Source organism: Xenopus laevis, chromosome 6L (assembly GCF_017654675.1).
Source record: "Xenopus laevis strain J_2021 chromosome 6L, Xenopus_laevis_v10.1, whole genome shotgun sequence".
Lineage (NCBI taxonomy): Eukaryota > Metazoa > Chordata > Amphibia > Anura > Pipidae > Xenopus > Xenopus laevis.
Window position 1 is genome coordinate 68,720,492 of NC_054381.1, and position 72,089 is coordinate 68,792,580.

A 72,089-nucleotide genomic window follows, 5' to 3' on the forward strand; every position below is an offset into this window, starting at 1 on the left:
AATGCCTTTTTTCAACCTGTTACTATGTCACTGATAGAGCTCAGCTCTGTGATTGCAAATACATAATTTTCCAGAGTTCGTTGATGTCTGGCATAGAGTTTAGAGATTGGCAAACTTATAATGTGATGCCATTATTCAAAAAAACTAAACTATACATTTCTTTCTATAAGGGGTGGCAGGGGATGCAATCTACTGTGATCTATTGCTAAAGCATTTGATACAATAACACACGGAAAGTTGCTGATTAAATTAAGGAGTATTGTCTTTAACATAATATTTGTATTTGCATGTAGAAATAGTTAAAGTATACAGTGGTGGTAAATGGAACATTTTCTAATTGGAACGGTGTGGTTAGTGGAGTACAGCAGTGGGTCTGTTCTTGGTCCTTATAATGCTAAATCTTAAAACTAAAAGCTGCAGGATATTGTTTTTTTGCAGAAAGATTTGACTAAACTTGGCAGAAAATTGGCAAATGGTGTTTGATGTTGATAAAACCAAGGTCCCAAGGCAGCCTTTCTGATGCCACCCCTCTCATCCCCCATGCTTAATTTTTCTGCATTAGACGCAGGCAAGTAGGGGCTGCACCTGTGGCAAGAATTTAAATTTTCCTCATGGCCTCTGTATTATTATTGAATTATGGTTTAACCAGCAGGTGGTGCTGTTCATTAAATTCATTATATTAACAGTACATATGTTCCTTAGTAGTTTAGAATCTGAAATTAATGTTAATTGCAAACATTTTCATTATATATATCTATATCTATATCTATATCTATATATATATATATACACAAATACAAGATTCCTCTGCACTCAACCCATTATCAATATATTTAAGACAGAGACATTTTGTGCATACTGCTACTGAAAAATGCCTTACCCTTTAAACAACAATATGATAGAGTGCTTGACAAAGGGCCCGAGTGGTCCGAAACGTTGCCCTTGTCTGTATGTATTTGGGTGAATAAATACAACACTTTTTTCAGCATTCAGTGTGCTACTGGAATTTCTTCTATGTTCTTACCCTTTAAACAAAACAGGGATTGTTTGTCCATATATTGCAATATATTTAAGCTGGCCAACTACGTCAAAGTCATCCCATATCTGGCCAGTCCTATGCTCAATTTTCATCTGATTCATTAAGAATTCTATGGTTTCATTATACATTTTATAAAAGGGACGAATACGTTTTACCTGCAACTTACTAGCTGCTTTCAAAGTAAAACTCCCAAACTTGGCTGCCCTTTTATTAGACACCAGTGGGATCACCTGACTATAGTTGGAGAGGGTGGGAGCTACAACATGGAGCTGGTCACTGCTCCTGTAGAACTATAACAAACAAGGGAAAGTTCTGTTCACCACTATTTTGTAAAACCATTCCCTTGTTTGTTATAGTTTATACAGTATATCTATCTATCTATCTATCTATATATGCCAGGGTTGCATTTGGAGCAGTTGAACTTGATGGACTTCTTTTTGTCTTTTTTCAACCCAAATAAATTATGTAACTATGTAACAATGCTCCAAATATGTCCCTGATGTGACTTGGGCCTACAACAACAACACAGTACTTTATGTTACAGATATGCCCCTTGTTTTGCTATTGCCTTTCGATTTGTTATTGCCTGTTACTGACTCCTCAGTTGTCCATAATCTGTAGCAATGGATCCAGCTATTCTCCAAGAGGCTCAGAGTAGCTAGTGATTTGTTGATATGAAAGGGGATTGAGTGCCCAGACACACACAGAGAGATAAAGTTACTGCCATACTAGAAACACAACATGTAGGTGGTAGAGGGTCAGAATTATCTGAATGTACTCATTTATTTTAATGAAATTGGTGTTAAGTATAAATGTCTTTATTGAGATGGCTTATATCTTGTGTTCTGGTCATTTACCCTGTCCCCACTAAACAACTGGCCCCAAAAGTATCAGCCTGGATCCAGCAGCAATTGCCAGGGCCATAACTAGGGGTAGGCAGACATGCTGCTCACCAACCCCTTGGATGTTGCTCCCAGTGGAGTGTGACTGACTTTATTTTGCTTAATGCCTTAATCCCAAAAAATAGTTACTTCTTATTTATTTAGTAGTGAAATACAGCTACAAAGTGCAAACTTACTTGTGTGTCTAGGGTTTTGTTAACAATCTTCAGGCACCTAAGATATAATTACTCTTTATTGGAGGCAGTGTAATCTTGTTAGGTTTAATTACTGTTTAAATGATTTTTTAGTAACTGTGATCCAAATTATGCAAAGATCCATTATCTGGAAAACCACAGTTACCGACCATTCTGGATAAAATGTCCTGTACCAGTAAATGCCTACCTATCAGTGTAGTACAGCAGGTGATTCCTTTGCATGCCTGTCTTCCCATCAGTTACTATAATTGTTACCTTGTTATCGCTGGCATTGGCCAAAGGCTTTTCCTGTATTATTATTAATAATATTGTTTTGAGTAGCTTAATCGGTAACTAAAATGTCCCTGCATCTTGTAACCAATAAATGGTCTGCTTCTTGGCTAAAGCTAACAGCGTTATTTTCAGGTTTCAGCCACTAGCATCCAAATCAATATTAATCATAACAGACATCTGTGGTGGGCAAGTTAATTCAAAATCTGTTAAGGAGGCATTTACTTCCACAAGCACAGTGGACAACTTGCTCTTTACCCCATATTCAGTTGCGTGTAAAACCACTTTCATTAAATGTACTTGCGTCAAAATGTGATCTTCACACTTTCGACGCTGCTCAGTTCTTTATTCTAATCTGAATCAGGCATAGCTGCGCCTATTGCCGCAATGTAAGCTGGCTGCACCTACTGCCACCTCCTGACCAGGAGATAGTTCCAGGGTACCCATAGCGCCCTCTGTCAATTGCTGCTGTGCAGTTCGCCAAAAGCATAAGGCATACACGTCACCCGCAATGACGCTAGAATTCGGGGGGAAAATGCTGCATTGTGGGGGAAAAACACAGCGATTATGCTCAAAGTCAGGCTAGAAGTTCAAGAAAATAACATTATAAAAATGAATCAGCACAGCTTTATGGAGTACAAATCAAGTTAAACAAATTTAATTGAATTGTATGATCCAGTACAAAATTACACAGTGGGGTTGGTTCATGGGTAGAAAATAGGCTAAAGGATTGTGTACAGAGGGCGGTTGTCAATAGTACATTCTCTACCACACTCCTCAGGAAAGAATTGGCATTCAGCTGAATCCCACAATAGTGGATCTAATGCATCCTAGATATATTAGATAGCTTCAGAAAGGCCTGGATTGCTTTTAGCAAGGCAGAGTATGGCACACATAGGCTGCATAGGGCAGAAAGAATATGGCACACACAGGGAGCATAGGGCAGGCAGAGTAACACACACAAACACACACACACCCCTCTCTACCTACCTGGCTCTGTGTGATGTAAATGGGCCGCATGGGCATCTCTGCACAGCCTGCTTTCCCGATACTGTAGATTTAATGAGGCTGCTGTTGCTGACAATCACCACTAGACATTGCTTATTTCTCAAGTGACTGCAGCTCCTCTGCAGTGCTTCAAAGTAACCACTAGGTGTCAGCACTTCTGGAACCTGCAACTGCCAAATTTTAAAAGTTTCCACTGAACACCAATTTCTCTTTGAAAACCCTAACCACCAATTTTTTTTAAATTTTAATGGGGAACCCTGGCCACCAATTTGGTTTTTACTTGTGGGGGGGGGGCTGGCCAACAATGTTTGTTTTAACTTGGAGGGAGCGAGTCATCAATGTTTTTCATTGTATTTGAGGGAGCCTTGACAACCAATGTTTTCTTTTTAGCTTGTGTGGGTGGGGGAGATTGGTCGTCAATGTCACACATGTATATAGGTTTGGGATCTGTCATTCAGAATGCTCGAGACCTGGGGTTTTCCGGTTAACGGATGTTTCCAAAATTTGATTCTTCATACTTTAAGTCTACTAGAAAGTCATGTAAACATTAAATAAACCCAATAATCTGATTTTGCTCCCAATAAAGACTAATTATATCTTAGTTTAGCTCAAGTACAAGGTTCTATTTTATTATTATTACAGAGAAAATTAAATCAGTTTTAAACATTTGGATTGTTTGATTATATGATTATGATTATAAAGTCTATTGAAGATGGCCTTTCTGTAATTTGGAGCTTTCTGGATAATGGGTTTCCAGATAACCAATCCCATACCTAAAGTCGGCTGCTTTGAATTTTTTTGCCAGGACTGCTTTTTTCTTGGGCAGGCGGAGTATGGCACACACAGGGACCATTGGGCAGACAGAGTATGGCACACACAGGCAGCATAGGGCAGGCAGAGCATGACACATACATGCAGAGTAGGGCAAGCAGAGTATGGCACACACAGACACAGTAGGGTAGGCAGAGTATTGTACATACAGGCAGAGTAGGGCAGGCAAACTATGGCACACTAGGCAGCATAGTGCAGGCAGAGTATGGTACAGACACAGGCAGAGTAGGACAGGCAGAGTATGGCACACACAGGCAGAATAGGGCATGCTCAGGCAGAGTAGGGCAGGCAAAATATGGCACACACAGGCAGAGTATGACACACACACACACAGGTGTGAAATATATAGGGTCGTACAGGGTTGACAATACAATACATAGGATTATAGGTGGTGTTACAGCCTGAATATGAGGTATGAACAATGCAGGGACCAGTTGATCTCAGCTCTGATACCTTTTATAACTTACACAAAGGTAAGCAATCAAATCAGCCATACAAGTTGGACAGCACTGTGGTATATAATTATTCATAGTGTTTGTCACCAAGAGTGAATATTATAACTGATAAATGGAAGTATGTGAATTTTCACACACAGAAAATAGCTTTGTAAAGATTCATTAAAACAGGTAAAGTTCACAAGGTCATGCACTTTCATTCTGTGTGAATATAGAATTCTTTTAACCAACATTAGGTTAAAAACTTTACCACATCCATTTTGTGGTATTAATTCTGACTGAAAATTATTATGTGAATGATTTCCTAACCAAATCCAGGTAATAGTGAAAGCAGATTTTGTGTAATGTTTTATATTATCTCACGGATTCCCACCCTAAATTTTCTGATGAGACAGAAATGTAAACGTCAGAAAATATTCTCATATAGTCTTAGATATCTGGGTCTTTCCAAAACGAAATCACATATGACTCTAAAATGAGGAATTATTTCAATATCCTAGCTCATCTCTTGACTGAAGCTGAAGATCCCAAACTGAATTTTTTATACTTTGGTCAATTCATTAATGTTTCATATGCCAGCATGCAGAATTGGGGTTTTCTGTGGAACACCAATCCTACATGTGTTTTAATCAGAATTTTTCATTGTTGGTAATAGGAAGTATAGAATACTTTGTTTCCCACACAAAATTGGCTCTTGCACAGGTCACAGAATGCCCAAAAATACTGTTGTCACTGTAAGGAATTGCAAGACAGAAATATTAGATTATAAGATTCAACTGTGTTTGACAGTGATTGCTGTTAGAAGCAAAGGTAAGCTAGTCCATGTTTAGTCCTTGAGAGGTAGATATCCAGCATACAACACCCTACTTTCACCAATTGTTGTGATTGTTTTGTAAGCAGGAACTCCTTGTTGTAGTGCTTATCATCCCCAGCTACAGTCAGGTAATCCAAGTGGGGCAAATATTAAGGGCATTATTAATATATAAATATTAAGGGCAAATATAACATTTTTAGTCCTAGTGTAAATTGTATAATGAATAATGAAGCAGTAGAATTCTTAATGAAAAAGATGAAAGTGATTATAGGACTGGCCAGATCAGGGTTGAATTTACATAGTTGGTCAGCTTGCAATATATGGACATGCAATCCCGGTTTAAAGACAAGAACATCTTTTGGTAGCTTTTGGTTGCTCATCTTTAAGTTAACTTTTAGTATGATATAGAGCACACTATTCTGAGACAATTTGCAACAGGTTTTCAATTTTTTATTATCTGCGTTTTTTTTAGTTATTTAGCTTTGTATTCAGCAGCTCTCCAGCTTGCAATATCAGCAATCTGGTTGCTAGGGTTCAAATTACCATAGCAACCATGCATTGATTTGAATAAGAGACTGGAATATGAATATGAGGACTGAATAGAAAGATGAGTAAGAAAAAGTAGCAATGGCAATATATTACAAAGCATTTAGAAAGCATTTTTTAGATGGGGTCAGTGACCCCCATTTGAAAGCTGGAAAGAGTCAGAAGAAGAAGGCAAACAATTAAAAAAACTATAAACAAGAAAAAATGAAGGCCAGTTGAAAAGTTGCTTAAAATAAGTCATTCTATAACATGCTTAAAGTTAACTTAAAGGTGAACCACCCCATGGTCCCCTAATGGACAAACTATCTTATCACATTGTTTATGGTGAGCGCAGAGAACCTTTTAGCTTACCTGTCTGTTTTGTAAGCAGAAGTCCATTATGGAAGGGATTATTTGAGCTCTGATAATGTACAGTAATTATCTGCTTCACCATGTCCAAACACAGAGTAGCTTCAATTTCACTGTTTGACCTGTTTAACTCAATAAATAACAAGAAACATTTTAGTGAAAAGCAATGGCAAAAGTATGTTCAGCATAAGCCCCATTTATTGACTCATGTTGAACGAGGGAGTATGTTGTCCCTTTAAAATACAAAAAGGGATTTTTACAGTGTGAGCCATGAAGTCAAATTTTCTTCTTATGGGTGATGAAATCAGCATTGTCAAACAAGTGGCTGGCCACCGTAAGTTTCAAAAACAACAAAACGACTGGTCTGAGGGCTTTGATTTTACCGCCCATTAAACCTCAATCCAATAAGTGCTGTAAAAAAATTTCCCAGTAACCAATCGTATAAACACATGTGACTGTGGTTTCAAGAAACAGGTCAGAACAAAGCAGGGCATGAGGAGGGTAGAAGGGAGCACCAGACTGAAGGCCAGTCAGCTGCAGTAGGCCCAGTTGACCAAAAGAAGACACAGCCAGAGAACACGAGAGACTACTCAGATCCAGTGCAGAAATATTCATTACGAAATGGAAGTAACAGAAGGCAGAATCATTAAGCATAGATTCTGTACACAAGTAAAGGGGAAATTACAGTACATATGTACCAACATTTGAAAAATGTAGAGTGGGACAAAAAGACATTTTTGACCATGCCCATTTTGTGGTCACACCCCCAAATGCCATGTAGGTTATGGAAAGTTTGAACACATTTCTTGGGGATTTAGGGTCATGCTTTATGTATTATTACAGTTTTTTAATAAAGGTGAAATTCACCTTTCAGCTGGAAGTCAAAATCACCCAAGATATATGCTCATCTGTTACAATTGTATCTAAATGCAGGGGCTGATTATTCTGGGCTCTCTGCCAAAAGCCTCCTTATTTCATAAAGTTTGTGTAACTTTTTCTGGCACAGCTTGTACAGAGTTTAAAGAGCAATGCGGAACATTTCAATAAGGATCCAGGACAGCAGACTGAGCTGTCAAAAGCAGAACTGTCCCACTAAAATCAAACAGTTGGGAGGTATGACAATATTTCTGTTATAGGTATGTAACTGGATAGGTAGGGTTGTATAATTATTTTCTTACTGATACTCTGCTTGCGCTCCTCTTCAGAAAGGGCGATCCGGCAATCCAAATATTGAGCGCCACATGATGGATCGTCACCCTGTTACCTTTTCTAGAGGAGCGCAAGCGGAGTTTCGGTAAGTTATTTCTTAATAAAGACTTAGCGATTTCAAAGTTTCATTTATCTTTGTGTTTTTTTCGTTGTATACTAACAAATTTTGTTTTTTTAAATGGTACTGGTCCTTTAATATCTTGAAAAGAAAAAAAGAATAAATAATGAATGTAGATTGCAAAATTTCTTAAAAAATAAGTCATTTTACTATCTATCCTATAATACTTTAAAATAATGAACATCAGAATTTGAAACAGGAGAAAAGGTTTATTATTTTAATACATAATTTTAATACATAATAATTGTTTTAATACAACAATACAGTTGTGCATCGGTCTAGCATGAACACAGTCTAGTTAATTAAAACCTTCTACAGTTTCTTCTTTGAATTTCTTCAAGGTTTTCATATATGATAAACAGAAGGAAAAAAACTCCAATTACAATATATATATATACACACATAATTTTGTGTTTTAAATCTTACAGTATTAATGGAGGCTCACTTTCTTTAAAACCATGAATATCATGAAATGTATTAAAAGATTAGAATAAGAAAAAGGTCCGAATTTATTAAAAATGGTCTAATCGATCAGCACAGCTCCCACTGACTTCTATAGGACCTCGACAACTTTTACCTGGCAAAGTTTTGTATTAAAGGTTTTCATGGTTTTTTTAGAGGTTTAAAAAAAATAGGAAAACCATGAATATTTAGAGATTTGTAGAAAAAATAGAAATTGTTAGTAAATCGGCCACATAGTGATAATGTTTTCTTGTTTAAAGTAAGAGATTGTATTCACTGAGGGATGCCTAACAATTTTTGCTTAGAAATATCTTTATATCACTTTTGTGTCAATAGAATGATTCTGTCAGTAAAACATTATATTTGTCATAGATTTGTATGAATTTCCAATAAAGAAATCATTTAAAAGAGTGGGAAGAACTCCAATTGGTATTACAAATACCAATATTGGTTTATAAATATTGGTTCCGACTGCCAGAATTAATTTTGTGAATATCGAAGTCGAAGGATTTTCCGCTATTACTATGATCGAACGATCGAAGGAATAATCGTTCGATCGAACGATTAAATCCTTCGAATCGAACGATTCGAAGGATTTTAATCCATCAATCGAAGGATATTCCTTCGATCAGGAAATTATTAGGAAGCCTATGGGGACCTTCCCCATAGGCTAACATTGGCCTCGGTAGGTTTTATGTGGCGAAGTAGGGGTCGAAGAAATTTTTAAAGAGACAGTACTTCAACTATTGAATGGTCGAATAGTAGAACGATTTTTAGTTCGAATTGTTCGATGTGAAGTCGAAGGTCGTAGTCTAAGGTTGAAGTAGCCCATTCGATGGTCGAAGTAGCCATATTCGACCATTCGAAATTTGAACTTATTTTCCTCTATTCCTTCACTCGAACTAAGTAAATGGGCCCCTAAGTGTAAACTTCAGTAATTGCCCCTAAGTCTTTACTTACCTCTCTTTGCAGATTCAGCACAGCGGAGCTCACAGGGGCCATCTTCTTCTCTTTGGTCTTCTTCGTGAAGTAAGCTCCGTAACAGCACATACACAGTTGGAGCAGTCTTCTGGCTTTTGACAACTGCTCATGCGGAAGAAGACCCGAAGATTACCGCAGAGCCGGAAAATGATGGCGCCCGTGAGCTCAGGGGCAATTACCGAATTTTACACCTAGGCCGAGGGGCAGCTGGAGGGGTCTATGTAGGGTAGGGGGATAGGGGTTTTTATGAATGAGGGTTTGGTTCTCCTTTAAAGGGTTGGTTCACCTTTGAGTAAACTTTCAGTATGTTATAGAATGATCTACCCTTTTCAACAACTTCTTAGTTGGTCTTAATTTTTTATACTTTTTAATTATTTGTCTTCCAATTCTGACTCAATCTAGCATTCAAATGGAGGTCACTGACTGCAGCAAGCAAAAAACTATTGCTCTGTGAGGTTACAATTTTATTGTTAGTGTCTCTTTTTATAAGTTGTCTTTCTATTTCAGCTTTCTCCTATTTGTATTCCTGTCTCTCTTTCAAACCACTGCCTGTTTTCCAGTTTAACTTGGACCCTAGCAACTAGATAACAGCTGAAATTCCAAATTGGAGAGCTGCTACACAAATTCAAATGTTAAAAAAAATGAACACCAAATGCAAATTATCTCAGAATAGCACTCTCTACATCATACTAAATGTTAAAATATAAAGGTGAACCTTTATAAAATATTCCTTTATATACTGTGCATAAGCATCTATTTTATCATTAAGAGATATTTTAATTGAGTAGCTTGCCATACTGTATTTATTTGTTTTTCTCATTCTCGTTCTTGACTAAAATTAAGGCCTTTCTTGTATATTTTTTACCAGTGTACGATGGTACCCTAGACCCTGAGAGAAATGAATTTAGTGTCCAAAATTAAACTGTATTTTTCATTAACAAAATGGAGTTGGGTCAAAGGACACCCCATAGTTTGCCTGCCACTTATGTAAATTGTTGGCACAGGGGTACCACAATGCCAACAATGGAGAACCTATGTTGATGTATTCTGTTTTAATTTGGTGCATTGCTCTCACAGTGGAATGACTGTTCAATAGGGAAAGGTTTAAAAGACAGTTTTAGAGACCTAGATGGAAGAGATGGTAATACACATGGTAGGACTGGGTCGGCAGAACACAGGGAATAAACCTGGTGGGCCCTGGCCCTCATGGGCCCCGCTGACCCAGAACCGATCTGGCCTCCCCTGTCACTCTCTGCTGCCTTCCCATGATCCAGACCTGATTGTGGCCTCCCTGTTTTTCCCCCTCTGCCCTCCTCGATCCGGACCTGATTGTGGCTCCCCCCACTGCCCACCCTCTCTGATCATGTCATGGGTGTGGGGGACCCTGTGGTAGCAGTAATACTTTAAAGATATCATGGGGATGAAGAAGAAAAGGGCTAGCTAAATGTAGCAGGAAATACTGGTGAACAAAGAAGAGATGCTAAATATGAGGAGAGAGAGAATTAATAGTGTTGGCAACAATAGGTGGAGGTGAATTGTTGTAATATAAGTCTGTGGTTTTGTGGCAAATGCACTAGAGAAAAAGGGAAACACCCACTTATACGTGAGAGATACAGTATTGTGATAATACTTAACTGTACAGATTGCATTTCTTTTCATTCCCATTGTCACACAGCACACATGCACAATAGGAATTTGTGGGATCATCTCACACGTCAAGCCATTAACACACATCTGCATTTACAATCTCACCAGGCTATAGGTAGTGAGATTTTTATTATTCGGGAGAAAAAACGTCATTACTGAGAGGGGAAATGGAATTGCAAATAAATATCTCAGTCACAACTTAAAATGTAATATGTGTGCCCTGGGCCATAGATCTAGCAATAAATTAGGCAGTAGGCTTATGCTTAGGCCTATTGCACATGTAGTATTTTTCCACCACAAAAGGCTGATCCATACTACACTTGTCCGGTGTGTACTGTGACAGGAAAAAATGAAATCTACCTGTCCCTGCACACACAGGGCAGAAATCAGGCAAGCATTTTCACAAGAATTTTCTGGTCAAAATGCAAATGTGTTCACTGTGCCAGCTGGATCGCATTCATTCCTTTTATGACACATTTTCTTGGCTGAAATACACCCCATGTGTACAGTGACAGGCAAATGCACCGGTGACATTTACTTCATTTACTACATTTACTACATTTACATCATTTGATTTCAATAGAGAAAGAATCGTTTTTAGTCTCCTGATCTAAATCATATTGAATCAAAACATATAAAATTGTACATAACTAATAATAACAACAAATCACCATTCTATCAAATAACATCATAACAAATACATTGCTACTATGCTGCACAGTAAGCATGATGCTGCAGTTGGCAAACATAAACTCACAATACTGCAGACCGGATGTGGGTACATGTGGATGTGGGTATGTCACATACAGTACTAGGTTAAAGGTGGTGGATCGTTATATAGGGCAAAGTGGTTATTTGTTATATAAAAAATACAGGTATAAATGTAAGGTTTTGAAAAAAAAGTTAAACTTTTTATAGGGACAAGGTACCCATTTTGCTATCCCTTGTCTCTGAAAGTGGTTTCTTATTATTGTCCCCTAGAAGTACTTTAGCCCATTGTTGTTCACCAATACAAGTACATTTTTTTAAAATGTTTAAAAGATCACTTTTAAATCTTACTCCAACAAAAACATAGATAAATGGATTCAAACAGCAATGAAGAAAAGCAATGCTCTGTGTGATTTTATATGCAATATCAATATTTTGCGTAGTGGCACATTCAAAACTGCTTACATTGGCAGTATTTAGTGCTCTTAACACAAGTATACAGTTATATGGCAATTGAGATAAAATAAACACCGATAAAATGGTAAAAATAACTTTTAATGCTTTATGCCTTTGAAAACCTCGAGCCTGGACAAGAATTGGGATTATCATAGCGTAACAAAACACCATGACTAAAAATGGAAGGCAAAATGCCACTGTAACTTTGAGTGAGAGAACACCAACTTTTAATGTTTTGCTCAGTTCAGCAGGGTAAGACATTGTACAGGTAGATGAATTTGATTCTTCCTTAACAATACTAAATAATATCTCAGGAAGACTTAAACCTGTTGAAAGTGCCCAAACAATGAGACATGTTAACTTGCTGATAATGAGCTTCTTGGTCCGGTACTTTTGAGCTTTAGTCGCTTGCACTATTGCAATATACCTGTCTATGCTAATGCATGCCAGTAACAGCATACCACTATATACGTTAACTGAGTACATGCTGTTAACAGCTTTACAAAGAGCTGTTTTGAAAACCCAGTCACGAGAAGTGGCGATTGCCCAGAAGGGCAGTGTGATGAGAAACAATATATCAGCAATAGTAAGATTTATTAAAAAGATATCGGTCATTGTTTTTAGCTTTCTATTATATACACATGTAATGAGGACCAAACTATTTCCAATAAGACCAAATAAGAAAACACACCAGTAAATGGGTGGGAGGACATAGGATGCAAATTCTCTAACTGAATTTTTTTCACAAAATACACCTGGGTCAAACACAACATAGTCGAGGGTGCTGAGAGTATATTGATCTTCATGTTCTTCTTCTGCAAATAACTGGGTTACCTGAAAATAAAACATCCTCGTTATTCAAGACACAGAAAACACATAAAGTCTCTATCTAAATGCTTAGATGTTATAACAGAAATGTCATTAGGAATGTAGGCATTCAAACACGTATATTAATAATATTCATAATTCGTAGATAACAGTTCTGAACTAGAAATCAAAAAAATTATATTTTTTTCACAAAAAATGGAGAAAGAAATATACATGTATAACTGAGTATTTTAGATTTCAGGCTTAAATGAATTTGTGAAGAAATCTACAATTTTTAGTTGTATATAGTTTGTACAGCTGTCTTTTGCTTGCTTATTGGTGCCAAACAGATGCTTTCTTTGTGCATTGCAAAACAAATGTGCCTTTATCACTATTTTAAGCTCCTTATATCTTTAAATCGGTTTTACTGAGCATCTGCAGCTTCATTTAAAGAGATGACATTTCATCAGTTGTGGTATATAAAATACACTCACAAAGGTAGCAGGAAGTGGATGATAGCTTTGTAGTGAAAAAAACGTTAAGCTTACACAACATAAACATCACATTATTTATTAAACTTGCACTATCGTAATATTTAACATTTTACCGACTAGGGTGAAAGTGGCTAATTTTATAATTAGAATATTTATGGGGATATGTAATAAAAGATGTAATCTAATTTTCTGACATAACTGTACTGTGTACAAGTTTAATAAGGCAAAATAAATCCCTGGGAAAACCAGAAAGTATGGAGATGAGGTGCTTAGACAGTAAAAACCCTGGGCTGGGCCTGTTATTTACTGTATGCTATAGTAAATAATAGGGAGACCATTACTCAGTAGAGATTATATAACTGCCCATTTCAATATTTATTTTTGAGAAAGGGGAGCTTAGGAAACCTTGTAAAGTTTAAATATATCTTAATTTATTAAAAGAGAACTAAACCCTAAAAATGAATATGGTTAAAATGCCACATTTTACATACTGAACTTATTGTACTAGCCTAAGGTTTCAGCATCTCAATAGCAGCAATGATCCAGGACTTCAAACTTGTCACAGGGGGTCATCATCTTAAAAAGTGACTCAAATGTTCAGTGGGCTCTGAGCAGCTGTTGAAGAGCTAAGCTTAGGGGTCATTGCAAATTTACAAGCAAAATAATGTTTGTCTTTAATATAAGCTGATGCCACAAGGCTGTTAATTAAATTCTGATGCTAATTGCACTGGTTTCTGTGCTGCCATGTAGTAAGTATCTGTATTAAGTACTAATCAGCCCTTTATTGTGACTTTTCTATTCTGTATATGCAGTATATTGCAAGTTGGTCCCTAAGCTAAGTAAATGACAGCAGCACAGAGCATGTGCAATCAAATCGCAGAAAAGAAGACGGGGAGCTACTGGGGCATCTTTGGAGGCACAGATCTTTACTGCTAAAGTGATGCGATTGCCTTGGCCTGTTACAGCCCAAAACATAATGTACAACATTTCTAGCTAACTTCTGTAGGCATAGATAAAATTCTGCAAATGAAAAGTGATTTAAAGAGTCTCAGTATGTGATTAAAAAATCAGAACCCTAAAGAGGGGGGTAAATAATTATTTAGTCCCTGTTCATTACAATCACAAAAGGGATGTAACTTTTTTTAAAACTCAAACATTGTAAAAAAATTCTTACATTTTCCACATAGGAGAAAGCAAAGCAAGCTGGTGGACTAGTCTGTGGAGCTTTCAGCCATTCCATTAGGTGCACTTCCTATACATTAACATTTAAAGGAAAACTAAACCCCCAACATGAATTATTATATCATAGTAAGTGACATAATAAAGAATCTTACCAAACTGGAATATACATTTAAGTAAATATTGGCCTTTTTAAATATTTTTCCTTAAGCCTCCATTTTATGATATTCTCTGTGCTCCCTCAGAGATCACCTGACCAGAAATAATGCAGCACTAATTGCAACAGGTAGAAGAGTTGGAGTACAAGACAGAACTTTGTCCGTTAATTGGCTCATGTGACCTGACTTGTACGGTTTGTTGGTTCAATAGTGAATCATAGGATCCCAGGGGATGGCCCTTATTTCGAAAAATGACAATTTTCTATTTAGGATTACCCAATAGCACATACTAATAAAAAATATTTTTATTGAGACCAACATTGTTTGGAGGTATAGTTTTTCTTTAAATGAACCTATTAAAATGTCCAGTACGTTTGTGTGCTCATACTGAGCACCTGATCCATATACACTTTGTACCTCTCTATTAAACAGTTGTGCAGGAGTGCTTAATACTAACACCTATTCAGATCCTTAATCCCCAATGTAAATTTACATAAAGGGGAGATGGAGACAAGATTTGCTATTTTCAGTACAGAAAATAAATGGTTAAATATGAAAAGGATCTGTATTTTTTTGGGGAGTACACATCTGTACAGCTCATTATAAATTGACCCCTAAAAGATACCTATTGTAATTTTTTTTTTTACAAAAGCATACATAAGCTCTGTTTGCAGGTATCTAGCAGTAACTATACCAAAAGGTTAATTCTTATGTTTTGCCACATTCATAAAAAAAATTGTAATATAAAGTTTGGTAGGTGTTTAATATCTATTATATTAGTATATACTGATACAACATTGCATTAAATATTTTATAACATTGTTTAAAATTATGTTTAGCTGAAAACTACATGTTTTCTTGATTAATAGAGCAGGGTTGCATGATTTAAAGCAAAACCAAAAAAGTTTGCATCACTAATATAAAGTTTTAAAACAGGTAAAAAGTCATAAATTATTTCAGTAATTTTAGTATGTGTCTGTACTTGTTTCAGGAACTACCTGTTTACTCCCCTGTGATTTATATGCATAGTTATAATATTGTGGTTTGCATTTTAGAATGTTTGAAAACAGGAAAACAGATGTGCAAAAACAACCACACCAACACGTAATTAATATTTCCTTCAACAAAGATCATATTTCAGAAGAAAACTTCATATTTAGACAGGTACATTTTTAGCCAGTGTGACCCTCCCCTAAAAACTACACTACATAATATATTCACCCAATGCTTATGCCAACCTTTGCCAATCATGGAAAAATAATATTTTAGATAAATTTGTTACTTTGCAGATCTATCTGAAAACGTAATTACTAAGTGACAGCAGCGATGTTATAACACCTTGAGAACAGTCCCTGACTAGACACTTCTAAACACCATTAGGGGTTACCTTTGAAAAACTTCTTTATTTGGGAATGTAATGATCTGTCAGCAATATAGAATATTGCTTTAATGCACATTTGCATGCATGTGCATTAACCCTATATGGAGGTTTCAGAAAAGTGTTATTGAATCTTCATGCACATCAGATACAAACCTACTGACGTATGGAATGATTCAAATACGTTCAGTTGTGTGCATGCAGAGAAGATTCTCCAAGAGACCTCTGCACTGCAAGCTAACCCTTTCAAGTGCTGGCTTTAGCCTTTCCTACATTTTCTGCTTTGTCACTATTTTAAAGCATCTATCAAGTTTGTTCCAGGCAACCTCATTCCACACATCCCACCATATGGTTACTTCCAAAGAAGGCTGGAGGACCAAGAGATGTGTGGATCCCGGTATGTTCTGCCACCCTGCCTGGATGTTCTTTATGTCTTTATGGCTGTTTGTTTGACTGGGAGCCATATTGAATCTTGAGAATAGCTGATTGCTAGGGTCTTGCATAATGGCAATAATGTGAATAGACTGATGTTCAGGTAAGAGGGCTCCCCCAGCCTCCTCATTAATAGTTCTTTTTAAGGGAATTGTTCAGTGTAAAAATAAAAACTGGGTAAATAGATAGGCTGTGCAAAATAAAAAATGTTTCTAATATATGTTTTTAGTATAGTTAGTTAGCCAAAAATGTAATGTATAAAGGCTGGAGTGATTTGATGTATAACATGTCAGTCAGAACACTACTTCCTGCTTTACAGCTCTCTCGGTTTACACTGACTGGTTACCCTGGCTACTAGGCAGTAACACACAGCAAATAAGAGGAGGGAGCAGGAATGGGGGAATAGCAGGGTGTGTGCTGGAAGTCTCTCTGTGTAGCACCCCCAAGGTTGCAGGATATATTTATTGTGACCGTGGTTTATGTTTGTTTTAATTTAGAAAAGACAACAGAAAACATAGAAAAGACAACATAAATTTATGTTTTTTTGTTTTTTGTACTAATCAGGGAAAAATGTGATATTGAAAGTAATGTTACATTCTACTTAGTTTATACAAACACAGTCAAAAGAAATTAGTACTTTACACAAAAGCCTGCTCTTTATCTCAGAACAAAAAGGCTTCAGCTATGAAAGGGAAGGACATTGCACACTGCATGGCTTCCCAGCAGACTGTTGATTTGTTAGGGTGCCTACAAGCAGGACACTGAATGTGACTTTATAGAATGAAACTTTCAGTTTCAGGTTTACTCCGTTAGTGCAAGAAATTTTAAAATAGATATTTAATATTTAAAAAAATAGGCAAGAAGTATTCCAGCACAAGCGCTTTTGATTGGAATACTGCTAAAAAGGGGGGTATAGTGCCCTTTGAAATTGGGCATTGAATCTTTAATTAGTTAGAGATTTCATTGTTGTATATTGTTATTTAGCAATTTAGATATTATAAACCTAGGCACCATTATGTGTTTTGAATAAGTGTATGCAAAAATGTTGTTTTACTCATGTATCAGTGGAGACTTATTGAGATATATTTGCACATTAGACATAATTGAACCTGGACCATTACGGATAATATTACCATGGCAAGAAGAAGGTTCCTCTATCAATTAAAGGGCCAGATGAATTCAAATGAATGAGAAAACAATATTATATGGTTTATCATTTGAAAACATATGGGCAAGATTCAACTTGAGCAGAAAAACTTTTGTGCTAATTCAGTTTTTGGCATTGAGTTTTAATAATAGTTTTTTTTCATATGATAACCAGCGAGATGAGCTTTTCTCATTGCATCTGGCTCTATGGAAAAATCTGAAACTGAATTAGGATATAAGCTTTCTTCAACAGATCCGAACAGATCTGAACCCATATCTCTTATTATTGTGCTATATATATATACAGCACTTTTGTATTACATACACAAACACAAATTAAAATTACAAATAATAATATAACTTTGCAGATGCCAATACTTATGTGAAAGGAATATTATTATTTTGTAACTATGAAGGCACACCCAATTGGTCAAGACTTTTCAATATTTAAAAAGCACTATGGCTTTTAATATACATTTATATGGCTCAACAAAAAAAAGATGACTATAAAAAACCCTTTGGGAAGAGCCTTTCTTGGCACTCTGAAAAGGAGACAAGATGTGTCAATCAGCACAGTTGCTGGTACTAGTACATTTCAGCCATTCAAGAAAATGCTGCTAGTCTTTTTTTCAGCATCTGGAATCCATATATTTCATATAACATTTCTAGCAGGTAGAACAGTATTCCATTGCTCTGCATTCAAAAGAAAAGCCCTGCAAGCTGTCATTCTGACTCAAGCAATATTTTTGCATATTATTTACACTTATGGTGTTAATTTGAAGCTATAAGTAACATTTCATTACCTTTAGGGTTGTGTTATTAGTATAGTGAACTAGAAAGACAGTAGAAATAACTCAATAATAGAAAGAACTACAAAATGCACCTCTGTGTAACTGTGTATCTGTATTTGTCACTTCCTGCACCTAACACTGTTAATCAAATGTTTGTAGTGTGTTGCTTTTGTGTGCGTGTAATGGCATCTGGGTGTGTTTAAGTGTCACTTTTGGTCAAATAGCAGATTGGTGTATGAGTCCATTCTCAAGTACGGGCTTTTGGTAACGTATTGTGGCTGGGGTTCACTGCACCAGTAAGAGCTGTAGTCAGGTGGGTGAGAGGAACTGTGCTAGTATTGCCTGAATAGCAGATGTAGTAGCAACAAATGTAACGCTGTATATATAACACTGAAACCTGCTGTTTCTTCCTCCGCAATAGAGCCAAGATACACCCCTTTCTTTCACACATAAAAGCCAAAACACTAATCCAAGTTTGTATTCTATTGCATTTAGACTATTACAATCTCCTACTAACTGATCTTCCTACTAACTATAGCATATAAAATCCTTCTGTTAACATTCAAAGCCTTTCACTCATCTGCCTCTCACTAAATTTCTTCACTTTGCCTCACTGTACATTCCTGGATGTCTCCTTCGCTCCTATCAGAGCCAGCTTCTCTTCACACCATCTACATCCACTGCTACCTCTCATCTCAAGCTCTTCTATCTTGATGCTCCTTACCTCTGAAATTCCCTCTCTGAATTCCTCCGTAAGGAGTGCTCTCTCAATTAAAAAAGGAAGAGTCTACCTTTTGGAGCACTAGAACATTAGTCTAATCCTAATAACCTATTGGACAATACCTTTGACTTGTGCACTTGTTCCCCTCCAATGTGTGCCTGTATGTAAGCCACCCACCCACTTAGACTGTAAGCTCTATGGACTCAAAAATTTCTCCAAGGCATGCTAATAAGTAAAAAAATATACTTTATTTACATCAATAGTTAAAAGACATGGAAAGTATCCCCTCTAACGCCTAACGCGTTTCATGCTTACCCAGCATTTAGTCATAGGCAGAATCCCTGTAAGCTCTATGGGGCAGGAACCTCCTTCCTACTGTGTCTTTTACCACAAAGCACTTAATCTTAATGTCCTTTTATAAGCTCTGTGTAATGTGCATATGTATTGTATCTTTAATGTGACTTGTCCTCCCTGTGTGTACTTTTTATATATTGTACTTTTATATATTGCACTTTTATACACTGTACGGTGCTGCGGCTCCTTAACAGCCCTTTACAAATAAAGTGATACATACATACATACAATGGCAACACATTAGCAAGTCCAGTCAATGTAGTGTGGATTAGCACACCCACCTTGTCGATAAGTGAAAATATGCCTGGTGCACGTGGGTGGAGGCTCGGCAACCCCCCAAAGCAGTAATGTAGAAAGAACCTCACGGCACACAGGTCTGCATGAAGTTTTCAGTGATTTATTGAAGTGGAGTGCAGTGCACTCCACTTCAATAAATCACTGAAAACTTCATGCAGACCTGTGTGCCGTGAGGTTCTTTCTACATAACACATTAGCAAGGACAGTAAACACACTAGGACCAAAACCAGATGTGCCATTAATGAGCTCAACCTGCACATGCCCAATGGCAGACACCAACACTTGAAGTAAGATAACATTTATGGCTTTTTGCACGCTTATAGGGTGAAAATTGTTCTCATAAGTGTTGTTGTTGACAAACTATTTTATTAGCAGGTGTTTGGCAAATGTAAAAAAAGTATGTTTGCTTTCTGGTGTTACTTGTAATTGAAGAATCACTGCACTGAATCATTATAATGCCAGAACTTGATAGACTTGTGTCTTTTGTTAAATTACACATATAAATTCATTTATATAGAATTAACTGTTCTATTCTTCTACTTGCTGAGGTTTTTTGCATGTTCGCAGTTGCTATATATAAAAGTTATTCCACTCAAAACTGTTCCATTGTATGCATGTTTTGCTTGTGACAAAAATCTACTTTTAAACAGTTTGACATTTCCTGTCAATTTAATTAGCCAAACAACAAATATTCTTTATATGCTTGAAAAATCACCTATGCCCTTAATTTGTTTGTATATTTATGGGATCCGTTATCAAGAAACCTGTTATTCAGAAAGCTCAGATTTACAGAAAGGCTTTCTCTCATAGACTCCATTTTATACAAATAATCCAAATGTTTAAAAATGATTTCCTTTTTCTCTGTAATAATAAAACAATAATAAAACAGTACCTTGTACTTTATCAAAACTAAGATATAATGAATCCTTATTGGACACAAAACTAGCCTATTGGGTTTATTTAATATTTACAAGATTTTCTAGTAGACTTAAAGAAATGAACATCCAAATTACAGAAAGATCCATTATCTGGAAAACCCCAGGTCACAACCATTCTGAATAACAGGTTCTATACCTGTATTACAAATCCTATATCCACATTTTGTTGTTTGTGATATTTTGACTTCAAAGCACTGAAACTGAAAACATGATTTTTCTATATGACACTATAGAAACTCTGAAACCCCCTCTGTCATATAATATACAATACATTTTTTTAAAGCATTATCTCATTATAATCCATTCAATATTTGTCCAAAAATGATCACAGCACTGCAATTGGTAACCTACTTACCATAACTTCATCTGGTGCCATTTCAAGTCTTCACTGTATTTTCTATTAAGTTCTATTGAAAACCATACAGGAAAGAACAAAAAGTATTATTTCATATAATATAAGTGTTTGACTACTGATTGATAGAAAGGTGATTTATAAAATTATCTTTTTTCTGCATATTTACTTTTTGGTATATTATTTAAAATGCATAAATGTACTTACTGATACATATATAGTAAATGGTAAAAATGTTAGTGCAATATCTTGTATATTTATCTAGGTCCCAGCTTTTACATTTGGCCAAAATAAGCTCATTTAAGCAGAAAAAATGCAGAGCAAGGTACATTGTGGTCACAAAAAATATGGAGTTTGTTAGCATTGTTGCATCTTTTTCACCCTTAGTAAATGAACTTTTATGTTTTAAAAGTAACAAGTGAAAAACAAACCTCTGACAACAGAAAAACAGCCGAATAGGGTGAGAAATATACAGAAATATACATAAAAAAATAGAACAAATAGGAAAATAATATTGAATTGTGACATACCTTTTTTTTCACTTGACTTTCTGTTGTTATAGTTGACAACAATTAAGTTTATTCTGCTGTTTCTTCTAAGTTTATGAAATGAATCAATCCTGAAAAGCGATTTCCAAAACCCAGAATTTAAGCTCCTTACCAGCCCCACCCCTTCACATCTTTGACAGTGAAAAAGGAAGTAAATAACACAGACATTAATCTTTCAGTTAGTGTGAACTAAGGAGAAATGTTAAGGTGATGCGTAAAGAGTGAAACTATGATGTAAACAGTTTTAACTGCTTATTCATTTTTTGTTACTAGCTTAAGAAAATGCTATTTTATTTTATTTTCACACGTACGTGGCAATGTAAAAGAAGCATCTTTTTAAAAAGCTTAATAAATACTATTAAAACTATTAAATGTTGCAAAATTGATTTGTTTCTGAAACAGGTAAATGTTAAGTATGTGAAATTGAAATAGTGATTTTGCCCTAAAATAAATATGTATTCAATATATAATAACATATTATACATTACATAGGTAATATAATAGGGTACCAATATTGGACTCATTTACAGTGGCAGGACAAGTTCAACTTACCCCATTCTGTTTTGTTCATTGAAACCTGATGTGTACACCTAGAATGGTACCAAAGAGTTTTGCAGCATTCTGCCCACAGAAAGAGCTTGAGGTGGGAGACACATGTGCATCCCCTGAAAAGACCATCGTTTGAAGATCATTCAGAATGTATAAACTGAGAAGCACTGGTTAGTTGTATGGTGCTGGGGAGATCAAGTCAGGTCAATCTGGTGATCTGATGCTGCCCACTTTCAGACCAGAAAAGCTGGTTATACATAGCTACAAAACCATTTAGACTCACATCTGCTGATCTTCATTACCATGTTGTTGCTGAAACCCAAATGTGCATCCTCCATCTGGTTAATTCATATAAAAAAAGTGAGTACCACAGTCCTCTGGTCTCACACCAATATCCAGTTAGCCCCTTCAGGTCACTCTAGCAAAAAGTGTGTCAATGGGACTCAGTTTATGGACTAAACTGATCGCCATTGTCAGGGCTAACTTCCAGGCACTGTAAATCTTTACACATCCTACTGGTCAACATACCTTACCATCCAATCTATGCAAAACAATATCTCCTCAGAGGTGAGGTCACAGGATATACTATGCCTTATATACCTGTATCAATTAAAACTATCAATCACTTAAAAAATATTTTTTTGCATATTACATGTCATATTGGTTACAGCAGCTGTTATAATAAACTATCTGCCACTTCTAGGATATAATAAACATAAAGAAAGGTGCAATGAGATATATATGTCAAAGTGCATTGAAGCATGTTGCTTCCCAATCATTATTGAGTCCATATGGATGTCGAGTTTTCAAAGTAAATATCCAATATACCTCCCTTTGATCAATGATTCTTTTAATGTTTCCTCTCCTGGATCCTAATTTAACACTCTCTATGCCTTGAAATTTAATCTGGTTAAAATCACCCTCATGTTTATGAATGATATGCTTGCCTATAGCTGAAATTCTTCTATTGGTTGAATTTGTTTCTTCAATTTTATGCAGATCTAAGGGTATAAGGTGCTCCCTCGCTCTTTCTTTAAGGGATCTGAATGTCCTACCCATAGTGCTGGAAATGTGGCCGGATGCGGCAGGATGGCATCTCCTTTTTTTTCAACTAAATGCATCCCGTCAGGCTCCAGACATGCCGCATAATTGTCCTAAGTCACTAAGGACTGTGCACGCTCCAAACTTCCCCTTTACTTACATGCACACTCTGTCCTCAGTGCCGACAGGGAAAGTGTGTGCGCATGTGCGCATACGCACGGCAGTGGAGGTTTAATTACAAAGGTGGGAATGTTGCGAGCTCTAGGGAGTCGGGTGGGAATGGGTTACGAGCAGGGGGAAGAAGTGCAGGTACTGTGTTAGGAAAAGCAGGTTGGGTTGAGAGGAGGAGCAGCAGGCAGAGGTCCAAGTGGCAGGGGGATGTTGGTAAGGGTGCGAGCAGTGGAGTGGCGGATGCGAGCTGGGGGAGGGGGGAGTTGGGATGCGAGTGGTGAGGGGCCTAGCTGGTGTGTGGGCATTTTGAATTCCAGCCCAGGCTCCAGAGCAGGCAGAGCAGCCAAAGGGGAATGCCCTAATCTTGTGCCAGAAACGTAAATATTTTCTATGCTCCCTCCACAGCTGTATTATTTACATATCAGCCTGTGCACAGTGTGTGGGAGGATTGTACTTCTTGAGAGCCTGTACTCGCACATGCACAGTATTTGGAGAAGTACACAATCTCTCCGGCATGTGATTAAAGAAGTTCATTTATGCAGGGGTTGAGGCAGTACAAGATCGTATTTATGGTGGCTATGAGAAATTTATGTTGCAGGGGCAAGGTTAAGACTGAAAAAAGGGAGACATATATGTAATGTCTGGTTTTGGTTCACTGAGAAAAGAGGATAAATGCCAGCCTGCAACAGGGAATCAGAAGGCAGGCAGCAAGAAAAAGGAAAAATAGGTTAATGATTATAGTAAAAAAAAAACCTCTGTCAGGAGAAAATGGGGAATCCAAAGAAAAGAGGGGGCCAGCTGAGGAATAAGAAGAGGTTGAGGAATATGCAAAAAGAAAAGAAATGGTGGAAGAAAGAAATACAAACAAGACAAATAGAGGAGCAGGAGCAAGAAAAATATGTAAAAGAAAATATAAGAAAAGCAGAGTAGGGAACAAAAATATAGGATAGTAGTTGTTGCTTTTACATACTTCATGTTTATATGTATGTATAATGTAGTTCTTTGCCCTAGGTGACTTCTGTTCATAGCAGTGTGCTTGATGATGATCCATTCAGTTAGTGAATGCTATGATAGATGTAAAAAAAAATTTCGTTCCTGGTGTCAGTTTCTCTTTACTGGGGGAACCCAAAAAAGCATCAATGGGCGTGACTTATACAAATGGGTGTGGCTTATAATTGTGGGCGTGTCTTGTATAAAAAAATTGTTACATGCCGCATATACCATCCCTTAACTTTTTTGGACCCAATTCAAGCACTGCCTACCCACATATTGTTTACCACAATTACAGGTGGCTAAATATATAATACTTCCTGAATCACAATTCATATAATTATTTATGGGAAAAACTTCTCCTGTTGTATTACTCTTAAAGGTGCTTTGGACTAATATGTGTTTACACACTTTGCACCTATTTTTCCCACATCTGTAAGATCCTTTCTTTTTTAACCAATTCATTCCCTCTCTTTCTGTTTGTCTAGTTTTAGGTCGATATTGGCTAGGAGATACATCGTTGGAGATGGTTCTTCCCCATCTAAAAACATACCGTCCAACATAGGATCCATTTTAAGAATATCTAGCCTTTTGTCAATTATCTTTCTTATCTGTTTAACTGGTTACTGTATTTTGTAATAAAAAGCATATTTCGTGCATCCTGTGGTATATTGAGCCTACTTTTCTTTTTACCTCTACTATCCATTGTATTTAATAATTTTTGTCTAGAGATAACAACTGCCCTCTCATATGCCTTTTTGATCACTGCAAAATCATATTTTCTCTCCATCAATTTATTCCAAAGTATCATTGCTTGGTTCTGGAAGGCATCCCATGTGGTACATATTCGCCTTATGTACCACATGGGATGCCTTCTAGAACCAAGCAATTTTTTAGCCACCTGTAATTGTGGTAAACAATATGTAGGTAGGACATACAGATCCCTTAAAGAAAGAGCCAGGCAGCACCTTATACACTTAGACCAGGATAAAATAGAAGAACCAAATTCAACCAATAGAAGAATTTCAGCAATCATGCATAAACATTTAAACAAGTAACTCCAGCCTGCGGGATACTTTTCTCAGCAACAAAACCCTGTGTAGATCCTCAACATTATGATGTCAGGGACATCAACTCCTCTATGCCAAAAAAGTCATAAAGAGAGACAAAATGCAGATGTTTTTCATATTTTAATATAGGATTGTGTTTACAAGTTGTAACTGTTAGATATATGTTATTTACACTTTTAACCATTTGAAGCTCATGCCACATTTGTTTTAGGGTAGGTTCATGTCTAGGACAATAGAAGTTCTCTTTTGTCCTTATTGTGCTTCCTTGGACATTTTTAAAGGGGAACTATTGCTAAAATGAAAAGTTAATATTAGCATCATCATACTGAAATAGGAAATTTTCTGAATACAATCAATTAAATATTCTGCATTGTTATTGAAGTCATCAAGTTTATATTCACTATCCCTCTCTTAGCATCTGCTTTTCTTCATTCTGTCTACTTGCAGCAGTTGGGTCAGATATTCATTAGCTCCAATATATCTTATAGGTGGGTGGGGCTTCCTTTCCTAGCAGATGAATTAAAACTCACTCAAACAACTGATACCAGTACAACAAAATTTTTAACAAAATAACTGCCTTTTGCACAAATAATGCATTTAATAGAGTGAGCTCTAATACATTTTCTAGGCATATATGGATCTAACTGTGATCCATATATGCCTAGAATATCTGACACCCAATGAATATCTGACACCCAACTCCTGCAAGAAGACAGAATGAAGAGAAACAGTTGCTGAGAGAGGGATAGTGGAGATAAACTTGATTATTTCAGAAATGATGCAGAATATTTAATTGATTGTATATAAAAAGTTTCTTATTTCGGTGTGATTAAGCTTATATTAAATTTTTATTTTCACAATTGTTGCCCTTTAATAATAAATGGGCACTTCCAGAAATGTCACCAATAACGACTAACAAAGACATATATATGACCAGTATGTACTTGCCATATTTAAATTGACATAAATGTAAGTATGTTAACAAAGAAAGTAACGCTTTCACTTAGAAACATTCACACTGACAAAGTTTTGCTGGCGAAAGTACACCAGCGGTCATTTGCCCATATCTCTCTCTCTCTCTATACACACATAAATATATATTTATATATATATATATATATATATATATACACACACACACTCACACATATATATCTATATATATATAGATATATATAGATATATATAGACAAATACAAGAGTCCTTTGCACTCAACCCATTATCAATATATTTAAGACAGAGACATTTATAATGCTACTGAAAAATGCCTTACCCTTTAAACAAAACAGGGATTGTTTGTCCATATATTGCAATATATTTAAGCTGGCCAACTACGTCAAAGTCATCCCATATCTGGCCAGTCCTACGCTCAATTTTCATTTGATTCATTAAGAATTCAATTGCTTAATTATACATTTTACAAAGGGACTAAGTTTTACCTGCAACTTACTAGCTGCTTTCAAAGTAAAACTCCCAAACTTGGCTGCCCTTTTATTAGACACCAGTGGGATCACCTGACTATAGCTGGGAAGGGTGGGAGCTACAACATGGAGCTGGTCACTGCTCCTGTAGAACTATAACAAACAAGGGAAAGTTGTGCTCACCACTAATTTTTAAAAATTTGTAAAAATAATTGAGATCTTTAGTGTCTGTATTATATTACAAAAGGAGGTATTTTATAGCCAGTTGCAAGCTCATGCATATTAGTAGAATCTAGATCATTATAAATTGTTCAGAATTACATGTTAAAATGGCATGATAATTTTAGCCATTAGCATTTTTCTAATACCCTGTGGATGTCAATGTAACATGTTTTTTTCTGTGGTTAACCACAACTGCTTGTAAATAATACTAACTTTTAACTTTTAAGTAATTATGTTTCCTGGGAGTAACCAGCTGAGGTTTTGCTCAGTATAAAAATGATGTTGCTAACTTTAAGATATTTTAAAGAATTTGAAAACATGGACTTAATATATATACGGCCGGAAGTTAAAGTTGAATGGACGTATATGTTGCAGCAAATACAATACACTACACAAGCCCAGGAAACCTTAGTAAAATAAAATAGAGTTGTTATATTGCCCTACACATGAGCCCAGTGTATAGTTTATGTGCCATATGTTAGGAAATGTATGGAGAAGCCTGGGTACCCAAAATTTTTTTTTAGGACTTTTGCAGCCTATCACCCTGAAAAAGTAAAAGACACTAGCGTTTTTTGGGACTTAGAAAATTTTTCAACTGAAAATTGAAGAAGTCCTATACATTCCATTGCACTTTGCCTGGTCTGAGCTGGTGAAGGCAAGTCTGGCGGAACAGGTAACGTTGAGTAAAAGGCGCATCTTAGTGAATTTGTGAAGTAACGTTCTTTTGCCAGAGCGAAACTTTGCCTATCTCCTTCGCTAGCGAAGTTGTACCTGCGCCTGTTAGTAAATTGGCGAAGTCCCGAAATAACGTCACGCTGGCGAAATTTCGCTAACGTTAATCACTTCGCCCTTTAGTGAAATAGAGTTTAGTTGATCCAGTAGAGTAAGTTACAAAAACATCAGCCTTAGTCTCCACTTTACATCAAAAAAGCAACAATGAGGGGCAGATTTATCAAGGGTCGAATTTCGAAGTGAAAAAAACTTCGAAATTCAACCATCGAATAGGCTAGTACGACATTCGAAGTCGAAGGATTTTTAAGATCGTACTAAATGTCGAAGTTTTTTTAAGAGACAATACTTCAATTTTCGAATAGTCTAAGCATTTTCACTTCGAGGCGAAGTCGAATTTGTCCTATTCGATGGTCGAAGTACCCAAAAATTACTTAGAAATTCGAAGTTTTTGAATGAGAAAATTCACTTCGAATTCACTTCCACCCTTAGTAAATGTGCCCCTTAATGTCAAAAACTATACACTTGTATTTTATCTGCATTCACCATTTTTTAAATGATGTATTGTATCTCTTGGCATAACCATATTCACTGCTTATTGCAATGAAAAGAAATTTGCTCCAGAATAACATGTGAATAGCTCACCAAGTTGATTGTGTGGAAATGGTGCACTAGCCCCAGACTCTCAGCTTCACGGAGAGGCAAACCTAAATAAACAAAAAAAAAACAGGGCTATTCGGCACTCAGAGGAATCCACAGGGAAAAAAATATAACTTAAAAAAGAGTAATCATGGTTAAAAGTATAAATGCATCTTTATAGGCCCTACGTCTTTCGTACCTGCAAGGTACTTAATCATGGGCTAAGGTCTCATCCACAAAAAAAATGAGCTTTTTATACAGAAAACAGCCAATCAGAAACAATTTAGAAGAAAAAAAGAGGAAAAGAAAAAAATGTTCTTAAAGGGACAATATCCCATAAAAATAAACTGACAAAATGCAAAATATATAGCAAATAAGTAGAGATATTCTGTAAAAATATATTCCGTAAAAAAAACTTACATAACATACATACATAATTACAGTGAGAAATTGCACATAATATAAGGATAAAACATTTTGGGCATATTTTATATATCTCAATAGTAACATGAAACATCAAAATCTGAATTCATGAACAATGGTATCCTTGTATTAAGATTAAATATCCAGAAAACCCCTCCTCAATTACCCAAGCTGACTCTCTCAATACTTTATATGCTAAAGAATTTGACATCCCCAGAGTTACATGAATGCAAATGTGTCTTTGTGTTATGTTGTTTGATATCTGTCCTACATACTGGGTTTTACATTTCAAATGTAATCAAGTAGATTTAATTCTTGGTGTTACAATTAGGGGCATTTATATCAACGTTCGAATTTCAAATGTGAAAAACTTCAAAATTTGAATTAAAAGAGACCAACTGAAATTAAGTCAAAGTTTTTTTTGGTTGAATATGTAAATTTTTGATTGAATAGGTCCGTATTCGGCCGAATTCGCATCGTACGAATCGAAGGAATAGCGCATTTAATCAAATTTGATTCAAAGTTTTTCTCAAAAAAACTTCGATTTTTCAAAGTCCACCAATTGACTCCAAATAGAAGTCAATTGGTCCCCCATAGGCGTAAACAGCAATTCGGCAGGTTTTAGATGGCGAATGGTCGAAGTCGAATTTTTAAAGAGACAGTACATGATAAATGTCAATATTCGAATTTTTGCATTTTTTTCAAATTCAAATCGAATTTGGACTATTTCCTAGTCGAAGTACACAAAATAGCTTGACATTCAAATTTTTTTCATTTGAAAATTCACCTCGACCTTTGATAAATCTGCCCCTTAATGTACTGTCCAATTTTAAAGGATCTGCCATCTGTTGAGGCCACAAACATGTGACTTTTTTTCATGCGGGGGCAGATGACACAACGTCTGTCACCACACTTAAAGTTTCCTTTGTTGATAACCAAGTAAGGCTCTTCTCTTTCTTAAGGTGGCCATACACGGGCCGATAAAAGCTGCCGACAGACCGTGTCGGCAGCTTATTGGCCCGTGTATGGGGGCCCCCGACGGGCTTCCCCGATCGAGATCTGGCCGAAAGTCGGCCAGATCTCGATCGGATGGGATTAAAAATCCCGTCGGATCGCGGCCGCATCTGTTCGTTGATGCGGTCCCGCGATCCGACCGCCCGTTTGGCGAACGCTAGGATCCGATCGTTGGGCCCTAGGGCCCACGATCGGATCAGCCCGATATTGCCCACCTCAAGGTGGGCATATCGGAGGGAGATACGCTCGTTTGGCGACATCGCCAAACGAGCGGATCTATCCGTGTATGGCCACCTTTAGTCTGAATCATGCTGTGTGACAACATGTTATTCAGAGTAATCCCCTTTCTTGTAACAAATCTACAGCCTGAACCCAGGATTTCTAGTTTGTCATCAGTCTGTAAGATAGGGACATTCTGAATTGTGGACTATAGGTAAAAATACACAGTGATTTAAAATAGTTGGTGACAATTTATTACGCCCCAATGCTGTACTCCACCACCAGGCTATGGTGATCTTGCCACCGTGGAATGCATTCTGCCCATGTCCACTGCCCACTGCTGTACGCCACCACCAGGCTATGATGGCGTTGCCTCCGCTAAATGCCTTCAGGCTCCTGTCTGCTGCCCACTGCTGGACTCCACAACCAGGCTATGATGGCCTTGCCACCACTAAATGCCTTCCACCCCCATCTGCTGGCTGCTGCCCACTGCTGGACTCCAACACCAGGCTATGGTGGCCTTGCCACCGCGGAATGCCTTCTGCCCCCATCCGCTGCAGACTGATAGACTCCACCACCAGGCTAGGTTGACCTTGCCTCTGCGAAATGCATTCCGCCCCCCCCCCATCTACTGCACACTGCTGGACTCCACCACCAGGCTACGGTGACCTTGCCTCTGCAGAATGCAATCCCCCCATCTACTGCACACTGCTGGACACCACTGTGGCTTTGGTGACCTTGCCCCTGCAGGATGCATTCCACCACCCTCATCTGCTGCACACCGCTGAACTCCACCACAGGCTATGGTGACCTTGCAATGGCGATATGCATTCTACCATCCCCATCCCCTGCACACCGCTTCACTCCACCACCAGGCTAAAATGACTATGCCACGGCGCCGCTGAATGCATTCCGCAACCGCTGCACACCACTGGACTCCACCACCAGGCTATGGTGACCTTGCCAAGGTGGAATGCATTCCGCCACCCCCATCCGCCGCACATCGCTGGACTCCAGCAGGCTATGGTGACCTTGCCACTGCGAAAAGCCTTCCTCCCCCAACCGCTGCCCACTGCTGGATCTACCACCAGGTGTTTTTGCTACTGCGGAATGCATTCCAATCCCCATACGCTGCAACTTGCTGGACTCCACAACCAATATATGGCGACCTTGCCACTGCGGAATGCCCTCCGCCCACATCCGCTGCCTACTGCTGAACTCCACCACCAGCCTATGGTGACCTTGCCACCACAGAATGTCCTCCACCCTCGTCTGCTCCCCAGTGCTGGACTCCACCACCAGGCTATGGTGACCTTGAACAGCAGAATGCCCTCAGCCCCATCCACTGCCCACTACAGGACTCCACCACCAGGATATGGTGACCTTGCCACAGCAGAATGCATTCCGCCAACCCCCATCTGCTGCCCACTACTGGACTCCACCACCAGGCAATGGTGACCTTGCCACCGTGGAATGCTCTCTGCCCCCGTCCGCTGCCCACTGCTGGACTCCACCACCAGGCTATGGTGACAATGCCACTGCGAAATGCCATCCACCCCAGTCCACTGCCCACTGCTGGACTCCACCAACAGGCTATGGTGACCTTGCCACCACGGAATGCATTCCGCCACCCCCATATGCTGCACACTGTTGGACTCCACCATCAGGCTATGGTGACCTTGCCACCGCAGAATGCATTCCGCCACCCCCATATGCTGCACACTGCTGGACTCCACCACCAGGCGATGGTGACCTTGCTACTGCGGAATGCCATACACCCTTGTCTGCTGCCCACTGCTGGACTTCACCACCAGGCTATGATAACCTTGCCACCACAGAATGCATTCCGCCACCCCCATCCGTTGCCCACTGCTACACTCCACCACCAGGCTATGATAACCTTGCCACCGCAGAAAGCATTCTGCCACCTCCATCCGCTGCCCACTGCTGCACTCCACCACCAGGCTATGGTGATGTTGCCACAGTGGAATGCATTCCTCCACCCCCATCCTCTGGAGACTGCTGGACTCCACCACCAGGCTATGGTGACTTTGTCACCAAGGAAAACCTTCCTCCGCCATCCACTTTCCACTGCTGGACTCCACCACCAGGCTATGGTGACCTTGCCACTGCGGAATGTTTTCCGCCCCCATCCGCTGCCCACTTCTGGACTCCACCACAAGGCTATGGTGACCTTACCATCGCAAAATGCATTCCGCCACCCCCATCCGCTGCACACTGCTGGACTCCACCACCAGGCAATGGTGACATTGCCACTCCAGACTGCATTCTGCCACCCCCATCTGTTGCACACAGCTGGTCTCCACAAAAAGGCTATGGTGACTTTGTCACCAAGGAAAGCCTTACTCCCCCATCCGCTTTCCACTGCTGGACTCCACCACCAGGTGACCTTGCCACTGCCACCCCCAACCGCTGCCCACTTCTGTATGTTATTTAAAGCGGAAGCCTTTCATGTCACTTACTACATACACATGCACAGGTGACATCAACAGAGAGAGTTAACAGAGTGAGCAGCTTTCTCTTTGTATTATTTGAGCCTCTGGCCCTGAAGACCCTGAGAATTTTTTTATTTTATAGCGTTTGCTACCCCATTCTATGTTTTCTATTGTACCTCAACCCTTAATAGGCTGGGAGAAGAGCAACACTGTGCAGGTTTATGTCAACTGGGAAGGCTTATTTATCAGTTTTAGAATGAAAAACTCACAAACTCGAAAAAAATTGAAAAAACTTGAACTGAAAAAAGTCACATATTTTGCAGAAGTCTTACATTCAAGTTTTCCAAGCTTAATAAATAGCAAACTATAGTTTTTGAAACTATAAATTGAAAGCATGACTTCTAGTTAAAAATTTTTTGAATCGTGGCAAAAATTTGAACATGAACAACTAATCAGCCCCTTAATCTCTTCCCTGCTAATGGAAGCCTTGTTACAGACCTTCCACTCAGCTGCTAATCACCAATTCTACAATTTTGCAGCTAAGAAGCCCCACTGGTTGAAATTATATCAATGTTTTACAAAATAAAGTAAACCCTTTATTAAACAGGTATTGTTTCCTTTAAATGGAATGTTCATGTTTGTGTAAGTTGCCTTCTGTAGAGAAAATTCTCCATTAAATATATATCCAATATAAATCCATTAACAAACATATACCTGCACGTATGATACTCTCTGACAGTTGCTCACAGAGGCGATCTCTAATCCCTTTAGCCCTGTAGAAGATGCCACGTATTTCACTTCAGTATAAACTTGGTGAGGGCAGGGATGGGTTCAGATATTCTACACATGCACCTTTTCCGCCTTATCAACAAAAGCCTATTGACAGTTTGGAGCATGATCTTCACTGGAAATTCATTCAGAAAACCCAAACTGGCAATAGATGCACAACAGCAGAGAAAAGTAAGCCCTTAGAAATTAAATAGCACATTATATACTGTATGGCTGAGGATGAATGCACTTGTAAAGCTGGTCTTATACTTCTTATAATTAGGTTTTCGTGCATGAGGTGAACAGCCCCTTTAAAGGTAACATTGAATATGTTTGGATATTAGTAATATCCGCATTAAAGTATTGCCAAAAGTCATTGAATGTAATGACTTGATTTATAATGGCAATAAACGGTCTGTAAATTATTTTATTATGGAGCATTGGCTATCCCATGACATTTCTCAGATATGTGGGTGTTATTAGTTCTATCAAGTACATCTTACAAGAGATCTCTTTATTCATGCCAACTATTCTGTTGGTCTGGTGTCTGGTCCAAGATCATGCATAGATTGCTGGCAGAGGGCCACCTGAAAATGCAGACAGAAACTAAATTTTGCAGCTGCCAAAATTTAATTTGTACATGAACAGAGATAGACAACCACCAGCCAGTGGGATGCTGGGACTGATAGTTCAACAAGACACAAAGGGCAAATGGTTGCCCATTTCTGAAGGCAGAACAGATAGAATATTATATAAAGTCAAATTGTCCTGTACAAAGATTGCCACATTACAGTACATTGGTCATCAAAATACAACTGCATCTGTTGTTTTTTTGTTTGGAATGGGTCATGCCCAAGCAAAATAATTTGTTGGGCTTGGGGTGTGGGTGCAGTTGGTATTTCAGTTCCTGACAGTTGCAGAATAGTCTGTATAACAAGGCAGCCTTGGGCAGCAAGCCGGATAGTCTGTTACAGACACCAGATAATTTATTATCGTTAAGCTTTATTGTTGAATCCCAATCTTTATTCACATTAAACATTGACTAGCCAGCCTACCTTAATTCATAAATCCATATACCACAACTATATGTGATATCATAACTTTATGTAATATCATATTTTAATATCTTAATACTAATAAATGTCTGGTGTATGAAATGGCCAAATATTCATGTGGATAAAACTGACCTAGGTAGTTAAGGCCCTCACCTGTTGTTGTTGAAATTATTTAACTATAATACAAGACAGATCTTCAGAAATTCTGAGTGCACCATTGTATGGGACAGAAAATGTTTGTTTGGATCTGATGATTGAGAAGGCATATACTGTGATTAGATTTCTAGAAACCAGGTCATTCTCTAGAAACCTTTAGGAGGTTGTTATCTCAAGATGTAGGAATATGTTGAGGGTGATGATTGCAGTTGCATGGTGAGCATAAAAGTGTAAATGGCTTTGTATTCACACTTTTGGCACAATGTAAAGGGAATGGCTTTGCCCCACTCTCAATTTCAACCTCCCCAATAACCATTTCCAGCCCACCAAATGTCCCGCTCAATCCTCCCATTGAAATCTTCACCCTGCCACCTCTCTTTTTATAGATATGTTTTATTAGTATACAGGGAAAGTGATATAAATAGAAAAAAGGGGGATAGGGAGGGGGTACAGAGTTACACAGTAGTACATTTGCAACACAGACTCTCTTAAGGCATAAGAAATTAAAGGGGTGGTTCACCTTTAAGGCAATATTTAGTATGTTATACAATGGCTAATTTTATGCAACTTTACAATTGGTATTCATTTCTTCTTTTTTATAGTTTTTGAATTATATGACTTCTGACTCTGTCCAGCTTTTAAATGGGAGTCACTTAAAAAAATCTCTGTATGGCTAAAAATGTAAGGTATTGTTAATGTGGACCCTAGCAACGAGATTACTGAAATTGCCAACTGGAGAGGTGGTATATAAAAAGCTAAATTACTAAAAAAACAACAAATAATAAAAATTGAAAACCAGTTGCAAATTGTCTCAGAATATCACTCTCTACAGCATACTGAAAGTTAATTTAAAGGTGAACAACCCCTTTAAGGCAAAGTGGTAGAGATATATATATATATATATATATATATATATGACATGTCAGGCTGAATGTATTCCATCCAGTCATTAAATCAGCATACAGAAGGGATTAATGCAATATAAAGCCCTATAAACCACAGGATCGGTAGTGCTTATACGTCACCTATTTGCAACTTTATTAGGTTGCATTCTGATTACATACATCTGTCCTTTTGAATAAAAAACAATCATGCAACAAGGTGTCTGTAAACATTTTCTTTGTTTTTCAGATTGAGCAGACATTTCCTCAAACCTGTCAAGCTTGTTCACCTTGCTCATCATTCTTAAATGGAAGGGAGTACAGTGGTTTTACACTTGTTTGTGATTACTACTATAAGGGTGACAAAAGTACAATAAACAAAGCATTACCTTCATTTTAACAACATTTATACCCCCTAGCCAAGATATTGGTTGTTTGACCCAGCATGTCCAGTTTGAGTTTGGCAAGCAAAGCTTTGGAATTAACCCAATCAATGTAATCTTTTCTGAGGATTCCTAAATATGTCGAGTTTGTATCAGCCCAGGTAAATGGACATTTTTGAGAGAGCCCTTGCACTGTAAACAGTGATCTAGAAAGGTTTAAGGATTTATTATAATTTATTTTAAAATTGCTCACTTTGCTAAATGTGTCTAACAATCTATTAAGATTGGGGATGGAAATCGGGGGATTCATTAAGAAAAAAAGTAGCACGTGCAAGGAAGGCAGTGCCGGGCAGGCGTCCTAGCAACGTGTCACCTTCCTCCCCGACTCGCGCATGAACGAGTGCACGCACGGAATAGACACACGGTCTCGTGGGGGAACCATACAGCACACGTGAGGAGAGTGGAGACAGGGGACCGGACTAGACGGCAGAGAAGGTACGTGCCTGGCGCCCCCCCCAGCTTTGCACCCTAGGCACGTGCCTCTTCTGCCTACCCCTAGTTCCATTCCTGATGTCCTACCCTCCCCTATGCTGAATGCAAACCATTCTTCCAACAACTGCCTACCTCTTTCTAACCAAGGCAGGCTGTAGATGCAAAGATAAAGTCGCACAAAAATTAGTTTCATGCGATTTTCGGACTGTGTGTGGAGTGTCTGACATTTTTCTTATCATGGCGATCAGTTGTTTAGTTGATCAGACAGGATAGAAGATTTCTGACGGCTAATGATAGTATCTCTGCATGTATTGCCGATCTGAGGATATCAATGGGTGTCACTGCTATTTGGCAGACAACTTTCATATGACTACTGTCACAGCCAGAACATTGTCTAATTTGTTCTTTTACTATTTTATTTAATCTGAATGGTTAGTTGCAAATCAGAAGATTAAGTCGTATGATCATTTGTAGAATATAAGGCTAAAATCTGCACATGTATGACCAGCTTTAGGCTGATCTCTATACAGTATATGCACAAACCTGTGGTTTTTATTAGCGGTCTGGTCTAAGCATTGTCCTGGATAAAATATAGAAAAAAGAGAACCTGGTACATACTACAATATATAGATATTTAGATATCATATTTTCTTAATATAGACATATATCTATCAGAAACACAACCTATATTATGCACAAAAATAGAATTGATTTGGAAAGGCCCATGTCTCCCAAATGTGCCAATACCAAATATGTATATTTTTATGGAGATGGGAGAATTTTTTCACCTTGTTTCGCTCATGTCTTGTATGGCGTCGTGCTTCAAAAAAATGTTGACGCACATAGACTTTAATGGGTGTCAATGACATCTTGCCGGCAGCAAATTTTTGGCGAAACGAAATGGGTCAAATTCATCCAAGCCTATTCCACAGTACTACTCCACTAAACTGCCTACTTTAGATTTCAAGCTAAAAAAATCCAGTTTCTGTAGATTTACCCCATTTTTTGGAAAACTAAACATTCTGATGAATCCAAAATAGGCATGCTATTTTACTGTTTTAACTCTAAACTACAAAGCTTTCCTAAATGTAGTGGTTTTTATGTATTTTTTATGTGGCCTGTAAGGACCCCAGTATGTAAATGGATTTTCTTTACAATTTTACTTTAACAAAAAGCACCCTGCCTCCATATTATTGGTCATAAAACCCCCTAACAGTACATACCACAGAAAACCATATATTTTTGGAAAATACACATTCTGACCAATCCAAGATGCGTGAAGAAGTCTTTCTACTGTGAACTGCAGTAGAAAGTAGCAAAGAACAATGCAAGGATAAAGCTGCAATAAAATCACAAAAATCAAACGCAATGAAAAAACAAAATAAATGATCCACAGGCATGGTTAGTGGTCAGAATACTTGATCAAATTGTCATGCTGCCAAATAAACATGTTTTAGAGGGAGAAAAACACAAAAAGATAAATTATGTATAAATTAAAAGAAAAAAAAAGTATATGTGTATATTGCGTATGCACGTGTGCTTCTAAATGTGTGATTTTGTTTATATCCCTGTAAATATGTGTATATATGTGCATATGTAGGCAAAAGAAAATACAATAAATTTTGTGTGTACTAAGCTGGCCATAAATGTCGAGATTTTTAAAAGATCACAAAGGATTAGTCGGACTTCCCTAAAATCGGTCGTTCGGCAAGAAGAATCGTCACGTCTATGGGGAGCTTAAATGTGTATGCAGAAATGTCTGTTACCTGGTTGTAGAGCAGGAAAGCTGCTGGCTGACTGAAGAGTCCTCCATCTACAGAGTCTTATGCAGAAGGAAGAGCATTGTGGTGGTGGAAGCATTGGTGGTGCTTCAACTACAGCAGAACTATAACTCTCTGCACCCAAGAATGGATTTTTGCACTTGTATAAAGTATGATTTAATCAGAATATTGTTTTTTCCAAAAAAAATAAAATAAATCTATATTCTATATAATGTTAACTTTCTTTCTTTTTTTCTTTCATATCTCTACTTGATCATTGGTAGTGCAATTGCTTTACAAGCTCCTTATCCATTTCCCCACCTAAACACACAAATCTCCTTTTGTCTTCTATGTGCCCAAACACCACCCCTCCCCTTGGAAACCATTTTCAAAAGTAGTATAAACTGGCTGTAAATATTTCCTTCTCCACTCCTCCCTCCCTTCCGTTTCACTCCTGTTCCAACCAGTGGCGTAACTACCGGGGGAGATGGGGGTGCAACTGGGCCAGGGCCTGCATCCCTGCAGGGCCCCCCGGCAGATCGCGCTCGCTGCAGCCGCAAAGAAAACGCGCACAGACGAGCGGGGAGCAGCTGCACGGCCCGCCCCCACCTAGTTCCATTACTAGTCCTGACTCACACATAACTCCTGCTCTTTCCTTCTTAAAACCGCACTTCACAGAAGGGCAGAATCTGTAACTTGTCAGATGCTCCCTTCACTGTTCACTGCAGCACTTTCACTTTTATAAAGCTATAGGACTAGCAAGTATTGAATGTGCAGGGGTGAGGATTTGAAGGAGAGCAGGGCACAGTTATGTGTGACAGTCAGATAATTGTGATGGTAGTATTTAAGGTCACTTTACTATACTGCTTTTTCTAATGCCTCTCTGTGGGAACAGGGGCCAAAACATGCCTTTCTCCCATGAAAGGGGAACTATCGAGAAAATAAAAATTTTATTTTTACTCACACTGAAATATGATATTTTGTAAATACAATCAATTAAATATTCTGCATTGTTTCTGAAATAATCAAGATTATATTCACTATACTTCTCTCAGCATCTATTTCTCTTCATTCTGTCTTCTTGCAGCAGTTGGGTGTCAGATATTCATTGAATACATCTTATAGGGCGGCTTCCTTTCCTAGTAGATGAAATAGAGCTTACTCAAATAACTGATTCCAGTACACACAAAATCTAACAAAATAACTGCCTTTTGCACAAATCCTGCAAGTAGAGAGACATGATGTCTGCTGATTTCAATAGAGTGAGCTCTAATACATCTTCTAGGCAAAAGTAGCCCCCCAATAAGTGAATATCTGACACCCAACTCCTGCATGAAGAGAGAATGAAGAGAAACAGATACTGAGGGAGGGATAGTGAAGATAAACTTGATTATTTCAGAAACAATGCAGAATATTTAATTGATTGTATTTAGAAAGTTTCTTATTGACTTTACTGTATTCATTTGTTCTTTCATCATTGTCTATGTATGGCATGTTTGAAAGAAAAACACGCAGTCATTACCATAGAACATGTCAAACTTTAATCCAAAATAGCTTCCCAAAAATAAAACACTTTCTCAATGAAAACAGATAAACCCTACATAAAATTAAGATTTTAGCAAATGTTTCACTGAAATTATGTTGAACTTGTACTAACTACCTTTACCTTACAATTTGCTTCATTATTACAATACATTTTAGAAATCTGAGCTTGACAAAAATATTGTAGTTTTGGATCATAAACCGGATACATTCCTGCAGATTAATCCTCTGGTTCATACCTGCAACATAACAAAATATATATCAAAAGAATGATCGATATATCTATAATTATTAAGTATTATTTACAGTATATAGCAATGGCATAATGATGTGAACTATAAAGTATACACCCATATTGGAGGTTTTACAAATGAGGATATATCTAACAATTATCCAGTCCTTACCAAACACTGATTGTAATAAACCTAAACTTGTGATGAATAACAAGATTTTACTTTTTTTCATTAGTCAATAAAAAATAATGGCACTACGATGAAGTCATACATAAACTACCATTATTGTTTCTATATCATTTTAGAAGGTAATTAGAGCAAGCTTCTAATAATCAAGATTAAATGATCATTAGGAATATGTCTACGAAAGTTTTACTTATCCATGTATGAAATATTTAGTAGTGGTAAGTCTTAAAGCAACTGGACTTCCTGAGTAATCTTAAAAGCGTATATTATAATATGTCATATGCTGTCCAGTAAGTGAATAGACATAAATATACATTGTAGAACAATTACTATGTTAGCAAAAGGCCCACATACACAACTAGCTACATCTAGGAACACTCCATAAATGACAGCAGTGTGCATATTTTAGACCTATAAGAGATTTGTGACTGTAATACACTTACATGTTTAAAATACTGGGTATTCCCTACAACTTTTGAAGAGAAGAAAGTCTTGGATGAAACATTTTCAAAATTATTTCAGAAAGTCCAGTAGGGCAGGCAGAGTATTAAACACACAGGGAGCATAGGGCAGGCAGAAGATGGCACACTATCACAGACAAGAAGCACAGGACATGCAGAATACAAAAGGAGACAGGGAAGTGTTTCAGGATCACTACAGTGAGCTGCACTGACTCTGCAATGAGGGGTAATTACCATCTTAGGGGCATTTACTTGTGTAAACACCTGTGCGGGGGGAGCAAGTAGGGGGGACTATGGAGGGTAGGGATTTTTATTAGCAAGGGGGTTTAGTTCTCCTTTAAAGGGACGGTTAGCTAATCCGACCTACTGGATTTAACATTTACAGGTGGCTAAATATATCACCCCTTTAGTGTCACATGTAATAGAGTCACCATACATTAATAGTTATATTATTTGAATTGGGTCTTTTAAAAGGGAAAAATTAATTAACGGGTTCCTTACTGTGTAAACAGATCAAAAGTAACAGCTGAACGTTTGATTTTTCACTGCTCTATCAACTGATTGACCTCCTTGTGATATTAAGGACCATACCCCTTATTGCTTATGTTCTTTTTACTATTTAATTTTTTTTTTTACTGTTTGCTACAATGCCCTTTTCATTACCAAATAAACAGTGTCAGCTATCATAGCTAACTTGAATGCCTTAAATGCATTCCATTATCCTTCTGTATTTAACTCTGTGAAAAGTTTTTCCCAGTTAAAATATTGCAGAAATGACCTTATACTACCAAAGTTTGCATGTCTAAATCTTAGTGCATTAATAACTCCCTTATACAGTGGTCTCTGCAATATTATCTCAAAGGAGACCATGTTATCATCTCTGTTCCCTAAATGCTCACCCACACAAATGCTGGAGATTAATTTGGTATTAGTATTTATTACTAGGTCCAAAAATAATATTTCCTAGCAGATTCCTGAACTACCTAAAAAATAAGTTGTCATTTAGTATATTTATAATCCTGTTAGTTATTTCTAACTTGGCTCCCCCATTACTCCAGTCAATGTCTGGATAACAGAAGTCACCCACGACTTGACCTAGTTGAGAAGCCTCTTGTATAAAATGTATAAAAGTGTCTGGGCTTCATTCTTCTCACTTATACTAGGCAGCTTGTAACATACACCAATGACAATTTTCTTAGTAAAAGTATGTCCAGCTGAAATATCTACCTACAGGCCTTCCACATCTCTTCAAGCTCTGTCCTTGGTAATTTCTTTAGTACACAGCCTTGATTTTAGTTGCTTATTGGCCCATCCCGATGGTCTAACTGACCGTCTGAAAATCTGCCAGATATCTGGCAGACAGTTAAGAAAATCCCACTGGACGAGGAGTACATAAGCCTGTATTATGATCCAATCTTTGGCCTAGGGAGAAATATTAACCATGACCTGTTTGTATTACATTTCCTTTGAGTAATTTTGCCATTGTCCTTTTTCAGATATTTAATTCTAGAACAAGGTAGACCAGTTCTCTAGGCTTACAAATAGTAGTAATTGTTCATATTTGTATTTATGCTGTATAAATAATTCAAAACGCCAACACTTCAGTACACCCCTGATTGACAATGTTGAGGCCCAGCCACTTTTTCATAAGCCTTGACGATTTGAGGTCTAATAATCAGTCATATGGAATGCAAAGTCACTGAGGTGCACCAGACTACAGTTATCATGTAACAGATTGAAAAAAAATCCTCAAATTCTTTGCCATGAAATTCCCTCAATACTACTCAATAGCTTCAATAATCAAAAGCAAATTCTATAAAGAAAAAACAAATTTACTTTTGAAGTCTCTTGCGCAAATCCTTGATCTGATCATTCTTCTTTGTAAGAATATCTTTCATATTGCGATAAACAGCTGTCTGCTGAAATTTCTTTTCTAGCTCCTGTTTGGTAAATAAACCATTAATACTCCTGTTAGAAAGTTTCAGTAAATAAAGGCCTTAAAATAAAGTTAAAAGCAAACAAAGAAAGAACACCCATATAGTAAAAGATGTTTAGATCAGATTAGAGGTGTAAATACCTCCAAAAGACAACAATTGAACAAGAACAGCTTTGGGTATTTTCTGTATTATTATCATAACAGAGAAAATGTAGAATGAAATTAAAAGTTTGGAGGGTATAACAAGTGTGGGTGACATGGAACTTTCCAAATCAGTTTTATTTCAAATTATTATTTTTGTACATAAAATATGTGTCCGATATGTCTCTATATTATAAAAAATATATATTTGAATTTTTCAGGTATTTGGAAGCCTATATCTTGTTGCAAAAGTGGAATTGCATTAGCAATATATAAATTTGCTTGGTAAACTAAAATTTTGTCCTAAATTGAAAGAGCACAAACTGTGTTTCCAAGTATGTTTCTTTTTTGTATACCATCCAATCCAATATTTTGAGCTGTGGAGCAAACGTAGATATATATTTTAAAGTACTGTTTATGCTATTTGCATTACAGTTGAACAGCCATTTTACATTTTTCAGGGAACCAGGAAAAAATTATGTAAAATCTGTGAAAAATGTAAAATCAGGGAAAATGTGTTAAAGTACCTTTACTTCAAGTACTGAAAGTATATAAGCACAGGAGAACGTTTTACTTTGAAATACAATATTTACTTTACATTAATAACAAGGGGTAAGCATTGCAGTGTTAATTTTACACTATGGGGGGCATGTGCAAGGCCTCTCTGTCAGTCACATACACAACCTAAAACAATAAGTACCGTATATACTCGCGTATAAGCCGAGTTTTTCAGCACCCAAAATGTGCTGAAAAACTCAAACTCGGCTTATACGCGGGTCATACCTCTGCTCTTCCCTCTGTCCTTCCCTCTGTCACCTCTGCCCCAGCCGGACTGCCTGTGACTGCCTGTGTCGCCGCCCGGAGCAGGTCCAGGAGCTCCGGGCGGCGCGTCCTTCCCTGCCGGCGTTCGCTTTCAAAATGGCGGCGCCCATGGCCGCCACGTGGGTAGCGGCGCCGACACAGGCAGTCACAGGCAGTCCGGCTGGGGCAGAGGTGACAGAGGGAAGGACAGAGGGAAGAGCAGAGGTGACAGAGGGAAGGACAGAGGGAAGAGCAGAGGTGACAGAGGGAAGGACAGAGGGAAGAGCAGCCAGGGTGGGGAGAGCGACAGATGGGGGGGGAAGTGGCAGAGGGAAGCAAACATGAAATAGGGGTGGCAGAGGGAAGCAAACATGAAATCCGGTCGGCGACACAGTCAGTCACAGACAGTAACAGGTACCTGCCCAGTGTCCCCCAATTGTTGCGGCTGGGTCACATTCACATTTTGAAATCTGACATGGGGCCCCTAGGCTTATACACGAGTCAATACATTTTTCCAGTTTTCTTAGGTAAATTAGGTACCTCGGCTTATACACGGGTCGGCTTATACACGAGTATATACGGTAATTCGTGCAGGACTGTATAAGGGGCAGAGTAATTGGAATTAACCATTTACAGGCAGAACCATGGCAAAATAAACATTTGGTTAGTATTTTAAACCTCTTGTTTAATTAATATTAATTAATATATTAATAATGTAGACAGAGGATCGAACTCACAGGACTTAATGCAAAAATTCTGGTGTTTATTGGAGCAAAAAGCTAAAGTTTCGGCTAGCACTCTTAGCCTATATCAAAGTTTCAAATATTAATATATTCCTAGTGGCTGGCTAAAGGATGGGATTTCTATGTTGTTATATCACAAATAACTGAGCAGGTTCAAGTAACTGCATAAGCACAGCAGAAGTAAAATTTATCATCAAACCTTTTCTGCGGAAGACAGCTGTTCTTGGACTCTGAGCAGTTCATGTTTTGTAGAAACTAAATTATCTTCCAAATATTTTTGACTGACTGTGTGGTCACTGAGGGTTTTCTCAAAATCAGATTTGAGATCTGCCATAGTCTTCTCCAAAATATTAACATCCGGAGTATTCTGTTTTGCCTAAAGAAAGAAAATAGTTCTACAATTATGATAAACAATACAATTAGAACATTTTTAGTAGATAATACACAGGTTAAAAACACACGCATATATTTCGGTAAGAATCTATTGTTCTGCCTGTGTGTACTGAGTGGCAGTTTCATAATAGTGGCAATATAATGTCACACTTGGAGGATTCTCTGCCTGCAGATAAACAAAGTCTGAAAATCAATCTCTACTCCAAACAGTTTTCTAATGTGCATGATGCATCTGGAGCCAGCATGTTGGCCTGGTGCAGGCATGCAGAGTGGACATGCTCAAAGGTCAATGATGTTGTATGGGAATTGGCCCAATACCAGCATCATAGTGGCATCGTTTTGTCCGGATCTCAGAACACAGCTTTGAACTCTTTATAAACTGTCCAATTCAAAACTAGACAGGATGAAATCCCATATTTAGAGTGCAGGCACCTCAGACTACTACTCCATGAATAAAGCAGCCTGTGTAAGCACAGTCATATGAAAAAGTTTAGGAACCCCTCTTAATTATTTGGAGTTTTGTTTATCATTGGCTGAGCTTTAAAAGTAGCAACTTCCTTTTAATATAGAACATGCCTTATAGAAACAGTAATATTTCAGCAGTGACATAAAGTTTTTTGGATTAACAGAAAATATGCATCATAACAAAATTGGACAGTTGCATAAATTTGGGCACACCAACAGAGATATTACATCAATAATTAGTTAAGCCTCCTTTTGCAAATGTAGTAGCCTTTAGACGCCGCCTATAGCTTTTGATGAGTGTCTGGATTCTGAATGGTGGTATTTTTTAACTTTTCGTCCATACAAAATCTCTCCAGTTCAGTTTAATTTGATGGCTGCGAGCATGGACAGCCTGTTTCAAATCATCCCATAGATTTTCGATTATATTCAAGTCGGGGGACTGTGACGACCATTCCAGAATATTGTACTTCTCCCTCTGCATAAATGCCTTTGTAGATTTTGAAGTGTGTTTAGGGTCATTGTCTTGTTGGAATATCCAACCCCTGCATAACTTCAACTTTGTGACTGTGACTTATCCTGAAGAATTTGTTGATATTGGGTTGAATTCATCCGACCCTCGATTTTAACAACAGCCCCAGTCCCTGAACTAGCCACACAGCCCCACAGCATGATGGAACCTTTACCAAATTTGACAGTAGGTAGCAGATGTTTTTCTTGGAATGTGGTGTTCTTCATTCGCCATGCAATGCACTTTTTGTTATGACCAAATATCAAAATTCATGTCTCACCAGTCCCAAACAATGTGTTCCAAAATGACTGTGGCTTGTCTAAATAAGCTTTTGCATACAAGCGACTGTTTATGGCGTGAGTGCAGAAAGGACTTTTTTCTCATCACCCTGCCAAACAGATGTTCTTTATGCAAATTGCGCTGAATTGTAGAACGATGTACAGATACACCATCTGCAGCAAGATGTTCTTGCAGGTCTTTGGAAGTGATCTTTGGGTTGTCTGTAACCATTCTCACAATCCTTCGCATATGCCACTCCTATATTTTTCTTGGCCCTCCAGACCTGGGTTTTACAGCAACTGTGCCATTTCCTGATTACATTCCTTAAAGTTGAAACTGACAGTTTAAAGCTCTGAGATAGCTTTTTGTAGCCTTCTCCTAAACCAGGATACTTAACAATCTTTGTTTTCAGATCTTTCAAGAGTTGCTTTGAGGATCCCATGCTGTCACTCTTCAGAGGAGGAGAGTCAAACAGAAGCACAACTTGCAATTGGCCACCTTAAATACCTTTTCTCATGATTGGACACACCTGCCTAGGAAGTTCTAGTCTTAACGAGCTAATCCAATCAATTTGGTGTTGCCAGTAATCAGTATTGAGCAGTTACATGCATTCATATGAGCAAAATTACAAGGGTACCCAAATTTATGCACAGCCAGTTTTTCACTTTTGATTTAATGTCATACAACTGAATACTGCTTCACTAAAAAATCTTTGTTCAGAAAACACCCCAGTACTCAGATGTCCATGGGAAATGAAAGACATACCACTATCTTTTTTGTTGAAAGTGGAGTAAATTATTATGCAGGCTGAAAGGGGTTCCCAAACTTTTTATATGACTGTATGGTAATCAACAGTATTGATGAGTCAGTGGTGCAATAAAAAAAATAGATACTAGTAATACTAGGTTAAAGCAAATGCATCTATTCTACAGGACAGTCCAGTTTCTAGCCTACTGTGTAAAATCAGCATGTTATACTAGTGAACATAGTGAACATAGTGCATAGTAATAGTACTCTGCTGAGCATTAAATGGGTTTCTGGCAGGCATAACACTTCTGCATTAAATATTCAATATGTGTCAGTATAGGGGATCTATGGTCAAAATCTATAATCTTTCATAGGCTTTGGGGAATGATTATAATGCTATTAATAATTACAATGCATTTTTTATTTACCGTATTTGATGCTCTAATAGCCGTTACCTTGCCTGTCAATGTATTCTCCCACATTCCACTCAGTTCACTTATACAGAAAACCTTAATGGCCAGCGGCTTCTGCTCTCTTCTGCCTGACCAGCCCACGTACCAACCAATAAAAAAACAGTAGGCGTTTATCTTTAAATGTGAGCGCTCCCAGCACTACCAGCCCTATGTATGCGCGTCCTAGCATTCCAGCGAGCCAATGTAAGGAGATCGCGCTGGAGAATGCCTATTTTTTTTTTTGGTGGGTGGGTCAGGCAGAAGAGGCGGCCGCTGGCCGTGAAGGTTTTCTGTACAAGTGAACTGAGCGGATTGTGGGGGAATACATTGACAGGCACGGTAACGGCTATTGTAATTACATTACAAATTAAGACTAAGGGTGTAACAATTTGCTTTCGGAAAGGTATTCATTTCCTCCCCCTGATACAAATTACAGACCCTGATGGTCGCTTTTTAATTTTAGTAGGCGAACTTCAAGATATTACAATTACTTTGGTCTGTTATTATGCGCCCAACCAACAACAGCACCACTTTTTTCAGATTTTACGAGATAAAATTTTGTGTTATCAAAAAGGGGAGTTAATTGTGGCGGGAGATACCAATTTATGTTTATGCCCTACTTTAGACAATTCCAAAAGAGCCCCAGCATTGAATACAACCGACCCGACTTTTATAGATAGTACTGCAGCTAAAAACATTCGAGATTGTCTAATTGATCTTCAAGTAGCTGACGCATGGCAAGAACAGCACCCGACTACATGAGATTACACATTTTACTCGCACACGCACTCAGTTTACATTAGGATTGACCACATCTTTGTATCAGCAGTATTGATGCCAAACATCCAGGATGCGAACATTCTCTATACAGCCTGGTCAGATCATTCCCCTGTGTTAGTGAATTTATCAAACCTATTCATCAAACCTGCAACCTTTAAACGGCGTTTGCAGGATATGCTACTACATGTAACTTTAACATGTGATAAGGCCAAACAAGCCCTAATTAATTATTTTCAGGAAAATTCAAATCCAATCACCACCGGTTATTCTTTGGTAATTGCATAAAGCGGTAATGAGGGCTATTTTTATTCAACTAGCTTCTCAATGTAAAAAAGAAAAATCATTAAAGCTCCAGGATTTGACAAAACAATTATCTGCCCTTGAGCAACTTCACAGATCCAATCCCACTCACATAACACGTCTGCAACTACAGGATATGTCTACAGAATTGAAAATATTACAGCTTCGAGAGGCCGACATGGCCATTAGATGGGCTAACCAAAAATGTTACACTAAATATAACAAAGCTGACACTTTACTAGTTAGGAAACTAAAAGACCTTGCCATTTCCTCTACTATGCCCCATAAAATTAAAACAGGCACGGGCAGAATTTAAAAATTTTTGTTCAAGCCTTTATCAACAGGAAGCCATCTTTTCCCCACAAAAGGCTGATCAACTTTTTCAAGATATAGTTCTACTCTCAATTGCCACTAATTACAAAGAATTATTAGATGATTCAATTACTATGACTGAAGTTCAACAAACTATTAAAAGCCTTTAAATAACACTACCCCAGGCCCAGATGGCTTTTCAAGCCAGTATTATAAAAAGTATTCTGAAATTTTATGTCCCCACCTTGCAAACACATTTAATTGTATTGCTCAAGGCAACCTCTGGTCCCATGACTCACTGACAGCTCAAATAGCAGTTATCCCAAAAGAAGGTAAAGACAACACCCAATGTGCTAACTATCGCCCTATTTCAATTTTAAACCTTGACCTTAGGATTTTTGGCTATGCTTCTAAGTCTCGACATTCACAAAGCTTTTGACACGGTTTCATGGGACTATCTTTCCTATATATTATCAAGATGGGGCTTTGGTCCAGTTTTCCAACATATAATAAAAGCACTCTATATTATATCAAATGGGGCCCCCTTTACTTCCTCTAACATTCTTCTAGAAAGAGGGACAAGACAAGGGTGCCCTCTATCCCCTGTGCTTTTTTTTCTTGCCATAGAGCCTTGAGCTAGGCTTATTGAAAACCATTCCCAAATACACAGAATATCTCTTTCTGAAAAACAATACAAAGCCTGTTTTTTTGCTGACGATGTTTCCATCTCAAGCCTCAGTTTGTTTCAGGAATTGTGGAGGAGAAGGTATGATGGCCCATATATGGTGGCAATGCCCTTTAGTACAGAGATATTGGTCAAGAGTTTTTTGGAATAATTGATCTATTACTCAGATTAATATTCAGAAAGATCCATGGATTGCTTTCTTTAACAATTGGATACCTAATATTGATGGTAACTCTAGAAAATTAATTACATTTATTTTCACAGCAGCCAAACAACTAATTGCTAAATCGTGGAAGACTTCACAACTTTCAATACCAAAATTAAAAGCACGTATAACGGCTATAATGATGGATGAAAAATTGACCTCTTTTTATCAGGGACTCATAGTAAATTTATACAAATATGGCAACCTTGGGCTCCCCGGGCCATCAGTTCGGGTCTTAGTTTGTCTTCGCTTTCGGCATAGGGGGCATGGCTTTTGATAATTTCAAGTTATTTGGCTGTAAGGTTATGGCTAAACTGGGTTTCACAATGATCCAACTACATTTCATTCACTGATGCCTATTTCTCAGGTCAGGGCTATATAATAAAAAACATTGACAGAACTTGTTAAAGGTAAATAAAAATGGGCAACCAGTTTGATGTTTTGTTTATTATGTTTGTATGTCTTTTTATTTCAACTTTTCTTTTTATGTTAACTTTTTGTACTTGATATGTGTACAATATGAAAAATCCAGAAAGAGTGTATTTCAGTTTCTGTAACTAAAATGACAACTCTAATAAAAATATAGATATATATATAAAAAAAAATTACATTACAAATAGCATTATAATCATTCCCCAAAGCCTAGGAAAGATTATAAATGTCAACCATAGATCCCCTTTAATTTTTATAACAGAACCCTCATTTCAGCTCAATATTTGATGTTTGCTTTTGCTATAGTCTACAGCAATCCTGTCCTCCATAATGAAAAGAGTACAAAAACTCAGTAATGTAAGGAAAACAGCATTACTTTCTTCCTATTTTGGCACACCATTTAGAACGGTACCTGCCCTCCTTGTCAGTGGCATAACTAGGGGAACACAGGCACAGGTGCCTCCTATCAGTCTGCCCTCCACTGAAACACGCGACAGGCGCATGATCTTACCTTTGTGCCTTTCTGCAGTGGTGGGACCTACTAGGGGAGTGGGCCCAACTGCAGTCACACCTTACCCATAAAACTGTGGTCTGGACCAAGACTATGATTCAGTGCATTTGAATCTAGCAGGTAACCAGAGCATGCACACAACTTGCATCATAATTATCTGCCAGGCAAGGATGCAATCAAGAGCACAAGAGAGAGTGTGACGTTTTGAAATTGGTGCATGTTCCCATACAGGAAAAAAACATGGAGGCGGTTAGTTCAGGTGCCACAAACAACTTTCTTAACCCTCAAGTAAGTGAAGGAGGCAATATTGAGTGGAAATAATTTAGCAACTTGTTCCTTAAATGGAAATTGCTTGTCCCTAGCATTTACTAACATTTTCAGCCAGAAATATTCATCTAAATTTACATAGTTACATAGTTAAATTGGGTTGAAAAGTTCAACCCCTCCAAATGAAAACCCAGCATCCATACACACACCCCTCCCTACTTTCACATAAATTATATATACCCATACCTATACTAACTATACAGTTTAGTATCACAATAGCCTTTGATATTATGTCTGTCCAAAAAATCATCCAAGCCATTCTTAAAGGCATTAACTGAATCAGCCATCACAACATGACCCGACAGTGCATTCCACAACCTCACTGTCCTGACTGTGAAGAACCCATATTAGCAATTCGCCAGTCTCTCGGCACTATGCCAGACCTCAATGAATCCTGAAAAATTAAGTAAAGAGGTTTGGCAATCACAGAGCTAAGCTCGATAAGTACCCTGGGATGAATACCATCTGGCCCCCGGACCTTTGTTTATCTAAACATGTTCTAGTCTTGTTTGAATTTCCTCATGTGTGAACCATGCATCATTAGTTGTATTACTAGAATTGGGACTATTAAGAAGGAAACCTTCATTAACTGGTTCCTCATTTGTGTAGACAGACGAAAAATATGAGTTCAGAATCTGCGCTTTAATTTTGTTTTCATCAACCAGCTGACCCCCCCTCTGATAGTTAAGGTCCCACACCTTCCTGCTTCATTTTTTTACTATTAACATATTTAAAAAATAATTTTGGATTTTTTTTTACTGCTTGCTGCAATATCATTTTCCATATCAATTTTAGCTTGCCTTATAGCTTCTTTGCATGATTTATTGGCCTCCTTGTACCTTATAAAAGATTCAGCTGTCCCAGCTAACTTGAAAGCCTTAAAAGCACGTCTTTTCTTACCCACCTCAACACCAACACTTCTATTGAACCAAAAATGTTTTGCTTTGCAACGACGTTCCTTGCTTACAAGGGGAATATACTGACAAGTATATTTATTAGGCAGCATTTTAAAGACTTCCCATTTTTGTTCTGTGTTTAACCCTGTGAAAAGCATTTCCCACTTAATATGTTGCAGAGATGCCCTTATACTGTCAAAATTTAGTGTTTTAGTTACTCCCTTATAGAATTGCTTCTACAACAGAATCTCAAAGGAGACCATGTTATGATCACTATTCCCTAAATGATCACCCACACAAATGTTAGAGATGAGTTCAGCATTATTAGATATTACAAGGTCCAAAAGTGAGTTATTCCTAGTAGGTTCTTAAACGAGCCGGAATAAAAAGTTGTCATTCAGCATATTTAGAAACCTACTAGCTTTTTCTGTCTTGGCAACCCCATTACCTCAGTCAATGTCTGGATAATTGAAGTCACCCATAGCAACAACTTGACCCAGCTGTGAAGCTGCTTGTATCTGCAAGAGTAGCTGGGCTTCATCAAAATCTCTACCCAGAGGGATTCTACACCCTCACCAGTGCCAGCTATGGTTATTTCTTTAGCACATGGCTTTAATTAAGGCTTTACATACAAACATACTCTTCCACCCTTTTTAATACCTATGTCCCTCCAAAAAAGGGTATAACCAGTGCTTGAATTGGGGCAGGATGGCATCCCGCCACTTCTTTCTTCACAGTAATTGCCATCCCGTTAGGCGAGATGGCACATTTTTGAATACCGGAGAGGTTTTCCCCGGGCCAGACGGAGCTTTTTTTTTTTTTTTTTTAGCTCCGCCTCCGTCTACAAAGTTGGACTGGCTAGGCTGAGCAGGACAGGGAGGGCAGGCTGAGCAGGGCTAGAGGGGTGGCGCCAATGGGGGCCCCCGCACGCTGGCTGGAAGCAGGAACCCACCTCACTCCCGACTCACTGCAAATTTGGTTGCCTCTGCCAAGGCCTCTGCCAAGGCCAGCAGTGGGTTGGTAAATTTGAGGATCCTAGTACTGCGTGGATGGACACAGCTCTTTCCCCACAGGCTAAGGTGTAGCACTGCCAGGCGGCGCACAGGAACGGGTGAGCTCCGATACATATCTTTTTGCTTAACAGTTTACTGCTTCACGGGCGCACAGTACATCCGGGTCAGGCAGAGCTGACTGGGAAAAAGAGGAGGGGGTTTATGCGATCTGGGGAAGGAAAGGCTAACTGTCAAACTGCCCTTTTAGGGATTTCAGCAAAGGATGTTTTCAGTTCAAGCACCCCTCGGAGGATTGATCTTTAGTCAGGGCCCCTCCGCTATAATGACCCTGCCTGGTACAGTTTGGGAGGCACACGGTTAATGAGCTCCGTCATTTCTGAGGCTCAGCAGTGCATTGGTTTGAACTAAGGAGAAGGGCTGATTGGAGAGTGTGTAGAAATGTCTGGAACATTTACACGAAGGGGCTCCAGGGCACTTTATCAACACTTACTGTTAATGGCTGCAGCAGTGGATGAAAAAGCACTCCTTTTTTGTTTTTGTTCCTTGGTTTTTTTTCTGCCTCAATATGTTTAAATTAGGTGCAGGTCACTAAGTTTCTGTGACAGGGTTTTAGTTACAGGGTTGTGTTTGGGCAGACACCTGCTTTTATGTACAACTTCATTTGCCTTTAAGGGTAGAACTACAAGACACAATTTTACCTGCGATAGCATCCGTTCTGACGCGCTGAGAGGAATTGCAGGTGTAACGTCGGATGCGCTGAATCTAAGGTATGCGTGCGTGCATCGAACAAGACACGACTGTCGGATGAAGACGCAACATACATCGTTCGCATCCAACAGTCGTGTTGGATGCATGCAGCGACAACGTCCTACATTCCTTTTACTTACCTAAGATTCTGCGCATCCGAGGTGACGCCTGCAATTCATTTTGGCGTATCGGAACAGATGCTATCACAGGTAAAAGCACTCGTGTAGTTCTACCCTTAGAGGAGACAGCTTGTGTAAAAACAAAAATCTGCCAGTGCATTATACTCCTCTAACTATATAAGGAACGTGCTTTAAAAATATGTTCGGGGATAGTGGCATAATCAAACTTAGCAATGGCATGGACATTTTATTTATAAAAATTAGGAGAAATCCTTCTTTAGTTGTTGTCAAAGAACTATTCCAAGGATCTGTTTCAATCTGTTGCTGGGCACCATCTCTCCCTACTATACCTGCTATCCCACAGTCACACTCCCTTCCCAGAGACTATTATCCCACTGCTACTATAGGCACTATCTCTCCCTACTTTACCTGCTATCCCACAGTCACACTCCCTTCCCAGAGACTATTATCCCACTGCTACTATAGGCACCATCTCTCCCTACTATACCTGCTATCCAGCAGTCACACTTCCTTCCCAGAGACTATTATCCCACTGCTACTATAGGCACCATCTCTCCCTACTATACCTGCTATCCCACAGTAACACTCCCTTCCCAGAGACTATTATCCCACTGCTACTATAGGCACCATCTCTCCCTACCATCCCACAGTCACACTCCCTTCCCAGAGACTATTATCCGACTATTACTATTGGCACCATCTCTCCCTACTATTCCTGCTATCCCACAGTCACACACCCTTCCCAGAGACTATTATCCCAGAGACTATTATCCCACTGTTACTATAGGCACCATCTCTCTCTCTACTATACCTGCTATCCCACAGCCACACTCCCTTCCCAGAGACTATTATCCCACTGTTACTATAGGAACCATCTTTCTCTCTACTATACCTGCTATCCCACAGCCACACTCCCTTCCCAGAGACTATTATCCCACTGTTACTATAGGCACCATCTCTCCCTACTATACCTGCTATCCCACGGTCACACTCCCTTCCCAGAGACTATTATCCCACTGTTACTATAGACTCCAGTCGCTTATTCAAAACAATTCATGGTTGCTAGGGTAATTTGGGCCCTAGCAACCATCATACATAAAGTCCTTTAAGATGTTTGCCCTGTTTTAAAGCTTATTTGTATTGTATATATGATGCATGCATAGGTGACAATCACAATATTCGAATCTCCCGCCCACACACTGTTGGGAAAGAGTTGGAAAGCAGATTCTTCGCACCGGATTCCTGGAATTTGGCTAATAGAAATTGGTGTCTGTTGCTGTCAGGGCTACTCTGCAGATTCCCCCTCTGCAGAGATTTCTGGGAGATATTTATATATGATATTGCCACTGTGACACCCTCTATGACTCTTGGGGGTATTTATACGTGATATTGCCTCTGTGCTATGGGTTCTAGGGGTACATGTAAATACTGATTTAGTCCTGATTTACATCCTGAGCTAGTGGGGGCGTGGCCATAAAGGGGCATGGCCTAAAACATTTCTCCTCGGGCGTGGCTTTCTTCAGGGGGCGGGGCTACACATGGCACACCCCACCACCCCTTTACCTTTTTGTTCCAAATTCAAGCACTGGGTGTAACATTTAAATTCGCAATCCAGTCACGTTTCATCCCACCAGGTCTCATGATACCAATTATATCATAATTTTTAGAGCATGCAAATAATTCTAGGTCTCCCATTTTACCTGACAAACTCTGTACATTTGCCAGCATACAGCGGTTTAGATACAAGACTGTACTTCCATAAAAGTAAGCATTCATTCTTTGCTATACATACATATGCAATTTTTTTTAAGATACTGTAAATGAGGGATTGCTTGCCTTTTGATTATCTTGAAGTCTCTGTAAATCTTTTAATACACGTTCTGCTTTAATCTTCTCCTCCAATGCACTGGTGGCCTGTAGGCAGTACACAATAGAAAACACAATACTTAAATAAATGTTTATGTAGGTTTTCATTTATCGAGGTCATGAAATACAGTATCAAGTAGGTTTTGGCTCAAAGCAATTGTACTTTCTGAGTAATAGATGTAAATAACAGAATTGTGTGTGATTCACTTAAAGCATGTCACTTGTCACTACTGACACAACCCTGGAAAAGCTGGCAGTAGTTTCACATAATCGTTTTCTGCAAAGGAGCATATATGGAAGCAAGTACCTTTCTGAATAGCATCAATGGTTGCTCAATTTTGTGTCCAAACTAGTGCTTTGAACTTAGTTTTGGATAATTGGCACACCAATAACAAATGTATCATGTACTGTCTCTTTAAAACTTCGACCATTCGCCATCTAAAACCTGTGAATTGCTATTTTAGAATATGGGGGACCACCTAGAACCTATTTGGAGTCAATTGTTGGAGTTTGAGAAATCAAAGTTTTTTTTTAAATACTTCAAATCGAATTTTCGATCGAATACGATGTTACTTAGATTCCAACAATTCGAATACCGCCTATTCACCACCAGAAAAAAACTTAAATTTTTTAAATAACATTTGGTTGGTCTTTTTTTCTTTGAATTTTGAAGTTATGGGAGTTCAAAAAAACTCCCATTACTTAGAAATTCGATCCTTGATAAATCTGCCCCTTAATGTTGTACTTTGGCTTTAGCTAAGCATATATTAAAGTTTAAGTTCAGTCTTGCAGGAATGAAAGCAAATGTAGCTTTGTGATGCCATCTATTAAAGGAAATTGCATGCATACATGCTCCTTGCATTTCCATATACAGTAGCTGTACTAAGCACTGTGTCTATCTTGCCTCTTCTGCTAAATCATGTACAAACTGACTGAAGAACAGGTTAACAAAGTTAACCAATTATTTATGTTTGTATGAATGATGTAACCTGTTTGCTGTTCTATAAAAATTCTTGTCGTGTCAGAACAATGCAGTGCACTGAATAACAAATCCTTCCTTACATACAATGACAATGACATAACCTATTAATATGTACACAAGGTGTCTTTTGGAGAATTTGATAACAAATCTGAATATAATTACAAAACGATGTGTCCCGTAAGAGGCACACAAATGTAAGTATTAATAAAATGCCAACATATTCCGTGGTGTTGTACAATAAATGTGTATATAAATTAAACATACAAGAGTACTTATATAAACAACCAATAACCAATACAAGAGGTTAAGTGCACATCAATTTCAGTATACCGCACTGCTCAACAGCTGCATGTTAACAGGTATCGAGTCATCAATCACTGATGCCAAACAAATGCTGTGATTAACAAATTTGATAATGGAAAGATATGTTCTTGTTTGTAAATGACATGTTATCTCTTAAAGGGGTTGGTCACCTTTGAGATAACTTTTAGTATGATGTAGAGAGTTATATTCTGAGAGAATTTGCAATTGGTTTTCATTTTTTATTATTAAAGGTTTTTCAGTTATTTAGCTTTTTATTCAGCAGCTCTTCAATTTGCACCTTAACCAATCTGGTAACTAGGGTCCAAATTTCCCTATCAACCATGCATTGATATGAATAAGAGACTGGAATATGAATAGGAGAGGGTATGAATAAAAGGGTCGGTAATAAAAAGTAACAATAACAATACATTTGTAGCCTTACAGAGTATTTGTTTTTGTTAGAAGGGAGTCAGCGACGCCCATTAGAAAGCTGCAAAGATTCAGAAGAAAAAGGCAAATAACTATAAAAAATAAACAATGAAAACCAATTGAAAAGTTGCTTAGAATCGGGTGTTCTATAACATAATAAAAGTTACCTTAAAGGTGACCCACCCCTTTAAACCATCTGTTACTTTTGCATGACATTTCATAAAAAGTTAATGGAGGAAAATCAGCCCCTCAGTAATAGCATAGCACAATGATAAATTAATATTTTAAAACAAACACTAAAAACTAAGTATGCAGTATCAACAGTGTTACCTGATACTCAATGGTTTTTAATCTTGCCTTCAGTTTATCATTTTCTTCTTGTAGTCTTGCAATCTCCTTTAAAAAAAAATGTATGTGAAAATAAAGTATAACATAATGGTCACTGCCTAAATTATTTTACTACTGTTCATCGCAGGATACAAAAGAGGCTAGCAGATATTATTTAAATCATAAAGGACAAAGAAAGTTTAATTCACAGTCTAATTCACTATGGAGGTGCCAATATGTTAATGCACAACCTAATGAATGAAATCACTTTTCTCCACCTACCGATGCGCCACTTCTGAAACAAAGACACCTGGAAATCTTTAGATTTCCAAAATATATATATATATATCTTTGGGCAAATAACTTATCAATCATAAAGACAGACAGGTACACTGGAGGATCTGCTGTTAAATCATAGTACATTAGGAGGTGCACAAGGATAACTATTGTCATAAATGAATCTCAACATGTTCAAGTGCCACCTGATCCCTATACTGGGTGTATGTGTAGATTTCTTTAGTTGGTCAGGGCCATTTTAAAGTTTAACTATTTCTAACCATAATGTGAGGCATTTAAAATACCACATGTTTTTGTTTCTTTGGGTGTAGCTCAGGTTCGTCCAATCATTATTTTATTCATGAGCATACTCATGAGCAACTCTAAGAAATAAAATGTTACTTAAAGAAAATGTTGAGTATTTAAATGAGTATTCCAAAGCATGTTAAAGCTTTTGGTTCTCAATAAAAATGATTATAACATTTGGTATCAAATCTCCTATTCATCTGCTGTTGCCTTTTTTTCTGCCCTTCTTATTCCCTTGCACTCTTTGCCAGGGCCACCATCACAAATCTTAAGGATCCTGTACAAGTTATTTGTCTAGGCCCCCCTATGAACACAAATACAATTAATTGTTCTAATGATGAAAATGTATAGGTCCTACCAAGGTAGATAATTAGAATACATTTATACAGCCTCCTGCCTTTTGTAGACTTTTTTTATGCAGTTTATTATGGAGGAGAAATTATCTCTGCACAGGTAACCTAATTATCTTCCTTTCAATGAACAAACATTGTTCCCCATTTACCTTATTTAGTTCAAGGAATAACTAAAACTATATCTTTGGTCATTAAAACAATACAAAGTCATGTTATACACAATCCGTATTCATTGCACTTGAACAAGGTGGTATACTGCCCCTTTCAGAGTGTCATAAATTGGATGCGTTAACCTCAGCTTTTTATTCAATGAGCTTTGAGTGTATCCCTAATTTTCCCACAACTATATATATAGAAATATTATATTTATGTTTACCATATTCAATATTAGATAACATAAACAACATATTGTAATCAAAAGTACACCATACCTTGTTAAGCAGCTCTGATGATCCACCTTCAAAAAGGGGTGCAAGTTTTGGTTTAATCATCTCTGTATTTGCCTAAGGATAAATAAATACATAAATGGCTAATAATATCACAAAGTATTAAACAAATTTGCTTCTTTTCTTTTCAACTATGATAAAAAAAATAGTTTATTTTTAATCTGTTCACATATATATTGGAAAATTATTTATATTGCGTAAAACAGGTTGAGCAAAAGCCAAGTAAACTTATCTAGGAAGACAATGTAAAAATAAAATTAAAAAGAACCCCAATGTGTTGAAGAGGAACCATTACTATTATAAAAAATATCCACTAAACTGTGGTAGTGTTCAGAGATCCTGGATTTCAGTACAGCAGGCACTCTTGCAGATTAAAGGAGAATTTAAAGGACATGCAAACCCCCCACACAAAAATGTAATGAGTGAATAGCCTCTTTGAAATCTTCAGATAACTGCCACTCTGGTTGTTAAAAGGTTAACAGTAAGGCTGCAGCATCCACTTAATCACCTAGAAATTCTTCTCCTCCTCTTACCCACTCTGCCCCGTCCCTCAGGAATTTACTTTGGCTGTTGGCTTATGAGCATGCTCAGTTCTTCTCAGCTCAGATTACTAAAAACACCCTCCAGTCTAACAGCCAATGAAGAGATAGCATTGCTGGCTCCCATAGAAACTCTAGCTGTCTGCTCCTATTTTTGTCTCCTAACCACCTTCTCCTGAACTCAGCTTAACCATTACAGTGTTCAACCCCAGCAGGACTTTTTATCAAAGTATATTGTGCCTGTGTAAATCTGCATTCTGCATTGCATGAACTTTACAGCATACATGTCCTGTTTGCAGATGTCAATCTTACTGATGATGTGTCAGATGGAAAATGGCCGCCGGGTGAAAGCTATTTGTTTTAGGAAAATGTGATGCCGCTGGCAAATGGAGGGGGTATATGCAGTACAAATGATGCGGCTTGGGTGGGGAAGATATGCCCAACTTATAGACATGGTAGGAAAATGTAGGCTTTACATGTCGTTTAAACCCTCCCCTTAACCCAGCCCTCTCCACCGACCTCCATCATGCTCCCTCCATGCAGTGTCTACTGCATTCCAAAGTTTCCCTGTATGTGCAGCTGCTACAAAACTGCCTGCCAGTGCTTGCAGACAATGTAAAAATAAAATTAAAAAGAACCCAATGTGCTAAAGGAGAACCATTACTATTATGTAGAAATCCACTAAACTGTGGTAGTGTTCAGAGATCTTGGATTTCTGTACAGCAGGCAGTCCCACAGATTAAAGGAAAACTTAACCCTCCCCTTAACCTCTGCCCTTTCCACCAGCCTCCATCAAGCTCCCTCCATTCAATGTCTACTGCATTCCAAAGTTTACCTGTATGTGGAGCTGCTACAAAACGGCATGCCATGGCTTGCATTCAGAGAATTTCAGCCCAAAATATGCAACTTCGCATTTCAGTATCATGGCAAAATGGCCAGTGATGGGGAAAAGCCATGGGTGACTATTTGAAAATGTAATTGCTCTTGACAGCAATGTTTGTTATACCTCTCTGTTCTCTGGGATATAGTTTTTAAACAATGTAGCAGGAACCAGGTCGTTTAATCGACTGCACTGCAACACTGTTTCACGAGTCAGATCCAGGATTGCAAAGAATGTAAACAATCGGATATATACTGCTTTTAACAACAATTACATTTTGAAATAATTTGCTAACTACTGGCAGGAAGTTTGAGGCCAAATGAATAGTCATTTAGCCTCCCCCAACTGTGAGCACAGCTTCCGTCTGAGTGTGGCTACAGTGAGCAGAGGTGAGATAGGCAGGCATTTTCAGGCTGATCTTTGCTCAAAATAGCTGCACTCAGACAGAAAGGGTGCCTGGTAGTGTAGTTAAAGGAAGCCTCTGATTAGAGCAGCTCCACCTCAATAAATTCCACAGGGTAATAAAAGCGCTGGATATGTTTTGTGTGCCCTAAGTGAGGTTACTGTGAGGGGTTATAGTGCATCAGTGCATGCGGTAAACCGATGTTTATCCTATACGTGTTCATGTTGAACTATATCTAAAGCCCTGTCCAAATCTACTAGTAAATCACATCTACTGCAATACAACTAATACATTCTCTTATGTATTAATTGATCTTTAGATCTCCACACACATAGTCTCCACTAAGCACATAAAAGTTTTCTTGGAATCCTGCAGCTTCAATCTGTTCTTGCCACAACACTGACTTATTGACTAGGCAGATGATAGATTTAAAGTTAAATCCAACATGTTGGAAGGCTAAAGGTGAATTTGGAGCAGACACATGCAGTACAGCTAACAACACATGTCCCCAAAGAATGCAGAAGATGTCATTCACCGACACATCAAAAGGAAATTGTTATGAAGACTTATAAACAGTTAATAGGACACTTTGCTCTTAAAGTAAAAGATAATTATTGACTTGTTGTCCCCAGTTAACAAAATCTCACTATAACAGATCCCCCCAATTCATAAATTAAAAAGATAAATCCTTAAGTAAAAAAGGCACCTTTTTGCTGGATGAAGAAAATTCAGCCTTTTCAAATTCAGCAACTTGCTCCAACAGTTCTCTGAAATAGAAAAAAGGGTAAGCACAGATGCAGCCACTTTTTGTGGTGTGTTTAACATGCTGTAATGCTAGAAAAGTGGCAGCAAGTGAGATATCTTAAGTTGTCCCTTTGCGTTTATCGCAGTTACATGCATGCAATAGCTTTGACCACTAGAGGCCGCTTAGAGCTAGCTTTTGCTATAGCTACCAGCTTACGTGTGTTACAGAGAGGAGGAGAGATCCCAGGATCTTCTAAGCTTTAGAATGGGGGGGGGGCATATCTTTTAGTTGTGAAGGCAGAACAATTCAAACATTATTTAAATAAACGTGTGGACACATAAAAGAATAGTACAAAAATCAATGATCAAATGCAACTCCTACCGCCTCCACCATTCATTTATCCTCTTCTGTTTATGTTAATTTACATTGGCTGCAGGACTATAAACTGAGTATTTTTATATACAGTATAGTTAAGCCATCCTCCAGTTTTTTTTTTTACTGTGCCTTTAGATAAATCACAGATAAGAGAACTATTTGAACTTCCTATATTACATGGGTTTATGCTGGTGCAGTGAGCAAGGTGTTCATTTTTGATGGAAAAGGTTGTGGGTTCAATTCCCCTCTGCCTCTGAATTTTTATTATTTTCTCTAATTATTACTGCAAAGTAAAGTTTACATTTGATGGCATATTAAGTCAATCATGTTATATTAAAGCAAACAAAAAAAATGAAAATACATAGTAGCACCATCAATTTACCACACTGACCAGCATTTTCAGAACATTTAGCAACGAAATGTTTCCAAACCCCATTTTTTTTACTATACATTATAGACTCTAGGGGCAAAATATTTTGCCCCTATAACTATTCTTCAACTCCATAAAATGATTAGTATAAGGACTAAATTTCACGATAACTCTTGTAGGATGGTGTCGGATTACCGACCGACTGCAACCGACAAATTGGATGGTGTTGCATGGGTCAAAATATCATTTCAAAAAATCTGATCAAAAAATCTGATGCATAAACTAAATATAACATTTCCAGGGTTGGACTGGGCATACTACTTTTCTCAGCCTGCAAAAATTACTGAGGCTGAGAGCAGAAGAGACAACACTCTGTGTGCACTTGCTAATGCCTCATCCCTCTTCTCTGGATTGTTGGTTAAATATCACCCTTCTCCCGAGACAGTCTCTCTCCTACTGATTTATCCCGTCTCACTGACTATTTGTCACACTGATGCACCCTGAGAATTTGCTTCATCAGGCCTGGGCTGGGCTTCAATATAGAGCCTGCCATTTTAAGTACACAGACGACCAAACAGCCCCCAACTTTTTGCATTGTGCCAAAATCCACCCTGCCTACAGAAAGAGAAGGGGGTCAGCCTGCATATAATCCATTTGTCTTGCCCTAGCCTTAAAGATCTTTCATTCACTATATGTTAATTACCATGTCTGTATGTATGCTGTTATATACAGGCCCTAATTTGCTGAAAGATTGCAAAGGCCTGGGCCTAGGGTGGCATTAATTAAGAGACGGCATGCCACCCATCTGCAGGGGTAATTGGCTAGATTCTGGAGCACTAAGCGCTAGCCACATGGTCGGACTGGCCCCCGTCTCTTGTGGGCCCCACAGGGCCAGATCCGCACCCAGCGCATATTCTCCTCTTCCTGCTGCTTGTTGCTTATGCTCGTACGCATGCGCACACACACAGAGTGGGTGACCAGTCACGCACGCACACGCATGGGGGGTGGAGGGGGGCCCTGAGGTAGCAGCCCCAGGGGGCACTGGGCCCCCAGTCCGACCCTGACTAGACACTTAGTGTTTCAATAAGAAAGTATGCGCGCAATCTTTTGGGAGGGGCGAGGGTGCCGGAGGATGCAGGCCTCTGGGAGCCCTCTGGGGAAATCCATGCCTGGTTATATCTACCACGTAACTCCACTTCTGTAACAATATGGAGGGCATTAAGCTGGCCATACACAAAGAGATCCACTCTTCTGGCTATATATTGGGTTAATCCGACCGTTCGACCCTAGGGCCGAACGATCGGATTATAACAAGGCGCAATGGGCTCCGATGGGTCGGTCGCAGGAAAAATTAAACCTTCCCGATCGATATCATGGCCAGACATCGTTTGGGAAGACCTGTTGGAAGCCCCCATACACGGGCAGATAAACTGTCAAATTGGTCTAAAGGAATGATATCGGCAGCTTTATCTGCCCATGTATGGCCACCTTTACTGTGTGCCATAGGCCTAATTGATCTTTGGTAAATCTCTGCTCAAAGAATTGAGGGCCTTCTAAATTTGAATGGTCTGACACTTCCCTTCTTGGCACACACACGGTATACAACCCCCACCTCTTTATTGTTTGGACATTAATCACCTTAATTGTGCATTCCTGTGATTGACTTTAGGAGATTTGTACTAATTATATCTAAGCAGTACAGAGCATTGTTTAGCCACGGACATGGCCTCAGCTCATTTGCATTTATATGCACAAGGGTTTGTTTATGTTAAAGCATTCACACATGTAGGACTGTCACTTCCTTCAAGCGCTTAAAGAGATTTTCTTATGATTTTTATGATGTCATTTTTATTCCTAAATAAATGACACTATTTACATTGCAAATAATTCACTCTACAATTTAAAATTCCATTCCTAACCCTACAAGTATATTTTTTGTTATAATATTGGTGTGTAGATGCAATTTTTTTTGCCTGTTTATGTGCTTTCAGAAAGAGCCAGCACTTTAGGATGGAACTGCTTTCTGGCAAGCTGTTGTTTCTCCTTCTCAATGTAACTGAATGTGTCTCAGTGGGACATGGGTTTTTACTATTGAGTGTTGTTCTTATATGAACCAGGGAGCTGTTATCTTGTGTTAGGGAGCTGCTATCTGGTTACCTTCCCATTGTTCTGCTGTTAGGCTGCTGGGGGGAGGGTGATATTACTCCAACTTGCAGTACAGCAGTAAAGAGTGACTGAAGTTTATCAGAGCACAAGTCACATGACTGGGGCAGCTGGGAAACTGACAATGTGTCTAGCCCCATGTCAGATTTCAAAATTAAATATAAGAAAAATCTGCTTTTCTTTTGAAAAACAGATTTTCAGTGCAGAAGTATGTTGGAGCACTATTAACTGAGGCATTTAAAAAACAAAACATGTTTTCCCATGACAGTATCCCTTTAAGCTTAAAGGGATACTGTCATGGTAAAAAATTCTTTTCAAAATGAATCAGTTAATAGTGCTGCTCCAGCAGAATTCTGCACTGAAATCCATTTCTCAAAAGAGCAAACAGATTTTTTTATATTCAATTTTGAAATCTGACATGGGGCTAGACATTTTGTCAATTTCCCAGCTGCCCCTGGTCATGTGACTTGTGCCTGCACTTTAGGAGAGAAATGCTTTATGGCAGGCTGCTGTTTTTCTTTCTCAATGTAACTGGATGTGTCTCAGTGGGACATGGGTTTTTACTATTGAGTGTTGTTCTTAGATCTACCAGGCAGCTGTTATCTTGTGTTAGAGAACGGTTATCTGGTTACCTTCCCATAGTTCTTTTGTTTGGTTGCTGGGGGGGGGGAAAGGGAAGGGGGTGATATCACTCCAACTTGCAGTACAGCAGTAAAGAGTGATCGAAGTTTATCAGAGCACAAGTCACATGACTTGGGGCAGCTGGGAAATGGACAATATGTCTAGCCCCATGTCAGATTTCAAAATTGAATATAAAAAAATCAGTTTGCTCTTTTGAGAAATGGATTTCAGTGCAGAATTCTGCTGGAGCAGCACTATTAACTGATTCATTTTGAAAATTTTTTTTTTTTCCCATGACAGCATCCCTTTAATGAGCATGTAAACACCCTTTTTCCTCCCCTCCTTGATATGTCTGTATATTCTGTTGATGGTCCGGATACATACAAAATATTGTAATTATAACTGAAATCACATAGCACTCTTATTTTGGATGTACATTGTATGGGTCATTTTCAGCTGCAAATGTGGCTGCTTAAAAATGAACACAATTTGCTGTGGCGAGTAAACCTATTTATTAAAGATTTGTACTTTCATGCACATACGCTCCCCCACCACTGTATAGTTGCACAGTTAGCTCATTTGTTCGTCCAGACTGTGATTTAAAGCAGGCCCTGGAATTTAAAGTACACTGAGGACTAAACAGCCCCCCCCGCCAGCTCACTACATAGTGACTATCAGGCCCGGATTTGTGGTGAGGCCATAAAGTCCCGGGCCTGGGGCGGAAAAAAATATGAGGGGCAGCATGCCATCCAGCTGCTTTCTGAGGAGCACTGCTCTGGCAAATGTGCTCATGGGGAGGGGGCAGTGCGGGCGCTAGGACCATGCAGCCCAGGGGCACCAGGACTGCATGGCATAGGGACGTGGCCTAGGGGCAACTGGGAAGGAAATCCGGCCCCAGTGACTGTCTATGGCATCTTGCAGAAGTCCCTCTGGCAATTGCCAGAATCCACAGATTGCTGGTTCGGGCATAATTGACACTCCAACAGCAAGTTGCAAGATTGGAGTGGAACATTGGGGGCCCCCCGGGACTGTTAGTTACCAGGGGCCCCCTCCCAAATTCCAAACTCTTGCATACCCCTCACCCACCACTGTGCACGTGCTGTTCACATCACATATTCTTTTCTTAATTGGCAGACGATCGGGGTAACTGGTCTGGGCAGGTAGGGGGTCCATAAGGGCCCATACCCACTGTTTTTTTTTCTGGTGTCCTGCCGGCCCAGTTTGACCCTGGCAGGTTGCATTAATAGTTGTACAGAATTCTGTCCAAAACTTGCATCTCCCACTTGAATCTGATTCACAAGCATCTGTATGCACAGTTGTACTCATTTTGATGTATCAGATGCAACTGTATTAGATTGCACTCTGCCCTTGTCCACAGTGATCCTGCAATGGGTAGATTAGATACTGGTGTCCAAAATTGCACTTTACTTGCAGTAAAAATTGCCCCTAATGTTTTTATAGGCAGTATATACATCCTGTGGTGTCTTTTCAATTTTGCACAAAGGTGTTTAGTTTTAGAAACACTTACATATATTGCAAAAAATCGTAAAGGACTTTAAAACTGTGCAGCTCATATTTTCTACCTTTAGTAATATATTCCATGTGACCCTCAGTTTTATAGTATTTTATATTGAATTTGACACAATTTGAATTTTAGGAAAAGTTTTTTAAACGTGGTATTCACAAGATTTGAATTCACAACCTTCTCCATGGAAGGTCATTACTTAAATCACTAGGCTACACAGCCTATGTTTCAATACTGCTTGAAACTGTCTCTTAAGGCTAATATAATATACATAACCATAGTTTTTTGGTGGGGTGAGGTACTCGACCATGTCTTTTGAAGCAGTTCTTGGCAGATTACTAAAACCTAGAATCACAATGCCCACACATTTATAGTGATTTGGCTGTGTGCCTTCTAAAAAATACATTGGTGTCAGCTTTTGTACTAATAAATTAAGGTATCTAGTTGACCCAATTTTTGACAAGGGGGATCTCGGCAGCAGTGAAAAACAGTAGCTGAGAGGAAAACTAGTCCAGGCGCCACCTGGTGTCTGTTACTGGAACTGCACCGATTGTAATTTAGAGTTTATCTTTTCCTAGACGTTGGGACAGCGTGTTTCTCTGCACTGAAAGCGACTAGCGAGTTTACTCTGATCCGTTACAGCTCGCCAGACATACAATTTAGTCTGGCTTCATCTGTATCAGTAGTTATAGAAAGCATGACATAAAAGGGAAGATATTAATCCATACATCAACATTTAAGTATAGGTTAAAGAACTGAGAGTGAGAAGTGCTTTATGAAGTGTCATCTTTAAAACAATCCCTGTTTCTGTAAATTGTGGAATCATTATAGGTGCACTAAGGATGCTGGGACACCAGGAGATTAAAGAGATTATTTACTAAAATCCAAATTTTTTTCATTGTTTTAATAAAAAAGCTCAACCAAACTCCCATCCCCGGTTTTGCCTTATTTATTAATAAAATAATTATAATCAGATTGGTAAAAAAACTCAACAAAATCAAGCGAAAACCCAAATCATACTATTTGTTTCAGACTTTCTTCACGGAATTGCTCAATTTTTTGGGGGTTTAACTTTTTCTCTGTTTTGGTATTTTAGCAGGTAGCTAAGGTCCAATCTACACTACTAACAGTGGTTTGAATGACTTCCAAGATGAACAGGAGAGGGCCTTGTAATCCACAATTTTCAAGACCTGTGGTTTTCTGGATAAGGATTATTCCTGTAATTTGGATCTTTATACTTTAAGTCTATTAAGTTTATTAATATAAAGAAAAATACAATTTTTAAACATGTGGATTATTTGATTAGACCTGTCAATCAAAATCTGACTGACACCAGTATGAGAAGAGAGACAGATTCTTAAGGAGGGAAAGTGAAGTGCAATCAGATCATTTCAGAAAGGGTACAGAATTTTTAAATGACTAATAAAAAAAGGACTGTTTACACTTCAAGGAGTTGTTCACTTTGAAATCAACTTTTAGTATGATTTAGAAAGTGATATTCTGAGAAGATTTGCAATTGGTTTTCATTTTTTGTTTGCAGTATTTGAGTTATTTGATTTGGAATTTGATCAGGCTGAAGGAAGGTTCAGTATCAACTAAATGTAGTGTGGAGCACATCAGCATCCTAGGAGAAGTATATTAAAAAAAAAAGTGGCAATAACAATACATTTGTAGCCTTATAGAGCATTTGATTTTTAGATGGGGTCAGGAAAGTTAACTTAAAGGTGAACCAGCCCTTTAAGGGAGGTATAACTATGTATAAATATATAAGGAAGCATACAACAAAAGCTCTGATACTTTATTCTCCAGTAGGGTCCTTCCAGGTTATGCAAGGGCTTATTAGAAAATTAGAGTTCATCTTAAGATGCAAAAAGGGCAAAAGTTTTAATTTAGAGTAAGAGCTATAAAGTGGTCAAATGCTCTCAAAGCAGTTTTGCTATTGGATAGTTTCAAGAGAGGGCTGAATGCCATTTTAGAAACATGCAAATGCAAAATACAAATGTTACAGATACTAATTCATACCTGTTTTCAAGTTCTGAAATATCTGTATGAAGTTTTAGGTACCACTTTTCTGCTTGCATAAACAGTTGGCGGAGCAGTAGAAAATTTGTGTGGGCAGAGTTGATAAGTTCCAGATCCACTTCACCATGCACCACTGCTTGAAGTCCTTGCAACATTTCTGCAACTTCATCAACAGTAAAAGTATCCTCTACCAACCTAAAAATAAGAGAGTTAAATGGGGAAAGCGTAAAAAAACTGGTGACATTATACATTAGGAATATTCTCTAACAGCTTTATTTATGTATTTTCCCTGTTTATTAAAACATTTAAGATCTTCAGTCTCATTGAAAATGAAAGGAACAATGTGATTCTTGGGGGGTTTCAACAAATTGTGACTATTTGATTGGCATAGGAATGCAGTAGACAGTGGTACAGGGCAAAAACAATAAAAGGGCTAAAGAAACAGGAAGAAGGCAAAGAAGTGGGGGGGGGGGGCAAACCAAATTAAAAGAGAGCCAAATAAAAGAGGCAAAAGGAATTTGAAGAAACATAATTCAGCTCTCCCAAAGACAAAGAAGCAATATATGTTTAGAAGCTTAGCCAAGTTGACCAATTATTATGACTGTCTGGGTATAAATTAACTTTGGGCGGTGGCACACGTGGCTACTTCGGGAGATTAATCGCCCAGCGACAAAACACCTCTTCTTCGGGTGACTAATCTCCCCGCAATGCCTTCCTGCCGGCTAGAATGTGAATCGATGGCGGGATGGTACTCAGATCGATTCATTTTTATGAAGTTGCCTCACGAGGAATCTTTGGCGACTTTGGAAAGCCGAAGCGATCCGAGTACCATCCGGCCGTCGATTTACATTGTAGCCAGTGGGAAGGCATTTAGTGGAGATTAGTCGACTGAAGAAGAGCCGATTTGTCACTGGGCGACTAATCTTCCCGAGTAGCCACATGTGGCACCACCCTTAAGAGACCAGACTGTGTGATCTTATTGTATTGCTGTTAGCTGGTTAACAAAAGTGACCAACATAAACAAAAGATAATATTATTTAAAGTAAACATTACCTACTATCCTTCAGATCCTGAAAACAAGAGTCTACTGTTTTGAGTCGCAAAGCCCTTCTGGATCGAGCAAAGCGTATGTAATTGATTACTTCATTTTGATGGTGGTCATTCAACCCAAGTTCAGCCTGCAAAGAAATAGTTGCACGTTTATATTTTCTACAGAAAGTAAAGTGTTTCCAACAGATTTTGTTTTAAATCAAATGCACAGTCCCACACCCCTTTATCATCCAAAATAGAACACCTAAAATTAAAAGCCCTAAAACAATACAATATTTGATTTACAGCAAAAGATTCTTACTGTATCTCTGACTAGAGATGTTAACATTTATACCAGAAACCTTACTCCAATACTGCATATATCCTGTATCTATATCTACCAGAATACATCTTACAAGTTGGTCCAGGGTTGGACTGGGCCTGTGGGACACCATGAGAAACCCCAGTAGGCCTAGACCCTCATGGGCCCAGCCACACAGGCCCGCTGTCTGTCCGAACCAGAGCCAGGGGATCCATTTAGGTTGGCTGCAAGTTTCTACTGTCAAGCAAGCCAGAGTAAGTACATAGTGGGGTTGGGTGGGAGCGATTATGGGAGAGAGATGCCTATGGCTGGCTTGGCGAGCCCTTGAAATAGCAGCTTACTGGATGCCCCAATCAGATGCTGGGTTGCTAAGTATGCATTCATCCAGATCATAATATACAGTCTCCAGTAAACAGTATTTCAAAAATTGTCAAGTAGTACTTTGTAAAACTATGCTAGATAACATGTCCTGCAGGGGCCCAGCACTATTGCTGTAATAAAATCCGCTTACCATGGTGGTCTAGTGATGTGCCCCTGGCGTCCGCCGTGTCTCTAGCAAGGACGCCCGCCGCATGCGTCCAGTCTGTTCCTGTGCCGGCTTCCCTTAGGGCGCGCGCAAGTTCATTATTTAAAGGCGCATGCGTGCTGGCGTGTGCCGTCAGCTCGCAGTGGCACGAAATTTAAAAGCATTTAAAGGCACAGTTTGGATTTACAAACTGCCCGTTATAGGATTTGTTTCCTGGTGCTGTTAGCTGTCGCTATTCTGTTCTGAACCTGATTCTGATTACCTGTTTTGACCCCTGCCTGGCTTTTGACGATTCTACATTCTGTATCCTGACCCCTTGCCTGATTTCCGACTCCGATTCTGCTTAACCCTCTAATTGACTTCCTGGTTTGACCCTTGCCTGCCGGACTTTGTTTGTACTCTGTCTGCCCCGACCCAGCCTGATCTGACTATGATTCTGTCTATCGCCTTATACTGCGAACTTCTGCCCAAAGACTCTTGCCTTACAATTGTGCCCCTCTGCTTGTCTAGAAGCCCTCGCCTTGCACCTCTCGTTTTAAAGTGGACCCGTCACCCAGACACAAAAATCTATATAATAAAAGTCCTTTTCAAATTAAACATGAAATCCAATTTCTATTTTTTATTAAAGCATTCATAGCTGTTGTAAACTAATTTAAAAATCTCAGCTGTCAATCAAACATTGTCTGCCCCGCCTCTATGCCTAGGCATAGAGGCGGGGCAGACAATTACTTTCACTTTCCATTCAGCACTTCCTAGATGTCACTGCTCTCCCCTCATTCCCCCATTCTCTTCACCATTTAATTGTGTAGCCAGTGCATGGGGATGGACATCAGGTCCCCCATTCTGGTGCACAAACAAGATTCTGAGATGATACAAGGCTTGTCTTAATAACAGTGTCCCCAAAATGGCTGCTGTCTGCTTGCTATAATTATGACTTCCCAAACTGATGGAAACAAGATTCAAATAATTTATATAGTGTAATTAAAGTTCTTTTTGCTTGACTAATGTGATAAAATAAGATTTTGAATATTTTTTTTCAGTGACGGGTCCACTTTAAGAGCTGGCGGCATCTGAGTAGCTGAGGGCTCCTCCCGAAGCCAAAGGCGGCTGCTACAGGCAGAAGCACGAGCCGAGACCAGGGTGCTTGGCATCGGTTCTAGAATTAGGGTGCCAACCGTGACAATTGCTTTATTGTTGGTGAGGTTTTTCCTTACAGCTTCTCTTATCTTATCACCAATAGCCAGGTGTGTGTAATTCACTAGCCACTCCTTCTATGATGAAGCGTCCAATAGCGCAAAAAGTGTCAGGAGGGAGTGGCTGACATGAGGTAGGCAGACCGGGGGGGGGGGACAACGACACTGCATTGTGGTGTATTAGGCTTAAAGCTTTGTTTGGATGTATTAATGTGAATTTTTACCATGGATGAAATGCACAAATTAATGTTTTAAGAAGATACTGTGCATGTTTCTAATTTATATATAACACATGGTAGTGGACCCGTGCACAGTTCTTGCTACTAAGATAGCATATACCCCAAAACCATTTTTTTCTATGACACCAGAATTTCCGGGTGCTTGTGGCCTCAAAGTTAAGTTTTTGCTTGCATCCCTCCCTTGTAAAAAGCTTGTAACACTTTCCCCAAACTAAACTGGAATGTGTAAAACCTAGTTTACAGTATATTAAGCATGGGTCTGTTCACACAGAGGACACTAATGCTTATTGCTTATTTATATGGTGTGTATTCTTTTTAATCTACTTTGGCTGGGAAGCTACAAAAAAATAGCTGATAATGATGTCCTATGTCCTTGCTACGAAGTGCCTTTGACTTGCTTTATTGCAGCATTTGATCAGGCTGAATGAAGGTTCAGTATCAGTTAAATGTAGTGAGGATGACATCAGCATCCTAGAAGTATATATTTTTTTTTTTCTAAAAAAAGTTCAAGCCAGATCATTAAAGGGGTGGTTCACCTTAGTTAATTTTTAGTATGATGTAGGGGAGTGATATTCTAAGACAATTTGCAAT

At 38.5% G+C, this 72,089-nt stretch overlaps 3 protein-coding genes across 3 annotated transcripts in view; 1 reads left to right on the forward strand and 2 right to left on the reverse strand.

The window, feature by feature from the left end:
- Nucleotides 1-9,833: 9,833 nt before the first annotated feature.
- On the reverse strand, nt 9,834-23,285 carry ccr9.L (chemokine (C-C motif) receptor 9 L homeolog). Its single transcript, XM_018267607.2, has 2 exons — nt 21,039-23,285; nt 9,834-12,822 (listed from the first exon to the last, which is right to left on the reverse strand). The coding sequence occupies exons 1-2, from the start codon at nt 21,057-21,059 to the stop codon at nt 11,737-11,739; spliced, it is 1,107 nt and encodes a 368-aa protein (XP_018123096.2). The 5' UTR covers nt 21,060-23,285; the 3' UTR covers nt 9,834-11,736.
- An 8,162-nt stretch (nt 23,286-31,447) lies between these two features.
- On the forward strand, nt 31,448-32,530 carry LOC108718507 (extensin-1-like). Its single transcript, XM_018266843.1, has one exon. It carries the CDS (start codon nt 31,448-31,450, stop codon nt 32,528-32,530), a length of 1,083 nt encoding a protein of 360 aa, XP_018122332.1.
- A 24,687-nt stretch (nt 32,531-57,217) lies between these two features.
- The window catches only part of lztfl1.L (leucine zipper transcription factor like 1 L homeolog), a gene marked incomplete at its 3' end in the record, with an annotated part of 16,236 nt that continues 1,364 nt past the window's right edge, over nt 57,218-72,089 (reverse strand). Inside the window, 5 exon segments of the mRNA NM_001087231.1 lie at nt 57,218-57,234; nt 58,532-58,603; nt 61,075-61,135; nt 68,190-68,384; nt 69,243-69,367. Coding sequence (NP_001080700.1) covers nt 57,218-57,234; nt 58,532-58,603; nt 61,075-61,135; nt 68,190-68,384; nt 69,243-69,367 — 470 coding nt within the window.

Excerpts from the sequence above, each read along its gene's own strand:
- ccr9.L (XM_018267607.2), bottom strand. The coding sequence starts at position 21,059 with ATGGCACCAGATGAAGTTATG. Across the intron at positions 12,823-21,038 it reads TGGCACCAGATGAAGTTATG|GTAACCCAGTTATTTGCAGA; the intron begins GTAAGTAGGTTA and ends TTTTATTTTCAG.
- LOC108718507 (XM_018266843.1), top strand. The coding sequence starts at position 31,448 with ATGGTGACCTTGCCACAGCAGAATGCATTCCGCCAACCCCCATCTGCT.